The 72089-nt window shown below is 36.8% G+C and overlaps 1 pseudogene; it reads left to right on the top strand.

Annotated features, from left to right (window-relative positions):
- The first annotated feature begins 49521 nt into the window (after window positions 1–49521).
- LOC132305628 (small nucleolar RNA R71) lies at window positions 49522–49620 on the top strand (annotated as a pseudogene).
- The last annotated feature ends 22469 nt before the right edge of the window (window positions 49621–72089 follow it).

Below are 72089 nucleotides of genomic sequence, written 5' to 3'. Positions count from 1 at the left end.
GCCTCAAATTACACATGTTAAACAACATAGCATGGTCATTGCATATACCAATTCCAAAACTTGATTAGGCCAATTGAATAACAAAATGAAATTTAATTAAATCATGATAATCAAATCCCTAAATTCTAAAACAACATAAAATGGTCCCATATTAACATATACTAGTATACAAGTCCTAGTCATCTCAAATATCAAGTCAAAACTTAATTAAGCTAAAGGAACCATTAAATAGATTTTAATTAATCATTTTAATTAAAGTCTCTAGATTTTCATACTTATCCAAATGCTCTCAAATTAAAGTATGTTAACAAACATGCTTAGACTTAATTTAAAAGCATACTACAAGTTCATTTCATGCAAGGTACGGCCATGGAAATTTATCTTTCACAAAAGAAAAATATTAAATAAAAAGCTCAACTCTTATTCAAATAATCCCTATTTAATATCTGTTAACAAACATATTAAAGCTTAATTTATCATCATGCCACAATTCAAATCTAAGCTATACACATCCTTGAAATTTAAATCTTATACAAAGAAATAAATAATACTAACTTTCTAGATTTGATACAAGGCATACATATGAGTTGTATAATCATGGAAAATACTCAATACAACACACAAACAATCCTAAAACATTCCCTACCTCCATTTGAGATGAAATCTCAAATCCCCACCAAAATGAAACGACTCTGAATCCGACGAAACTTCTAGGTTTTGTCGGGGACAACACGATCTACATGAACCCCCAAGAAGCCCCATGAAAATCCAAACTTAACCTCAATCCCGAACTCAAAATTTGGTCAGAAATGGTTTCTAATAAGGGGGAAAGGTGCACGGCGTCAAGGCAAACATTAAACGTTAAGGCCGAAGACTTTTCATCAAAGAAAAGTGGATCAAAGGGGGAGAGAGAAAGTGGCAGCCATGGGAGGGAGCTTGGCCGGCCATGGGAGAGGATGAAGAAGAAGAAATTTGATTTTTTTGTTCTTAAGTCCCATATTTATAGTAAGTCTCAAAAAGTGCCCCAAAAGGGCCCCGCCAGGTCTGGAAAAGTGGATTTTGAGCAAATGCACTCAAACGAAAAAACTCTATTAACAAAAAAGATTCAAAATGAAAAAAAATGAACAATAGAAGAAACGGCGTCAAAAATTGAGTCCCGTACAGAAAGTTATGCCCAAAACAAGTTTGGCGCAAACCGGGGCCAGAAACCCTAAAGCTGGAGAAAAACGACCAGAAGGAAATTCTATGAATTTACAAGTCAACAAAAAGTGAAAATGAATCCTGTACAAGGATCCAGGCTCCAGATGAGATATTTTGCAATAATTTTCATTAATTGCACAATGGCCCCTACAAAAAGTGAAAACTGCACTTATGGCCCAGAATGAAAATATCTTCCAAAAATATTTTCTTAAAAACCCCTGAAATAAAATATCTTCAAAAGATATTTATGAAAAACACCCTAAGAAATGAAATTAATTCCAAAGATTTATGCATCCATGCCCCTATGGGCACCAAGAGCAACTAGAGTACTTTCTTACAAAAGTAAAGATATGTATTTCGAGGAAACCACTTAAAATGAAGACACGTGAAGTCAAAAACTAACTCCGAGCATGAAAAGTGAAGTTTTACCAAACAAGTGACAAACGGGGAAAAGACAGAATAGGGAAAAAGACGAAACAAGGAAAATGACAAAAGGCGCATAGTGTCCGAAAAGTGAAAATGCAGAATTGACTCGGTCCTCAAAGAAAGTTGTCAATCCACGGAAAAGAGTCTCGGAAACCATTTTCGAGCACTCGAGATGACACTAAACGACACGAAACAGAGCTCAGAAGGGAAAAGACAACGGAAAAAATTTTATCTGAAAAATCTGGGTCATTACAATTTGAATGGTTTGTGGCTTAATTTTATAATGATGCGCTCTAAATGGAGGCAATTGGATGCATGTAGGTGCATTATACTCATTAGGCACATTATAGTCTCTAAAAGGAAGAGGTGGATTAGCTACTTGAGGTGCAACATGAACACCTTGGTTTTGAATTCCGTGATTGATGATGGGAGGTTGTGGAGCATACATTGGCCTTAGCATTCCATATGGAAGTTGGCCTTGTTGTTGTGGTGGTTGGTGAATGAATGGCCTAGGCATGCCTAATGGTACTTGTATGTTCTCATTGTGCACATTGGGATGAACGATACCTTGTTGGTCTATGTGACCAATGTCCTTAACATTATTGTCATTATGGTCATCCATTGAAAGATTGGCTCTATTTGAACTTCCTCTTCCCCTAGGATTTCTGACGATAAATTCAAGATGCAAATCAAGAGGGACAAGGGTTGGTCTCAATGAACGACGCCCATGCATGCACAATACAAAACACAACAAACACAAAGAATGACAAACACTATGCCTTCACAACAATGCAATTAGACTTCTTCCACAAACATTTAATTCATACTCCCATGCTTTAACAACAATGATACAAGACAATTAAAAATAAGCCTCCACGCGGGCCGACGATTTAACTAAGGGATTGAGTAAAAAAAGTCTCACAAAGGTCCTTTAGCACTTCAACTCCAAATTTTAAAGCTTGGCTTAGCAATTTTTGAATTTTTAGCTTTTTACTTTCTTTGCTTGCTTGAATTGAATGCTTGATGGCTCCTTTACTTGCTTCCTCTCCAACAATGCACCGAGTCAAGTAATCAACACAATAAGTAACCAAAAAGAAAAATAAAAATAAAGTAAAGACACGATTAAAAGAGTACTAATCCTAATGAATTCCACAAATCTGACGTTGCCAAATCTAATCAACAAATCCCTGGCAACGGCACCAAAAACTATGATGCTCAGCCCAAATGTGTGCACAAAATAATACACAACACTTTGAGTTTGGAAATTAGTGTTAAATGGGCATCATACTTAAATTTATAAACCGCTTAACACCTATACTATGTAGTATGAGTGAGAAGGGGTTGTCCCAAGGGATTATGAGGATTGAGCAATGTCGTTGAATCATAATTAGGGCTAGTAGGTCGAGTGATCAAACAATTGGTTGGTTGGTTGATTAAAGAGGAACTAAATTAAACTAAGTAATAGTAAAAGAATGCAATTAAGAGTAAGTAAGAGAGAGAGATCTTGGGGTTTAGAGATCATTACCAAGCAATGTATTCTATACCATTGATAAGTGATTAATGAGGGTAAATGGTTTGTTGCAATATTGGTGTGTGTGTGTTTGGTTGATTCAACAAGCAAGGATGGCTAGTTAAGCATGTATTGTCTAAAAATCATGTGGGAGGCACAATATATCTAAGCAATGAAACATATATTTTCTAAACAACATGTGAAAGGCACAATAAATCAAAACAAGTCATTAATCCTTTTATTAAGCTCACAATCCAAATACAACACAAGGATAGAGACATATGCTACTTGCATTCAAAAACTTGGATCATCAAACAACAAGCATAGATTGTCCTCTCATTTAACACTACACTACAACTAAATTACGTCTACACTACTAGCATGAAAATAAACTAAGGGAGAGGCACAATCCATCAAGAGATAAGCATGAACCATCAAGAGAATCACAAAAGCACTCATTTAAGCACTATATTTTGACAATCTCCAAATCTATAGCATCAATACACATAGACATGCATAAATAACACAAAATCTAGAGACAAGCACATGAACATCTATTCTAGCATACATAGACATATGGATAGAATGAAATGACCAATTGGAAGCATTAAACCACATAAATCATTGAATAAACAAGATCTATATGTATCAAAGTGTCAAAACATCAATTACAACACTAATCCCTTAATAATACACAAGATTAAGATATATAAAGCATACTTGGGGCCAACTCTAGCCCCAAGAGGATGTCTAGCCACTCATGATGATAATGCTCCAACCCTCAAGGGCTAATTCCATGGTTGAAATTTGCTCCTTGTTGATGAAGAACTCCAATGGTGTCTCTAGCCTCCTCTTCCTCTAAACTTCCTCTCCAAGAGATGATATGAAAATAATGTTGGCTCCTTTGTAAAAACCAATCCATATCCTTATATAGGTAGGTCAAAATGACACCCAAAATGAGCTGGGGTCGTACACACAATATTCCCTAATGATTAGATAAAGGACAACTTTCGATAAGATGGAATTTTAACTTTTTCGCACTGGAGGAAGGTCGATCGATCAAACCTTGAACTTGGATCGATCGAAAGTAAGTGAGATCGATCGAACTTAGGCTGGATCGATCAAACTGGTTGAGCTTTTTGGAAAAAGATAAATCCGAGATATTTATGGGAGATATTTATGGGAAAAGGACAAAAGTGGTTAGTGGGTGGTACAGTTGTGGATAGGATCAATCATTTAAATAAGGACAAAAGTGTTCGATCGATCGAAGGATGGTGTTGGATCGATCGAACTTTTGGAACTTTATGCTTTTGGGTCAATGCTTGGATCTATCTTGAAGTGCTGAGATCGATCATTGTTCGATCGATCGAACCTTGAACTTGGATCGATCGAACTTTGCTGCTTGCCACCTTTGGCTTCATTTGCTTCCTTCTTTCTCCACTTTACTCCTTTCTTTGTTTAATCCCAGAATTGCTTCAATTAAGCTCTTATTTGGCTGAGTTAGCTTATTTTTGGGATAAGTGCTTGAAAAAGGAAATAATACGAAATCAATCTAAAACGGTGAAGTAAGATAGATAAAGGTACGAGAATGCCTAAGCTTAAGGAGTTTAAATACGCACTTTTCAGTGCTCATCAATAACCTTTGGAGAAATTATTATTTAATGGAATTATTATTTATTAGTTTTTCTTCAGCGTTTTGTTTATTTTTTATTATTCATCTTTGTATTATGTGCTTGCTAAATATTAATTGTTTTGATATCCCAGGTTTTGTGAGCGTGCACTTGATTAACCCATGTCTCCGAAATTAGGAGGTATCACAGTTGGTATTAGAGTACTCCAGGTTTAAGTGTCCTTAGGAGTGTCTTTCGTTATGTGACTTCTGCTTTGCGTGTTTTTGCTTAGAGCCTAAGTAATAGGATTCTTTGTATTATATACTTGATCCGTTAGTGCGTTCTAACATAGAATTATTATTGTCTTATTAGAAAATGGTAGGACACCGTTTTGGAAGGTATCAGAGGAGGCAAGAACGTAGGCGTCAGAATCGTCTGCAAAACCAAAGTGTTATGCTAGAGCACCAGGATCAAGATGATGACCAAGGAAGAGGAGAAAGAGATTTCTCTTAATATGGTTCATATCATCACTCATGCTATTACTGCAATAATGGCGGCTGCAATTCAGAATCAGCAATTTCTTCCACAGGCACCCGCTCCTATACTAGTGGGACAAACCAAGTGCTTGGAAGAAAGCAAGGAGTTCCTTTATTAAGCGAGGAGTTTCAAGTTCCACAGGTGTGAAGACTGCACATCAGTGGAAGAAGGATATCGAGCGTCATCTTCGTATGGTGGAGTGCACGGAAACTCAGAAATAGATGCTCGCCACTTTCAAGCTTGTAGGAGATATGCTACAGTGGTAGGAGTCTATCACCACTATGGAGGAAAGGACCACACTGACATATGATCTGTTCCATGATCGTTTTGATGACAAATATTTTCCATTTGTGGTCAAAGCAGCTAAAAAGAAAGAGTTCATTAACCTACAGCAAGGGGATAGGACAGTCATAGAATATGAGCAGGAGTTCATAAACTTGTCTCTATTTGCATCGAGGAGGTAAATACAGAGGAAAAGAAGAGGACTTGCTTTCTAAATAGGTTGACTTGGCCCATTAAAAAGGTTATTTTGGGGAGTCCCGTGTACACCACATACTCACAGATGGTTGATGCAACTTTGCAACATTACCAGGCTAGAAAGGACTATAAGCAATCTAGGGATGAGAATCGAAGTGATAAACACTCTATTAATTGCTCTGTTGACAAAAATGAGGGCAATGGAGTTATAATCAAGGATAAGGGTGAATTTTAGGGACATCAACCTTGGAAAAAGCACAAGAGTATTTTAAAGGTTTAGGTAAAAGGGGTTCCTACTCAGAGACAGCAAATTGGGGCACCTCAGATTGGACAGGGTCAAGTATAGGGGCAGATAGACCTTTTTAGAGGTCATTGCTATAAGTGTGGAGAATATGGGCATTTAGCCAAACATTGTTCTTGGATGTCTCAGAGACAGTATGGGTAACAGGGATAAGGACAACCATTACTGGGTCCATAATTTTCGCATGTGCAGGCTGTAATGACCCGGTCATTTTCATTTCTTTCCCTTTCTTCAAATTTTGCGGATAATTTTTTTTCATTGTCTTTTCCTTTTCGGGTTCGATTTCTCGCCTCTTAGTGTCGTCTCAAGTGCTCGAAATTGGTTTCTGAGACTCTTTCCTTTGGATTGACAACTTCCTTTGAGGACCGAGTCATTTCCACATTTTTTGTTTTTTTGACACTATTCATTTTTTTCGTCTTTTCCCTTTTTTCGTCCTTTAGTCGTTTTTCATTTTCCCTTGCTTAACCTCACCTTTTGTGCTCGGATTTGATTCCGGCTTGGCATACGTCCATGATATTTAAATTCCATGACATCTACATTTTTACTTTGATAGAAATGCATATTAAATGCTTACTTTCTTTGTAAAAGTTATGAAAACAAGACTTTTTGTAATTATCCATAACTTGAAGGGTTTTTGGGTAATTAAGTAAAGTAATTATTTTTTTTGTCTTAGGGACCATTTTGCAAATTAAATTGGAAGATATTTTCAAAAAGGACCTTTTTGCAATTTCCAAAAAATGTGACAAGTGTCACATTCCTATGGTGCCACTTGTTGATTTTGTGGTGGAACCACTTGGAGGCTTAATCTCATGACACATGGAGGGTGAAGATTCACCCACTTGTTGTCCTAAGATTGGTGCACTTATTAGCATGGATGGTTGACAAGTGTAGGGTTAATATTTAATCTTGGAAGCTTACTTGGATTCATGACAAGTGTAGGACTCACCTTTAGTCTTGCATTAGTGTGTGTGTAAGAGGTAGTGCAAGAGCACCTAGTAAGTGGAGAAGCCCACCAATTTAGCTTAGGGTTTACACATTTTAATTCATTCATCACTTTCCTCTCAAGAACCCTAAGGAAGCCACCATTGGAGAAAAGCTTGACTAGTAGCTTTGACTTCATTTTTGGTGCCCTTTCACTCACCTTAGAACTTTGAACTTGGAATACTTTTTATTCTCCTCATCCTCCTCTTCAAAACCCTTGAAGGATCTAGCCTAACTTCTAGTTTTACTTTGGTATCTAGAGATTCAATTCTCTAGTGAGGTATTGATCTATTATTTTGAAGTATTTTTATATCATTATTGAGTGTTTTACATGCATGGAAGAGAAGGACTTGTATTTTGCCCTTAAATTATTTTAACTTGAAATTAATCTTGTCAAATTAAATATAAAATATGAAAATATACTCAATTAGCTTTCATTTAGTTTTGGTTTCATGTACTTTGGATTTAAAATGAATTAGTTATGAATTTTTGAAGTTGCAAGCTAGTTGCTGGAAATTTGAAGCTTTTCCTTTTCGGTCTGGAAATGAATTTTTATATGGAGCTATGGTGCTTCAATTGCCTTGAAATTTTTACTGGAACTTCCCCCATAGGTTCTACACTATTCAGAATTTTTTTACAATTTTAGAGCATTTCTAAATTTTTTTAAAAATCCGAAACTATCTGCTGTCCATGTTTTTATTACAACTGGAAAACATATTTTTGGATGATTTATTTCCCTAACCTTTTGACATTGGATCATGGCTTAAATTTTTATTTTTACACTCTCATATGTTTACTTCCAAAATAAATTAGGTTTACCCAATTTGGATGTCAAATGAATTTATCATGAATTTTCAAAGTTGGAAGCTACAGGCTGAAAATGTGTTTTCTGGGCAGAATTTGTTTCAAAGTTGTGGTTCAAAACTGTTTCAATTGGGAAAATATTTTATTAAACTAAATTGATATTATCAAATTACAGTGTTTAAGCTTTCACTGGGCTTTGTATTCATTAATTTGGTTTAGAATTGAATTTTTTATGAATTTTACAAGTTGAAGGTAGCAAGCTGAAAAATCTGTTTTGCGGACCGAAAATTTGTGGCGATTATTTGTGTGTTGTATTGTGTGTTTGCCATGATTATACAACATATATGTATGCCTTGTATCAAATCTAGAAAGTTAGAAATTTTTATTTCTTTGTATAAGATTTAAAATTTAAGATGATGTATAACTTTGATTTGAATTGTAACATGCTAGAAAATTATGCTTAGATATGTTGGTTAACATATATTAAAATTGTATCATTTGATTAAGAATTACAACTTTTATTTAATATTTATCTTTAGTGAAAGTTTAATTCACATGGTTGTATCAAGCATTAAATCAAGTTGTAATGTGGTATTTAAATAGGCCTTGGCATGTTCTCGAACATAGATTAAATTGAGGGCATTTGGAATTGTTTAAAAATCTAGAAGAAATTAATTAATTAGCTTGATTAATTTTGTTTTAAGTGTTTTAATCACTTAACTTGTCATTTGATGTTATATATATGATGACCATGACATATCTTTCAATATATATTAAATTGAGGTTATTTGGATTAACTTGGAATTTAGAGAAATTAACTATTTATGTTAAATTAAATTCTACTTTATTACTCCATGGATTTAATTGCATTTTGGAAGTTGTTTCTATATTTAAATCATGGATTTGGATTTGATGTATGTTCACTTGATTACTTTTGAGCATTGGATAACATAGTTGTTACTTTTATATTCATGAGAATATGTTTTTCCTTATTGAATATATTGTTGCTATGTGTAAGGAATTGCACACTTTGTGTTTGACATCTTACATGCCATAGTACTTGTGAATTTTGAGCATGTATTGTATAAGTTTCCAAAATTTGGATTGTGCTTGGTAAATAGTTGATATCTTGTATATACATGTTGATATATATACGTTGTTGCACAATTTGTTGATTTTTGAAACTTGGGGATGTTGTTGTTTGGCTACGGCTAGGACTTGGTTCTAATACGGGGATTGTCCCTCTATACAGTCTAGTGCGCACATAGGGAGGTTACCCATGGGCTAGTAACCCTAAAGTAACTATGTTGTCGGTCTGATCCGGCGTGACGTTCGAGTATCCACTTTGTTTGATTTTGTATTTCATTTCAAGTTGATAACTAGATGATTTCGCAACTTGTTGTTCCTTATTTGATTTCTATTTTGAGTTTAAGATGTAGCTTTGTAAAAGCATGCTTCATGCGTTGTATTGGAAGTTCCATTGTTGGTTAAATTGCATCGATATCATAATTTGTGTTTTGATGTTCAAATGTAGTTTAGGAATGACCTTATAGATTCATTTTGAACATAGACGTTAGGTGGCATGACCTACACTTGTTGTTTTCGTATTTTGGATTTCAAGTTGAAGACTTTGAGAATCTATATCTTGTTGCCTTGTATAACATGTTTCCATGTTGTTTGAATTGTATGAACAATGTGATTATGATAGAAATGATCTAGGTAGCTTAGGATGCTCCCCTGGGTCTCATCTTGACATAGACGTTAGGTTGCATGAGCCCCTTTAACATGTTTCACCATAAGGTGATAAAATTGTAAAATGCTAGGTCGATGCATGTTCATCTCCTACGAGTAGCTTTATGTTACTCACCCCTACGATACTGGGGCATATTTCAGGTACAAGACTCAGGATTTGAAGATTTCATTACTCCTTGGATGGCTTACAGTTTCTATGTTTTTATTTTATGCAAGTGTTACCTTAAGATGCCTCTTTGTAGCCCGATTTGTTTAAACTTGTATTCGTTGATTCGTATATGTAAAGTGTACGTAAGTGCACTCTTTTCAATGTATTTAACATGTATGAGATGAGGCCAGAGGCCAATGACATGTATCTTGTTTTCTATGCACTTTTGTTTTCAAAGTTTATTATGAAAATATTAGAAAATGTTAAGTCATTACTTCATAACTTTCGCATCGGGTGTTGGAATTTCATATCTTTTTCGCCCGGACTTAGAATCAGACGATTCTTGAGTCTAATTTTATTTATTTTTCGTTGTCCTTCCAATGGTGTGCAAGGTGGCACCCTTTTCAGTGAGAAACGACCATTTTGCCCTTAGTTCATCTCTTTTCGGGTTAGGCATTCTTGCTTCATTTGCTTGGCTCATTTGAGTTCCGTGGCTTCACAGAGAGTCACTTTAGGGCCTTAGGGATGACGTACATCTCTTGAGGTCATTTGGCTTCTTTCGCTTCCGCATTTTGGGTCCATTATCGGGTCAACTTCCGGTTCATCACTAACGCATCGGGTTAAGAAATCTGGGTCGTTACACAGGCTCAGGCTTATCCAGCTTTGCCAGCACCATAGCCACCACAAGGGCAGCCAATATAATAGGTGCATCAAGGCATGGTGTATAATGTTACACCATATGATGCATGGGCACCGCACACTAATTGAAGATATGTTTTCTATTCATATTATACATAGACATGTTTATTTAGATACAAGTGCATCACGTTTATTTGTATCTGAATTGTTTTGCTTGATGATGATAATTTATATAAACCATTGACAGTTAGTATGTACACCAGTGGGTGTTAGTGCAATCTATGCATGAATAATAGGCACGTTACAAAAGATATTTACACATTGGATTTTTACCTTGGGTAAACGTATCGATAAAGGAGGATTGGGATGTAATGAAAAATTTCATTCCCAGGATTTATGTATAGTTCATTATAGATAAGGGGACCACGAAAAGGACAACAAATTAGGTACTAATGTCTCGTTAATTACGAGAAATTTTTTTAAAAAAAACTTTAGGGTTGCTATTGAGTCGAAGATGAATTTTGACTCTGACTTTAAGGAGATGGTTGAAATTAGTATTTCAACGAAGGGGGGCATGCAATTATCTCAAAGGGATTTGTACTTATGTGGATCAGGTTATAATGTCTTCATTCAAGATTTTAGTTATAACCCTAATAAAAGGGAAATGTAGTTTCGAATTATCTAGCAAATGAATCCTGATAATGTGGGACCGATCACTCTCATGACAAATAGAGTGTATAGTTGTATGGAAGGATTTTTGTATGGTAATTTCCAATAAATTAAAGGGTTGGTTGACAATTAGCATTGACATAGATTGGTATTAATCGATAAATCTTTGCAAGGGTCGAGATAGGAATGACGAAAGGAACGACTTTCCTTTCTGGTGGATCTTGGAAGTTTAATTACCATGACCATTTTGTACAAATCCACGAAATGGAGTTATAGTAGTGTTTTGCTTCATATAAATAAAGGTAATTACTATAGTATCATATTGTGGGGGCCAGAATATAAATGCCTACGATATACGTCCATACATATAAAATGCATCAAGGATGGATAGTAGAGATGTAGGAAGTTATAACTTCTTGTCTTGTTATATTTTTCAGAAAATTTTGGGGTTGACCTAGATTTAATGTTGACTCTCAGAAGCATTTCACTTTATTTAGTAAAATTTGATAAGGAATAAGATACAGGGAATGACTAATGTGTCTTAGTGACAATTGTGAAGGAGGTGGTAAGGAATGGGGTATTAACTCTCAACTTTAACTACTTAGGAGGATGTAAGGGGATCACAAAGCAACAATAATGCCGCTTATTGTTATTAAAATGGATATGGGAAGGTACTTCCGTAAATTACATCAGCGGATTACCGACATTTCATTAGGAATTCTACTTCCGTATTTGTCAAGGTTGATACTATGACCAAATCAGGATATCCACCCCTACAATAAGTGAATGTGATAGGAACGGGCCATCAATGGCAAGGATAATGGAGAGCAATAAATAAGCTTCCATAGTTAGACTATAGCATTGGTCGTTAAAAGATTATTATTATAGCACGGTTTAAGGAATTGGATGATTGATCATGTACATGGTTGGGTAGTACTGAAGTTCATGGTCCTATATACATTTTAAGGACATGTGGTTGTGAGATACTCTTATTAGAGATCTTATGTGCACCGCTAGAATAAGCGGAATAGTTGTATTTAGCATCAACTCGTATATTCGAGTTCGGGGATAAGAAGTGAGTTATTACTCAATATTATCTCCCATTAATAGAGTAAGGTGATTTGGTAAGGAGGGAGGATTGTTACCTCAGTCACTGGTTATCTTATATTATGATTGCTTAGGCAATAGCCAACTTTTGGCACTACTCTATATATTTTGCGTCATGTGTGCAAATGGGATTTTTATTTTTTTGCTGTAAGAAAATGAAACAATGGGGATAGTTACCACCGCAGATAAGTTGGTGAGGTTAGGTTGCACATAAATGCAACAATTATGGATTCGCTTAACGTGTTCATTGTAATGACCCGGTCATTTTCTTTCTTTTCCCTTTTTCCTCAAATTTTGCGGATTAATTTTTTCCGTTGTCTTTTCTTTTTTGTGGATGGTTTCTCGTCGCTTAGTGTCATCTCGAGTGCTCAAAATTGGTTTCTGAGACTCTTTCCTGTGAATTGAGAACTTCCTTTGAGAACCAAGTCATTTTCGCATTTTTCATTTTTGGACATTATGCGCTATTTCGTCTTTTCCCTATTCTGTCATTTTCCCTATTTCGTCTTATCTCCGTTTGTTAGTTTTTGGCACAACCTCACTTCTTGTGCTCGGAGTTGGTTTTTGACTTCACATATCCTTATCATGAGTGGTTTCCACGAAATACGTATCTTTACTTTTGCAAGAAAGTATTCTGGTTGTTCCCGGTGTCCATAGGGGCATAGATGCATAAATCTTAGGAATTAACTTCATTTCTTAGGGTGTTTTTCATAAATATCTTTTGAAGTTATTTTATTTCAGGGGCATCTAAGAAAATATCTTTTGAAAGATATTTTCATTCTGGGACAGTTTCGCAGTTAACCCTTTTTGTAGGGGCTATTGTGCAATTAACGAAAGTTATTGCAAAATATCTCGTCTGGAGCCTGGATCCTCGTACGGGATTCATTTTCACTTTTTGTTGACTTATAAATTCATAGAATTCCGTTTTGGTCATTTTTCTCCAGTTTCAGAGTTTTTGGACCCAGTTGCCACCGAACTTGTTCAGGGCATAACTTTCTGCTCAGGACTTGGTTTTCGACGCTGTTTCTTCCGTTGTTCATATTTTCTCATTTTGAAACTTTTTTGTTCACGGAGTTTTGCCGTTTGAGTGCGTTTGCTCAAAATTCACTTTTCTGGACTCGGCGGGGCCCTTTCGGGACACTTTTTGTGATTTACTATAAATAGGTGCCTTAAAGAAGAAAAATCAGATTTTCTTCTTCTTCCACCTCTCCTTGCACGACCAAAGGCAGCCATGGATGCCCATAGAGCTGCCATCTTCTCTCTCCTCCTTTAACCTACTTTTCCTAAGTGAAAATCCTTCGGCCTTTGCATTTGTTGCTCGCCTCGTCGTGCTCTACCATTACCCCTTATTAGAAACCATTTCTGACCAAATTTTGAGTTTGGGATTTAGGTCAAGTTTGGATTTTCATGGGGCTTCTTGGAGATTCATATAGATCGTGTTGTCCGCGACAAAACCTAGGAGTTTCATCGGATTCGGAGCCGTTTCGTTTTGATGGCTTTTGAGATTTTCATCTCAAATTGAGGTCGGGGGTGTCTTAGGATTATATTTGTTGTGTATTGATGATTCTATATGCTTATACAACTTGTATGCAAGTTTTGTAAAAATCTTGGAATTTAATTTTAATTAATTTCTTTGTAAAGGATTTAATGCACAAGGATATGTATGACTTGAAATTGAATTGTAACATGCTAGAAAATTATGCTTGGATAAGTTGGTTAATATATATTAAATTTGGCTCATTTGATTAAGAATTACAACTTTTATTTAATATTTATCCTTAGTGAAAGTTTAATTCACATGGTTGTATCAAGCATGAAATCAAGTTGTAATATGGTATTTAAATAGGCCTTGGCATGTTCTCTAACATAGATTAAATTGTGGGCATCTGTAATTGTTTAAAACTCTAGAGGAAATTAATTAATTAGCTTGATTAATATTGTTTTAAGTGCTTTAATCACTTAAATTGTCATTTGATGTTATATATGTGATGACCATGACATGTCCTTCAACATATATTAAATAGAGGTTATTTAGGATTAACTTGGAATTTAGAGAATTTAACTATTTATGTCTAATTAAATTCTATGTCATTACTCCATGGATTTAATTGCATTTTGGAAGTTATTTTTATATTTAAATCATGGATTTAGATTTGGTGTATGTTCACTTGATTAGTTTTGAGTATTGGATAACATAGTTGTTACTTTTATATTCATGAGAATATGTTTTTCCTTATTGAATATATTGTTGCTATGTGTAAGGAATTGCACACTTTGTATTTGACATCTTTCATGCCATAGTAGTTGTAAACTTTGAGCATGTATTGTATATGTTTCCAAAATTTGGGTTGTGCTTAGTAAATGGTTGATATCTTGTATATACATGTTGATATATATACGTTGTTGCATAATTTGTTGATTTTGGAAACTTGGTGATGTCGTTGTTGGCTACGGCTAGGACTTGGTTCTAGTACGCGGGATTGTCCCTCTATATAGTCTAGTGCGCACATAGGAAGGTTACCCATGGGCTAGTAACCCTAAAGTAACTATGTTGTCGGTCTGATCCGGCGTGACGTCCGAGTATCCACTTTGTTTGATTTCGTATTTCATTTCAAGTTGATAACTAGATGATATCGTAACTTGTGGTTCCTTATTTGATTTCCTATTTTGAGCTTAAGACGTAACTTTGTGAAAGCATGCTTTGTGCGTTGTATTGGAAGTTCCATTGTCGGTTAAATTGCATTGATATCATAAATTGTATTTTGATGTTCAAATGTAGTTTAGGAATGATCCTATAGATTCATTTTGAACATAAACGTTAGGTGGCATGACCCACTGTTGTTGTTTTCATATTTTAGATTTCAAGCTGAAGACTTTGAGAATCTATATCTAGTTGCTTTGTATAACATGTTTCCATGTTGTTTGAATTGCATGAACAATGTGACTATGCTAGAAATGATCAAGTAGCTTAGGATGATCCCTGAGTCTCACTTAACATAGACGTTAGGTGGCATGAGCCCATTTAACATGTTTCACCCTAAGGTTATAAAACTGTAAAAAGCTAGGTCGATGCATGCTCATCTCCTACGAGTAGCTTTATGTTACTCACCACTGCGTTACTGGGGTATATTTCAGGTACAAGACTCAAGACTTGAAGATTTCATTACCTTGGATCGTTTGGTAGCTTTATATATCAAACTTGTATTCTTTGATTCTACGTATGTAAAGTGTACATAAGTACACTCCTTTTAATGCATTCGACATGTAGGACATGAGGCCAAGGGCCAAGCAAGTTTATATTTGCACTTGTATTCAATTGGTGCCATATTCTGCTTGAAAATGTATTTTTATCAATTATGGAGGCTTTGTATGCTAAAACTTCTTAATGGAATATAAAGAGGCTTTAGGCCATGTTGGTACATCTATTTTATCATATTTCATGCACTTGCATACTCACTTTGGCAAACAATACCATCCTTGATGAAACAAAAACTCTAAGTAGCATTTTTAGGGAGTTTTACCCTATTATGTTCCAAGGGCATTTCAGGTATTTCAAAATGTATTTTTTTTTCATTTTTCCTCACTAGTCACGTAGAAAACTAAATTTTGAGGGGAGTTTCTTCTTTGTGTTTTTCCAGAAAATGCCATCTTGGCCCTCAAAAATCCATATTTGTCCGAAAAATCCTTGCTGCCAGATTTTGCAGATTTTTAATACAAATGTACTTGGTACTATTCATTGACTTTTTTTTGAAAAGTGTGACGACCGATCCGAAACTTCCGGGGGTCTTGTGGGTGTATTTTAAGATTAAATTTTCAATTTAGGCAATTTAAAAACCTCCTGAAGCCCTATTTCCTTTCTTTGGGCAACAGCTCGGAGAAATTTTTACCCCCTTGACCAGATTTTCTTGGGGGCATTCTGCGCATTTTACAATGCATTTTTTTTTTTCCGTTCACGTTCAGGGTAGGAAACTTGATTTTAGGGGGGGTTTCTTCTTTGATTTTTTCCAGAAAAATTCGCTTAGATGCCCGTTTTTACTCTCAGTTGCAGTAGTAGTGGGTTGATGGCACTGTAGCTGTCACGGCCTTCGTGAGGCCGCCGCGACGTCGATTTTGTTTTTGACCTTTCTCCCTCATCCGGACTCCAAATCAAGTGAATTTTTTTTGAAATAGATTAATTTTTCATTGTCTATCTAACGGTGTACTCAGTTACACCCAAATATTTCTAGATAATTATCAGTTTACCCCTTTTAGCTTTATTGCTCATTTTTCTTTGTTTTGTCATTTCTCCTTCATCCGGAATCCGAATAATAAAATTCTTGAGTCCATCATGATTAGTTTTTCATTGTCTTCCCACTTGAATCCACTTTTTGCAAAATAACCATTTTGCCCCTAGGTTTCTTTTTGTCTGTTTTTGAAACGACACTTCTGCATTTGTTTTCCTTTGGGTTCCATGACCTCATTGAGGGTCACATTGGTGTCTTAGAGATGCATTGTATCTCTAGAGACCATTATTTCACCTTTAACTTCCACATTTCGGATCCGTTATCGAGTCATCTTTTGGTCATTACTGACGCACCAGGTTTACAAAACTTGGGCCGTCACAAGTGGTATCAGAGCTCCCAGGTTTGAATACCATGGGACGATAGGTTTTGGGTGCATATCACATTTTTGTTGCTTTATTTTATGTGCTTATATGCTTCATGATAACATGTTTTGGTTTGATAACATGTTTAGGTTTTTCTGTGCTATACGTGGTATGCTATCTGTTTAACTTGTTTTGATCCAATATAAAGAGCATGACATATGATGTATGCTAGATTAGATTGGCATATACATAACTGTATTGCATATTTGGCATGACACGGGATTGGTCATTGAGGCACGAGTTGAGGTTGATGGTGATTGTAGTCACGGTTGTATTGTAGTTTAGATTGTTGTTGACCTAGAGTTGGTTTTGAGGTAGGTGGAGAGACACCTTTTGTTTAGGCTCTAGTGGAGTGAGCCATTGGCACAACCGTAGTACTGGATTTGTTGATTTTAGGCCATGTTTAGGTTTTGAACCTTTTGGGATCCTTGGTTGTTTTAGAAGGTTCCTCTGAGATTGCAATTTTCGTGGGCGGGTACGTTGTGGGCGGGTGCATGGCACTGTCATGCTACCGTACTGGTAAGCTACGAGTGCAGTTTGGATGGAATCAGCATTGGGTTTTGTTCCGACAGGTGTAGTCCTTTTTATCAATAATGATGATGGTTATTTTGGGGATCAGTCGTAGTGATCGATTTGGTTGTCTGATTATATGGCTAGAATAGCCATTTTATTTAAGTTCTCCTTGCGTGATAACGCTTTTGGGATCAAGTCGATTGATTGATGTTTTGGGTAGAGAGGCATTGTATTGTTAGTGTCACTTGTGGTGTCACCTTTAGATTCAGAGATGGATTGTTAGAGTCTTACCATTATGGTAAGGGCTCACGTTTGTTTTGAGAAAGGTTGTTGTGTTGGTTTTTGGAGACACTTATGGCTAGGGCCGATCATTCCTTCAACCTAGACACTCTAGATACTCTAGGACATGATGTCCATAGGGTTCATTGTTGCATCACTTTTGTTTTCTATAGTTTCATTTACTACCATGTTAGTAGTATGATTTATGTTATTGCGATGCATGAGTAGGTGGAGGTCTATCCACATTTGCTTTCTTGTTATGTGGCTTTAGCATGCCTTCTTTATATGCTTAGAGATGCCATGTTGTTACTACATTTTTATGACATGACTTTTGTGCTTACGTGGAGACGTGCCACATGTACCTTTGGTTTTATCTATGTGAGTAGATTTATTTATTTGGTAGTTGCATTCCTTGTCATATGCATAACTTCCATGTTTGATTCTCCTTTCTGTTTCCCTCAGTCGTACGTAGTGTGTCCGATTTTGTTGTGAGATTCCTTGTAGAGGAGTTGTCACATTTGTTTGGTCTTGAGCTGTCCATTTCTTTAAGGTGGGAAGTGGGAGAATGGGATTCCTCTTCTTTCTTGGTTCGTGGTTGGGACTTCACAAGGAGTAAGTCTCTTCTCTTCGTCGCCTTGTGCACAGTTTTGGGGTTAGTTGGTCCGTGAGGATCATCATTGTCATTTTGAGTCTTTAGCGAGGACTTGATGGATTTTGGTCAACTTACTTTCATGTAGGGGGTGAAGTCTTTGACCTTGTTGTCATTCATTTCAGAGGTGGAGTCGTGGTGTTATCCTTCTTAGGACTAGTGGTTTCCTTTCGTTCGTGTCTTTCCCTGGGGAGTTTTGCCATGGTTGTTGAAGGAGTTGTGGTGCTTAGAGTGAGTTGATTGGTGTGAGATCATTTTACGGGGAATTGCGTCCATATCATTGAGGATTTATTTAATTCGTGAGGTGAACTCGCTACTCTTTTGAGAATGTCCTTTGGAGACTTATTTTATTTTTTTGGAGACCTAGATGTGGTTGACCCTTAGGAGAAGTTTTAAAAGATCGCCGTTGGATTTGGCTTGTTTATGGAGTTTTCTCATCCTAGTTATAGCTAGGCATAGTTTTAAGGAATTGTAGTTCCAGTGATTGATTGTGAATCGAAATTAAGGATTTTGATTTAGCTTGGCAATGCCAAGCACGGTTTTGAGAGATTCATTTTGTGACTTTGGTTGTCAGGACTTGATGTATGTACCACTTAGTGAACTTGTATTTTGAGGATTTGGTCATCCGTAGTAGGGATTTTGATCCGATGTTTGATTTTAGTGTGGTTTCATAGTTGATCTGTTTCAGGATGATATCTGGGATTTCGGAGATGATGTTTTGCTTGTTAGACTTTGGACTCTTGATTGAGGTTGTTAATAGGAGTATTTTGAGGCGTTGGAGTTGTTGGTTTTGTTGTATTGAAGACTTAGGACCTTAAGCTTATAACATTGTTGTCAGAGTTTTGGGATTAGCTACCCCAACTCTCACAAGATGCCTGGTTCCCGTAGTGCTTTTGGTAATGATGATTCACGACGTTGATGTCATTTGTATCGAAAGGTTTCATAGGTAAACCTAGTGGGGGACAGGTTATGAATTAGTGCCTTATACTGTCATGCTACCTTACTGACAAGTAAGTGTGGGCGGGTTCTGGTCGTTATTCGTACTGCCACGTTGTCCTTGTTTTGTACTTTGATTTGATCTGTGATGATCTTGGAGTTCTTTTTGGGTTATTTTTGGATCGGTATGATTGGTCATCAGGAGAAATGCTTACGGTTGTTGTCTTTCGTTCCCTTATCTGGCTTTGGGTTCTGTGAGTGACCTTTGACTTGTCGTGTGGCCATGAAGTCATTTTTCTTTTGAGAGATTGTCCAGTCGTAAGCACGTGGGTGCAAATGTCATTGGCTTGAGCGTTGTCTTCAGCCTCGGGGTTGTTTTCATTGCATGTTGTTTGGGGTACTCGGAGATGTACTCCGTAGTTATCCTAGTTTTGCCTTTTGTTTTGTTGGGGCTGGATTTCAGGGACGAAATCCCTTTAAGGTGAGAAGGTTGTAATGACCCAGTCATTTTCTTCCTTTTCCCTTTTTCCTCAAATTTTGCGGATAAATTTTTTCCGTTGTCTTTTCTTTTCCGTGGATGGTTTTTCATTGCTTAGTGTCATCTCGAGTGCTCAGAATTGGTTTATGAGACTCTTTCATGTGAATTGACAACTTTCTTTGAGGGCCAAGTCATTTTCGCATTTTTCGTTTTTGGAAACTATGCGCTATTTCGTCTTTTCAATATTCTGTCATTTTCCCTATTTTGTCTTATCTCCGTTTGTCAGTTTTTGGCACAACCTCACTTCTTGTGCTCAGAGTTGGTTTTTGACTTCACGTACCCTTATCGTGAGTGTTTTCCACGAAATACGTATCTTTACTTTTGCAAGAAAGTACTCTTGTTGCTCCCGGTGCCTATAGGGGCATGGATGCATAAATCTTTGGAATTAATTTCATTTCTTGGAGTGTTTTTCATAAATATCTTTTGAAGATATTTTATTTCAGGGGCATCTAAGAAAATATCTTTTGGAAGATATTTTCATTCTGGGGCAGTTTCGCAGTTAACCTTTTTTGTAGGGGCCATTGTGCAATTAACGAAAGTTATTGCAAAATGTCTCGTCTGGAGCCTGGATCCTTGTACGGGATTCATTTTCACTTTTTGTTGACATGTAAATTCATAGAATTCCGTTCTGGTCGTTTTTCTCCAGTTTCAAAGTTTCTGGACCAAGTTGCCGCCAAACTTGTTCGGGGCATAACTTTCTGCTTGGGACTCGATTTTCTACGTCGTTTCTTCCGTTGTTCATATTTTATCATTTTGAATCTTTTTGGTTCATGGAGTTTTTCCGTTTGAGCGTGTTTGCTCAAAATCCACTTTTTCGGACCCGGCGGGGCCCTTTCCGGGCACTTTTTGTGATTTACTATAAATAGGTGCCTTAAAGAAGAAAAATCAGATTTTCTTCTTCTTCCTCCTCTCCTTGCATGACCAAAGGCAACCATGGATGTCCATGGAGCTGCCATCTTCTCTCTCCTCCTTTAACCTACTTTTCCTAAGTGAAAATCCTTCGGCCTTTGCATTTGTTACTCGCCTCGTCGTGCTCTACCATTACCCCTTATTAGAAACCATTTTTGACCAAATTTTGAGTTTTGGATTTAGGCCAAGTTTGGATTTTCATGGGGCTTCTTGGAGATTCATATAGATCGTGTTGTCCCCGACAAAACCTAGGAGTTTCGTCGGATTCGGAGCCGTTTCGTTTTGATGGCTTTTGAGATTTTCATCTCAAATTAAGGTAAGGGGTGTCTTAGGATTATATTTGTGTTGTATTGATGATTTTATATGCTTATACAACTTGTATGCAAGTTTTGTAAAAATCTTGGAATTTAATTTTAATTAATTTCTTTGTAAAGGATTTAATGCTCAAGGATATATATGACTTGGAATTGAATTGTAACATGCTAGGAAATTATGTTTGGATATGTTGGTTAACATATATTAAATTTGGCTCATTTGATTAAGAATTACAACTTTTATTTAATATTTATCTTTAGTGAAAGTTTAATTCACATGGTTGTATCAAGCATGAAATCAAGTTGTAATGTAGTATTTAAATAGGCCTTGGCATGTTCTCTAACATAGATTAAATTGAGCGCATTTGGAATTGTTTAAAAATCTAGAGGAAATTAATTTATTACCTTGATTAATTTTGTTTTAAGTGTTTTAATCACTTAAATTGTCATTTGATGTTATATATGAGATGACCATGACATGTCCTTCAATATATATTAAATAGAGGTTATTTGGGTTTAACTTGGAATTTAGAGAATTTAACTATTTATGTCTAATTAAATTCTATTTTATTACTCCATGGATTTAATTGCATTTTGGAAGTTGTTTTTATATTTAAATCATGGATTTGGATTTGGTGTATGTTCACTTGATTAGTTTTGAGTATTGGATAACATAGTTGTTACTTTTATATTCATGAGAATAAGTTTTTCCTTATTGAATATATTATTGCTATGTGTAAGGGATTGCACATTTTGTATTTGACATCTTTCATGCCATAGTAGTTGTAGACTTTGAGCATGTATTGTATATGTTTCCAAAATTTGGGTTGTGCTTAGTAAATGGTTGATATCTTATATATACATGTTGATATTTATACGTTGTTGCATAATTTGTTGATTTTGGAAACTTAGGAATGTCGTTGTTGGCTACGGCTAGGACTTGGTTCTAGTACGGGGGATTGTCCCTCTTATAGTCTAGTGCGCACATAGGGAGGTTACCCATGGGCTAATAACCCTAAAGTAACTATGTTGTCTGATCCGGCGTGACGTCCGAGTATCCACTTTGTTTGATTTCATATTTCATTTCAAGCTGATAACTAGATAATATCGTAACTTGTGGTTCCTTATTTGATTTCCTATTTTGAGCTTAAGACCTAACTTTGTGAAAGCATGCTTTGTGCATTGTATTAGAAGTTCCATTGTCGGTTAAATTGCATTGATATCATAAATTGTATTTTCATGTTTAAATGTAGTTTAGGAATGATCCTATAGATTCATTTTGAACATAGACGTTAGGTGGCATGACCCACTCTTGTTGTTTTCGTATTTTGGATTTCAAGTTGATGACTTTGAGAATCTATATCTAGTTGCTTTGTATAACTTGTTTCCATGTTGTTTGAATTGCATGAACAATGTGACTATGCTAGAAATGATCTAGGTAGCTTAGGATGATCCCTGAGTCTCACTTGACATAGACGTTAGGTGGCATGAGTACCTTTAATATGTTTCACCCTAAGGTGATAAAACTGTAAAACGCTAGGTCGATGCATGCTCATCTCCTACGAGTAGCTTTATGTTACTCACCCCTACGTTACTGGGGTATATTTCAGGTACAAGACTCAAGACTTGAAGATTTCATTGCCTTGGATCGTTTGGTAGCTTTATGTATCAAACTTGTATTCTTTGATTCTACGTATGTAAAGTGTACATAAGTATACTCCTTTTAATGCATTTGACATGTAGGATATGAGGCCAAGGGCCAAGCAAGTTTATATTTGCACTTGTATTCAATTGGTGCCATATTTTGCTTGAAAATGTATTTTTATCAACTATGGAGGCTTTGTATGCTAAAACTTGTTAATGGAATGTAAAGAGGCTTTAGGCCATGTTGGTACATCTATTTTATCATATTGCATGCACTTGCATACTCACTTTGGCAAACAACACCATCCTTGATGAAACAAAAACTCTAAGTAGCATTTTTAGGGAGTTTTACCCTATTCTGTTCCAAGGGCATTTTTGGTATTTCACAATGCATTTTTTTCATTTTTCCTCACGATTCATGTATAAATCTCAATTTTGAGGGGGGTTTCTTTTTTGTGTTTTTCCAAAAAATGCCATCTTGGCCCTCAAAAATCCATATTTGTCCGGAAAATCCTTGCTGCCAGGTTTTGCAAATTTTTAGTGCAAATGTACTTGGTAATATTCATAAACTTTTTTTTGAAAAGTGTGACGACCAATCCAAAACTTCCGGGAGTCTTGTGGGTGTATTTTAAGATTGCATTTTCAATTTAGGCAATTTAAAAACCTCCCGAAGCCCTATTTCCTTTCTTTGGGCAGCAGCTCGGAGATATTTTTACCCCCTTGACCAGATTTTCTTGGGGGCATTCTGGGCATTTTACAATGCATTTTTTTTTGTTTCCGTCCACGATCAGGGTAGGAAACTTGATTTTAGGGGGGTTTCTTTTTTGATTTTTTTTCAGAAAAGTCCTTTTAGATGCCCGTTTTTACTCTCAGTTGCAGTAGTAGTGGGTTGACGGCACTGTAGCTGTCACGGCCTTCGTCGGGCCGCCGCGATGTCGATTTTGTTTTTAACCTTTCTCCCTCATCTGGACTCCAAATCAAGTGAATTTTTTTTTTAAATTGATTAATTTTTCATTGTCTATCCAACGGTATGCTCAGTTGCACCCAGATATTTCTAAATAATTACCAGTTCACCCCTTTTAGCTTTATTGCTCGTTTTTCTTTGTTTTGCCGTTTCTCCTTCGTCCGGAATCTGAATAATAAAATTCTTGAGTCCATCATGATTAGTTTTTCATTGTCTTCTTAGTGGTGTGCTTGATAGCACTTGAATCCACTTTTTTGTAAAATGACCATTTTGCCCCTAGGTTCCTTTTTGTCCGTTTTTGAAACGACACTTCCGCAATTTTTTTCCTTTGGATTCGATGACCTCATTGAGGGTCACATTGGTGTCTTAGAGACGCATTGTATCTCTAGAGACCGTTGTTTCACCTTTCGCTTCCACATTTTGGATCCGTTATCGTGCCATCTTTTGGTCATCACTGACGCACCGGGTTTACAAAACTTGGGCCGTCACATTCATAATAAAATGAATTATGTGTTATCTATGTGTGGATGGAGTTATTTCCACACAGAAAAGGAAAAATGAAAATTTGGTATAAGTAATCAAAGTTTTCATTTCAAGGATTCGTAAATTCCAAGAACAGAATTCTTTTTGTTAGGGGGGAAGAATGTAATACCCCTAGATTTTAAGGAATTATTTAATTAAATAAATTGCCTTTAAATTGATTTAATGGATTTACTGGTTTAAATTAATTTATTTGTTTATTTGATTTATTGGAATGATGATCGTGTGTATATAGGTGCTTGATTGTTGATTGATTTATTGATGTGTTAACCTTGGTTATATAGAATGATTTTGTTGTTGTGATCCTTGTTTACGTATGTGATGTGTGTAATTAATTGTTTAATAATTTATTTATTTTATTTAATGGACTAGACTTGGAAATGGATTAAAGAATTTGGTAATGGGCTATAATGGGAAGTCTTATAGCATTTATAAGGCTTAGAAGCCAATGGATTTATGCATGAATATATATATATATATATATATATATATATATATATATATATATATTATGTATAATAGATGGATTGGATTATATAAGTATATAAATGTATATATATTTATATAGGGGGATTATATATATATAGTAATTATATATATCTCTATGTATGACGTAAATACATATAATTATCATTATTGTAGGATTTATTTTATATATATTAATTGGAATATATATATATATATAGTAAGTATATATACATCATATATATATTTAGTTATTTATTTTGGAGGATTATATATGTATATAAATAAATTACATGTGTATATATATATATATATATATATATATATGTTTATGTTTTTATATGTATATTACGTATATACATATGGGTTATCAGATCAGGGTTAGGAGGCTAGGTATGTGTGTGTGTGTGTATATATATATACCTATTTATGTGACCCTAAAAAAGGGTTTTTACGTGAGAATAGAAGAGAGAGTAAGGAGGCAGCCGAGAAACAGAGAGTTGCCAAGAAAAGGAGAGGGAAACCGAGTGAGAGAAAGGGAAGGAGAGAAGAAGGAAGGGAAGGCCGAACCAGAGGGAAGGCCGAACCAAGGAAGGATATGACGGCGACACAGAGAGAAGCCGAAGTTGCAGATCAGAATAAAGAAGCTTGTGGCGTCAGTTTCACTTTGAAACTTCAGGCACGTTCTTTTCTACCTCTCTTCTTAGAACCCATGAGTTTTATACCTTGTGTATCATAATCTAGACTATAATTGCATGCTAATCACCTAGACTTAGGGTTAAAAGCGTGGAAGAAAACTGGTTGCATATATATGTATATATATATTTATATGAATTGGGTTTGCTTGTTTTAATGTGGATGAATAATGTGATATCATGTTTATAATATGCATTTAGATGCTAAATCATGTATTAGATCATCCTAGAATTAATTAGGATTGTTCTTACACGAATCAGAGACAAAACAGACAAGTTACAGAGGCTGAAAGCTGTAGTCGCGAGGAGGAAGACAACCCAGGCTCAAAAGAGTCGACTCAGTTGTAACTGAGCCGACTCGGTTGGCAATTGAGCCGACTCGGTTGGGCAGAGAGCTGACTTAGTTGGTAACTAAGCTAACTCAATTGCCCTACTACATGGTTTCGAGTTTTGGTTGTCCAGTATTGATCCACGGGTGTTTTAATGGAGTTTTAGGGTTTTTATGGACCTAATTAAATACTGGAATGCATATAAATATTAAGAATGCTAAATATATTAACAAAGGAATGAGTAAATTAATTCATAAATTAATTTAAATGAAATTTTGGATGCTTATATGGCTATTTGTTTTGGAAGCATGTTTAAACAATTTATTAAATTGTTCTATGATATTTATTATATGTTGACATGCTGTATTTGGAATGGAAAGCTTAGAGGATTATTTTATATATTTTTGTGTATGCTTGTTGTAATACCCCTAGTTTTCAAAAGGATATAAAAGGGATTTAATTATTTATTTTATTGTATTTTATGTGTTTACGTGGTTATGTGCTTATGTGGCTAAATGATTATATGTTTATTTGTTTTAATTGCTTATATGTGGTTTATTTGTAATTTTTTGTTAGGATTAAATGTGATTTATTTGATTAATTGGGTATTAAATGATGTGTGGTTTAATTGTAATTATTGTTAGGATTAAATGATTTAATTGCTTTATGTTTTCTTTTATTTTATATTTTTAAAAAGATGGATTTGGATAATGGACCACTCACTTGGGTCACATGGACTACTTGGATATGATGAGTAATAGGTACGGATATTTTACCCATGGATGTTGGTATATATATATATGGGTATATATGTATATTGATGGATATTATACTAATTAGTATATTAAATAATTATATTAATAAGTATAGTTAGTTTGTGTGTATATATATATAGTATAAGTTAAATTTATATATATATATATATATATATATATATATATTTACTTACAGACTTCATATATATGTATTATGCTTTATTTTTATTTTTCTTTTAGTTTCCTTCTCTTATTATTAGACTTAGGGTTAATATAGGATTAGGGTTAATATTAGCTTATAAATATATTGCATAAGTCTATGAAAGGGTTTCAAAAACCCTATTCATGTCACAGTAGCGACAGAAAGAAAAAGAGGAAAATAGAGAGGGAGGAAACTAGGGTTTGGCCAAGAATCAAGAATAGAGCCCAGGAGGGAAGTTAGAAGTTTGTTCGTGGGTAAAACCAGGAGCAACAGAGAGGGTTCGATGGCAACCAAGGTCACCAGAAAACCTAAGAAGAAGACGGTTAAGGTTTCAAATCGAAACCTTAAGAAGTAAGTTTTACTTCTATCTCATTCCCTTAAATTCGTGTTCTGTACATGCCTAGGTAGATTCCAGGATTTAATGGTCATTAAATTGATAATGTATGCATGCTAAATCAGATTAAAATATGGAGTATATTAATGAAATTAAATTTCTTGAAGTTGATTGTTCATGCATGAAATCTAGTTTTAATCTGTGATTTAGATGTGTATAGACTTTATATAATTGTCTGGGATTGTTGAGACATAGAACGGAGGCTTAGGACCATTAATAAAGGTGATCGGAGAGCAGAACAGGTCGAGAGCCTGCTCCCAAAGGGGGAGAACCGGCTCCCTTTGCTTTTGGCTCTTTATGAGGGAGAGAACCGGCTCCATGGTGAAGGGAGCCGGCCCTTAAGGCACAGAGCCAGCTCCATGGTGAGGGGAACAGGCTCCCTTTGTGGTAGAGCCTGCTCTCTCATTTTGGGAGCAGTCTCCCTTGCTGGAAGGTTGGGCATAATGGGTTTAACGCTATGTTTAGATGTTTGGGAGTTCCAGTGTTGGTTTGGGACAGTGTGGGTGACTTAATTGATTAAAATAAGTTAGATTAATACCCAGAATACAAAATTAACATCAATATGCTAAGGATTTGAACTACATGAAATTTTTATTAGATTTTTATGTGGTTAATGGATGGTTTAATTGCTTACCATGATTCTAGCAATGTAAATGGATATTGGATTATGTTAATCACATATTAGCGGTATAATATAATCATATATTATTTATGATTTTATTATGCTAAGGATTTAAATCAATATGAAATTTTAAATAAATTGCATGTTGATAATGGAGGACTTAATGACTTTAAATTATTTTAGCAAGTTAAAGGGAAATTATATGATTTTAATCTTTTGTTGGTTGCATAATATGATTCTTTATATCTGATTATTATGTTTATTCCCGAATTTATTGATGTATTATTTTATTTTCTTTCATCAATAACTGGATTATTTGGATGTAATGCACCGGTATGGGACGATGGCATTCTAAGGGCGAATTAACCAAAGAAGTTAAGTCCTACCTATTTTGTATAAAAGAATAGATTAACTAAAAATGTTAAATCCTACTTATATTCGTGTCAGCTCAACTGAACAAGTTGAATGACCTATCTGGATTATTTATGGATGGATAGGATGAATTATATATATATAGTTATGGTGCTATGATATGAGCTTGAGTCTCAGGATCATGGTTAGGTTGCGTATATTGCCTAGGATGGATAACTAGATATAGTAAACATCTGGGTGTCTTGGTAGGTCTAGGTATGAGCCCACTTTATGTGCGAATTGCATGTTGCCTTCTATTCAGGTTGAGATGGACCTATAGTCTAGTGAGCGTCCTATAGTGTGTGTATATATATATACAGACTACTAGTTATTGTTGGATTAACTAAGGTGTATACGTGTATCGGATCTCTACTTGGATTGTAATAGAGTAGAACTTGTTTGTGGGCCTGACCCACCATTACTTTTCAGGTGTTCGTCTGGAGTAGAGGTTATTCGTGCTGAGCAGGGATCAGTCTGTTTCACTCTTTTGGATTATCTACATAGGAGTTTCTTTTATATTTCAGTGTTCTGATTTAGACAGTTATTACTGTCACTTGTTCAGTTGGGATTTTCTAGGGTTCCACATAGCATAGATTCCCGAGTTGTATTACTATTGAAGGATTGGATGTATCAGAATATTTTATTATTTATGAAAATTTATTCTGAGAATTTTATTAATGGATTATCATTTTAGTTTCTTTCAACAATTTATCTATTCTTAGTTATCATATTTGTATTCTGTATTCAATTATTACCGATTTGTTTTTTATATCATCAAGTATTTGGGCATGGGCCTGGCCAACCCGCATCCGGAAATCCAGAGATATCACACTTGTATTGTACTTTGGTGTGGTCCGTCGTCCTACCACTTAGCTTAAGATAATGCTAGTTAGGTGAGGGACAAGTTTTACATTTATAAAAGCCACTACTACCTTTCACTAAAAATATAGTTAGGGTGAGTAGGGATCATCCCAAGGGATTGGTGGGTCGTATTGGTTGTGAATCAAAATTAGGATTAGTGAGTTGAGTGATCAAAAGATTGGTTGGTTGAAGTAAGCTAAGTGTGCAAATTAAACTAAGGTAAATAATAATGCAATAGAGAGAGAATAAAATAAAGAGATATCTTGGGGTTTAGAGATCACCACTAAGCATAACTTTTCTACACCCTTAACAAATGATTAATGAGGGGAAAACATGTGTTGCAATATTGGTGTGTGTGTGTTTGGTTGATTCAATTAGCAAGGATGACCAATTAAATATATATTGTCTAAGCAACATAGTGAAAAGCATAATATATCAAACTAAGCCATTAATCCTTTCATTAAACTCACAATCCAAACATATCACAAGGTTTGAGACATATGCTACTTGCATTCAAAAGCATGGTATATCAAACAACAAGCATGGATTGTCCTCCCATCTATGTAACTAAGGCAACTACACTACAACTAGGCTAATAACATGAAATTAAACTAAGTAAACTAAGGGAGAGGCACAATCCATCAAGAAATGAGTATGAACCATCAAGTAAATCACAAGAGCATTCCATTAAGAACCATGTTTTGATAATCTCTAGATCCATAGCATCAATACACATAGACATGCATCAACAACACAAAATCTAGAGACAAACACATGAACATCTATTCTAGCATACATAGACATATGGATAGAATGAAATGATCAATTGGAATCATTAAACCATACAAATCATGAATAAACAAGATCTATGTATATATAAGTGTCAAAACATATATTACAACACAAATCCCTCAAAAATACATAAATCAAGATGTAGAAAGCATGCTTAGGGCTAACTCTAGCCCCAAGAGGATGTCTAGCCACTCATGGATGAGCTCCTCCAACCTTCAAGCGCAAGCTCTATGGAAGTAATTTGCTCATCTCTTTGGTTGATGAAGAACTCCAATTGTGTCTCTAACCTCCTCTCATCCTTTGCTTCCTCCCTAAGAATTCTCTCAAAATTGATGTATATGGATATGTGACAAGATAGGCATAAAAAGTAACTCTTATCCTTATATAGGTAGGTCAAGTGACACCCAAATGAGCTAGGGTCGTACACCAAATATTCCCCCCAATGATTAGATAAGGGACAACTTTTATGAGCTGGAATTTGGATTTTTCTGCACTTGAGGAAGTTCGTCGATCGAACCTTGTCTTGGATCGATCGAACATGGCTGAGATCTATCGAACTTAAGCTAGATCGATCCACCTTGGCGGTGCCTTTTTAGATAAAGACAAATCTGAGATATTTTGGAGATATTTTTGGGAAAAAGACAAAAGTGGTTAGTGGGGTGGTACAACTGGACAACTGGATAAGATCAAGAATGTTCGATCGATCAGAGAATAAGTTGGATCGATTGAACTTTGGGATCTTTGAATAAGGATAAAAATGGCTTGGATCTATCCTGAAGTGCTGAGATCGATCCATATTGGATCGATCGAACTTTTCTTGAGATCGATCAAAGTTACTGAAATTCCACCCTTTGCTCATTTTGCTTCCTTTTGCTTCCACTTTGCTCATTTCTTTGATTAATCTCAAGATTGCTTCAATTCTACTCTTATTTAGCTGAGTTAACTTATTTTGGGGATAAGTGCCTGAAAACAGAAATAAAACAAAATTAATCTAAAGCAGCTAGAATACTTAAGCTTAAGGGGTTTAAATATGTACTTTTCAGCGCTCATCACACCCCCAAACTTAAATATTGCTAGTCCCTAGCAATAAATTATAAAGTAAAAGAATGAAATGAACAACTATACAAGTATAAACTAGAAAGCAATAAATGGATAACGCCACTTTCGTAGGGAACACGATGGCACTTAGCATATGCAACAAGCCTTTTAAACCCCTAGGTTACCCCTAGTGGACGAGTGAAGTCTCGTGAGGGTTTCCTGAAATGATACCTACAAGCATTAAGTTCATTCTTTCAAAAGAGGCACCAATATTGCAAACAAGCATTGGGAGAAAACTACCTCAAGTATGCAATTTTTCAAACATCTCCAAGCAATCTCCCAAAATCTCAACATCAAGCAAGCAGGTATGGTCCTCCACACAATAAGAAAATGATCATGCAAATCAAAACAACTCTAAAATCATTTTTGAGTGGACCGGCATCAAATATGTTGCTATCTTAGCCAACTAAAGAATTAATCACATCCTTACCCTCAAACTAGCACACAAATCTAGTACCAATCATCAAGACAAAAAATGGACCTTTTATTAATGCTTTATTGATCTAGGTGTGCTTATTATTTTCACTCAATTTTTTTATTTATTGAGGATTAAAGATGGAAGCATGGTGTAATGTGTTGATCTATTAAGCTTTCTAGTGATTCATGAGGTCGAGCGTTAGGTTAATGACTCCCAAACCAGACAGCTGTAGGGCATTAGGCGTTCAAACACCCCTACGGACTTACAAGCTCAAATCAATTAGGCTACAAATCAAGACAAACCTCCATCTAATCATTTCCCACTTCTCACCTTTTGGGAGAAGTCCTCACTTTTTTTCTTTTTGTTTTAAACAAGTTATTAACCAAGAGTTTAGGCCCTCCACCTTTCGGCGCGAGAAGTTCAATGCTTGATGAGGCTAGAATCTCAGCTACTTAGTGAAAAGGGGTTGTTTTCCACCTTTATCAAGAATGAAAGCTTTCAATGCACTACTAGCCCAATTGGGATATAACCAATTCAATAATGAACAACGCATGTACCCCATAAATGAATGCTAGTGTGTGCCTGTGCTAGTGTAGAATCTTAGAGTGAATCTCAAAATAATCACAAAATCATGATAATATGGACCACAAGTGCAAGCAAGATATCAATCTTTTGAAAAATTTACTCCTAAATGGCATCCACAAGGCATACAAGGAGTATTGGACTCTCAAGTCAAGTAATTTTTAAATTCTAAGCAATATAGTCCTCAAAAGATCAAAATCATAGCTAATCATGGACCAATCATATAAAATCCCTCAAATACACAAGTCATGCTAAAAAATTTTGAATTTAAAATAAATACTGCAAAGTACACCATTACCCCCAAATTTAAATGGCACAGTGTCCTCAATGTGCAAAGAGAATAAAGGGAAAGAGTATACCAGTGCAACTAGCAAGAATGACTGGGCTAGAAGTATCCAAAATGGGCGGTGTAGTGTAATCACCCAGTCATTTGCCTTCCTTTCCTTTTTCCTGAAATTTTACGAATGAAATTTTTTCGTTTAATTTTCTTTTCTGAGCTCTGTTTCGTGTCGCTTAGTATCATCTCGAGTGCTCGGAATTGGTTCCTGAGACTCTTTTCCATGGATTGACAACTACCTTTGAAGACCGAGTCATTTTCACATTTTTCGTTTATCGACACTATTCGCTTTTCGTTATTTTCCCTATTTCGTCCTTTTCCCTATTTTATCTTTTCCCCGTTTGACACTTTGTTGGTGTAACCACACTTCTTGTGTTCGGAGTTGTTTTTTGACTTCATGTATCTCCATCTTGAGTGGTTTCCACGAAATACGTATCTTTACTTTTGTAAGAAAGTACTCTGGTTGCTCCCAGTGTCCATAGCGACATGGTTGCAAAGTTCTTTGAAATTATTTTCTTTTCTTGGGGTATTTTTCGTAAATATCTTTTGAAGATATTTTATTTTAAAGGTTTTTAAGAAAATATTTTTGGAAGATATTTTTATTCTGGGCCATAAGTGCAGTTTTCACTTTTTGGAGGGGCCATTGTGCAATTAATGAAAGTTATTGCAAAATGTCTTATTTTGAGCCTGGATCCTCGTACGGGATTCATTTCAAATTTCGTCGAGTTGCGTACTCTTGGAATTTCCTCCTGGTCGATGTTTTCCAGTTTCAGGGTTTCTGGCCCTAGTCTGCGCCAAACTTGTTTTGGGCATAGCTTTCTGCTCGGGACTCAGTTTTCGATGCCATTTCTTTCATTGTTCATATTTTATCATTTTGAATCTTTTTCGTTCACAAAGTTTTGCCATTTGAGCACGTCTGCTCAAATTTTACTTTTTCGGACCCCGACGGGGCCCGTTCGGGGCACTTTTTGAGATTTCTATAAAAAGGGGGTGAAATATTTCATTTTTCATCTTCTTCCCTCTTCATGCACGACCTGGAGCTCCCATGGCAGCCCAAGGGGTGCTGCCATCTTCTCTCTCCTCTTTTGGTTCACTTTTCCTTGATGGAAAGTCTTCGGCCTTAACGTTTGTTGTTCCCCTCGCCGTGCTCTACCTTTCCCCCTTATTAGAATTCAGTTTTGACCATTTCTTGAGTTTGGTTTTGAGGTCAAGTTATGATTTTGATGGGGCTTTGATAGGGGTTATGTTCATGGCGTTGTCCCCGACAAAACCTCTCGGTATCGTCGAATTCGGAGCACTTTTATTTTGGTGGGCCTTTGTGATTTTCATCTCAAATTGAGGTAGGAGATGTTCTAGGTTTAAATTCTTGTTATATAGCATGCTTGTGATGCTTATACTACTTGTTTGCATGATTGAATATAAAATCTAGAGATTTTATTATTTATTTTTCTTGTACGGGATCTAATTTTCCCGGTTGCTCATGACTTGGTTTAACATGTAGCATGATTTTATATTGCCCCTTGATATACTCATTATCGTGTATTAAAATTGGAACATTTGAATAAGTATTAAAGATTTTATTTAATATTTATCTTAGGTGAAAGATTAATTCACATGGCCTTAACTAGCTTTAAATTAATATGTGTTAGCATATTATATTAGGCCTTAGCATGCTCTTCAACATAGTTGAATTTGAAAGTAATTGGAGGTGTTTTGAAAATTAGTAATTATTAATTTATTTGCCCCGAGTGCACTATTCACTATATTTAAATTCCGACTTGATATTCTTGATTTACATGCCATATAGCTTCGCATATATTTGATTTAGAATATTCGGTTAGGTTTTGAAACCTTTTATTTAATTAAATTCCATGTTTAAGATTTAATCCTCATGGTGATATACAACTTGGAATTGAATTGTGGCATGCTAGAAAATTAAGCTTAGGTATAGTTGTTCACATATATTAAATTGGGATTAATTGCATGAGAATTGCAACTTTTAATTTATATTTAACTTTAGTGAAAGGTTAAGTCACATGGTCTTAAATTGAATGAAATAAACTTGTAATGTGATATTATATTAGTCCTTGGCATATTCTCTAAGATATGTTAAATTGAGAGCATTTGGTTAAGTTCAAAAATCTAGGGATTTTAATTAAAAGAATTAATTAAAATCTATTTAATGGTCCCCTTAGCTTAATTCAGTTTTTAACTTGATAATTGTATTGATCATGACTTGTTACTAGCATATATTAATTTGGGACTATTAGAAGTTGTTTTAGAACCTTGGGATTTAAATTAGCATGATTTAATTAAAGTTCTACTTTGTTGTTCCAATAACCTAATTGAGTTTTAGAATGGATATAGGTGATGACCATGCCATGTCCTTTAAAATGTATTAAATTGAGGTTATTTTTAATTGAATCGGAATCTAGAGAATTTAATTGTGTTTATCTATTTAAATTCTATCAATTTGCTCCATGATCTAGTTGTGTTTTAGAAGTGGTTTCTATATTCAAATCATGGACTTGGACTTGCTGTATATTCATCTGGTTATGTTTTGAACATTGGATAACATAATTGCTATGTTTGTATTCATGAGAATATGTTTTTCTTATTGAATAAATTGTTGCCTTGTGTAATGATTTGCACACTTCGTGTTTAACATCTTTCATGCATAGTGTGTAACGAATCGCACACTGAAGATTCGACATTCATCATATCATATTAGTTGTGGATTTAGAGCATGTATTGTGTAGGTTTCCAAATTTGGTTGTGCTTAGTAGATAGTTGATTATCTTGCATATTCCTGTTGATTTATGCGTTGTTGCACAACTTGTTGATTTTGGAAACTTGGGGATGTCGTTGTTTGACTATGGCTAGGACGTGGTTCTAGTACGGGAGATAGTCCCTCTATATATAGTCTAGTGCGCACATAGGGAGGTTACCCATAGGCTAGTAACCCTAAAGTAACTATGTTGTCGGTCTGATCCGGCGTGACATCCGAGTATCCACTTTGTTTGATTTCGCATTTCATTTTCAAGTTGATAACTAGATAATGTTGTAACTTGTTGTTTCTTATTTGTCGTTCCATTTTAAGTTACAGGATGTTAAATTTGCGAAATTGTGCTTTATGCGTTGTATTGGAAGTTCCAATATTGGTTAAATTGCATCGATATTGAAAATCGTGTTTTGACGTTCTAATAAAGCTTAGGATTGATCCTATTGATTCATTTTATAACATAGACGTTAGGTGACATGAACCACTACTGTTATTTTGTGCTTTAGATTCTAAGTTGATGGCTTAGAGAACTTAAACCTTATTGCATTGTATAACATGCTTTTTTGTTGTTGAATTGCATGGATAATGTGATTCTTGTTAACTTGTATTCAAATATGCTTTTGTCATGTTGTATGGATTACTCTAGACCTAGTTCAATTGTATTAAAAATGCAATTCATGTTAATCTATGTTCAAGCATTCTTCTTGTCGTGTTCTTTGGATTATCCCAACCATGATTCGTTTCATACACGTATGTATATCATGATTCTTGTTGCTTAGACTCTAAGGTAGCGTAGGATGCTCCCCAAGTCTTACTTGGACATAGACGTTAGGTGGCATGAGCCCCTTTAACATGTTTCACCTTAAGGTGATAAATTTGTAAAATGATAGGTCGATGCATGCTCATCTCCTACGAGTAGCATTATGTTACTCACCCCTACGATACTGGGGCATATTTCAGGTACGAAGACTTGGTTCATGACGCCTAGCATTCCTTAGATGTCGTGTAGCTTTCAAGTTTCCATTTCATGCAAATGTTAGCATGAAATATCATTTTGTAGACTTATATGTCAAAATATGTATATTTGATTCCATGTATGTAATGTGTACTTAAGTACACTCTTTTCAATGTATTTGCTATGTATGAGATGAGGCCGGAGGCCAATGACCATTATATTGTATTCTATGTACTTTTTAACTTCATGAAATATTGTGAAAATCTTAAAAAATTGCAAGTCATTGCTTCACCATGGTTGCATCTGGTGTGGGAATTCCATTCTCATTCTTTTATAGGGTCTCATAAATCATGTTTGAAGTGTGGCCAAGGGCCAAATGGTCATTTGATCCCGTTTTGTATTTTTGGATTCCGAGTTTTGATTCCAAGTTTCATTTTTTGCCTTTTTGCCCGTTGGGGGGTCGGATTTTGTATCGGGGGTATTTTTAAGTCGTGGACCATTGTAGCACATCCAAATAGGTAAGTTACATTTGCGTGCATGGTCGTTTCCGGGCAAAACCTTATCGTTTGTGTTTTGAGCCTCTTGTGAATTCATTTCGCACTTTTTTTGCATATTCTGATCTGGGGGCATTATAGACTTTTCACGGTGGATTTATTTTCTTCTTTCAATATGGTTGAATAGAAAACATGATTTTAGGGGGGGTTTCTTTTCCGTGCTTTTCCAGAAAATGTCGTCTTGATATCAGAAATCGCTTACGAAGTTCAGTTCTCAGTTTTCAAAATAGCAGCTTTTTGGACCTCCATGACCAGATTTCATGAAGGGGCATTTCGGGTATTCTACATTGCGTTTTTTTTTTAATTCTCTTGTGAGTCGTGTAGAAAACTTAATTTTGAGGGGGGTTTCTTCTTTGTGTTTTTGCAAAAAAATTCATCTAGGCCTCCAAATTCAGCCTCTGTTCCGGATTTTTCTGAAAAACAAGCCCCACAGCAACTTTATGGCTGCTGCTGCCAGCCATGGTGCACTCAGCGCGTGCGCGGCGTGCATGGGTGCCCACATGGGGCTGTCATGGCCCCTCGTCGGGCCGTCGCGACATCAATTCTTCTTTTGGGCTTTCTCCTTCGTCCGGACTCCGATTCTAGTGAATTTTTTTTTTAACTTGACTAATTTTTCGCTGTCTTTCCAACGGTGTGCTCGGTTGCACCCGGTTCTTCCTAGATAATTACCATTTTACCCTTTTTGCCTTAAGTGCTCATTTTTCTTCGTCATGCCGTTTCTCCTTCGTCTGGACTCCGAATCATGCGATTCTTGATTCTATCTTGATTAATTTTTCATTGTCCTTCCAGTAGTGTGCTCAGTGGCACCCGAATCTATAGTTTTTAAAAATGACTATTTTGCCCCTGGGGGCTTATTTGTCATATTTTTGATCTTTTGCTTCTGCATCAGTTCTTGTTGAGTTCTACGACCTCATGGAAGGTCACTTTGACTTCTTAGAGTCTTGTTTTCTGTTTTCGCTTCTGCATTCGGATCCGTTGTCGGATCATCCTTACGGTTCATCACAGGACACCCTGGCCTAAAAACCAGGGTTGTCACAGGTGGTATCAGAGCGTCCAGGTTCGAATACCTTAGACGACGGGTTTTGGGTGCATATCATGCTCATGTTGTTTTGCTTTGATTTGTCATTTGTATCTTGATAACATGTCTTGTATGATAACATGTTCACATGTTCAGGTGTTTTGAGACATCTATCATTGGTTGAGCATGCTTTTGTGTATATTTGCTTCTTGATAACATGTTCCGTGTCACTATCATGTTCTGGTGTGATAACATGTCTGCGTGCTTCTTGATAATATGTTTGATTTGATTACATGCCTAGTTACTTATGTGGCAACTTGTTTACTACTTGTGTGAGTAGATAATTATGCTATGTTGCATGCTACTTGTTTACTTTATGTCAGGTTTTTGCATTGTCTCTTAGGATCTGTCGTATCCCTTGGATGCGTTCTTATTTCACGAGTTTCTTCCTTGGATAGGAGAAATTCATTCTGTGAGGACCCATGTAAGGAACCTTCTTGTCTGTTCTGTTGGTTGATGCAAGTGAGGCTCATGTGAGTGTAGACGACTGCGATTTATTTCCTTTTCCTTGTCTGGTGAAGTGAGACGTGGGCCAGGGAGGCACCGTTTCATTTCCTTTTCCATCGTGGCTTTTAGATCTAAGGCCTTAAGCATAATGGTGCCAGTGTCATTGTTGTCAGAGTTTTGGGATTAGCTACCCCAACTCTCACAGATGCCTGGTTCCCGCGGTGATTTTGGTAATGATCATTTTCGACATTGATGTCATTTGTATCGAAAAGTTCCCTTCCGGAGCATGTTACGAACTAGTGCCTTATACTGTCATGCTACATTACTGATGAGTAAGGGTGGGCGAGTTCTGGTCACTGTTCGTAGTGCCTTGTTACTCTTTTCTTCTATCATGTTTCAATGTTTTGTTGTCTTGAGATTCTCTCGGTAGTTGACATTTAGTTAACGTGCAGGTTCGTATGAGGTGTTGTCTCAGTTCATGGTTTCGCGTTCCTTCAGTTGATCTTTAGACTTCAGGATTTGTCCTTCAGTGCGTTGTGAGCTGTCCTTTAATTTGACCTTTTATTCAGTCATTATTTTGTTCTCTCTGGTATGTTCAAAATTTCGGGGACAAAATTCCTTTAAGGAGGGTAAGTTGTAATGACCTAGTAATTTGCCTTCCTTTCCTTTTTCCTGAAATTTTACGAATGAAATTTTTTCGTTTAATTTTCTTTTCTGAGCTCTGTTTCGTGTCGCTTAGTGTCATCTCGAGTGCTCGGAATTGGTTCCTGAGACTCTTTTCCATGGATTGACAACTTCCTTTGAAGACCGAGTCATTTTCACATTTTTCGTTTTTCGACACTATTCACTTTTCATCATTTTCCCTATTTCGTCCTTTTCCCTATTTTGTCTTTTCCCCGTTTGACACTTTGTTGGCGTAACCACACTTCTTGTGTTCGGAGTTGGTTTTTGACTTCATGTATCTCCATCTTGAGTGGTTTCCACGAAATACGTATCTTTACTTTTGCAAGAAAGTACTCTGGTTGCTCCCGGTGTCCATAGCGACATGGATGCAAAGTTCTTTTAAATTATTTTCTTTTCTTGGGGTGTTTTTTGTAAATATCTTTTGAAGATATTTTATTTTAGGGGTTTTTAAGAAAATATTTTTGGAAGATATTTTTATTCTGGGCCATAAGTGTAGTTTTCACTTTTTAGAGAGGCCATTGTGCAATTAATGAAAGTTATTACAAAATGTCTTGTTTTGAACCTGGATCCTCATATGGGATTCATTTTCACATTTCGTCGAGTTGCGTACTCTTGGAATTTCCTCCTGGTCGATGTTTTCCAGTTTCAGGGTTTCTGGCCCTAGTTTGCGCCAAACTTGTTTTGGGCATAACTTTCTGATCGGGACTCAGTTTTCGATGCCATTTCTTTCATTGTTCATATTTTATCATTTTGAATCTTTTTCATTCACAAAGTTTTGCCATTTTAGCACATCTCCTCAAATTTTACTTTTTCGGACCCCGACGGGGCCCGTTCGGGGCACTTTTTGAGATTTCTATAAAGGGGGGGTGAGATATTTCATTTTTCATCTTCTCCCCTCTTCATGCACGACCTGGAGCTCCCATGGCAGCCCAAGGGGTGCTGCCATCTTCTCTCTCCTCTTTTGGTTCACTTTTCCTTGATGGAAAGTCTTCGGCCTTAACGTTTGTTGTTCCCCTCGCCGTGCTCTACCTTTCTCCCTTATTAGAATTCAGTTTTGACCATTTCTTGAGTTCGGTTTTGAGGTCAAGTTATGATTTTTATGGGGCTTTGATAGGGGTTATGTTCACGGCGTTGTCCCCGACAAAACCTCTCGATATCGTCGAATTCGGAGCACTTTTATTTTGGTGGGCCTTTGTGATTTTCATCTCAAATTGAGGTAGGAGATGTTCTAGGTTTAAATTCTTGTTATATAGCATGCTTGTGATGCTTATACTACTTGTTTGCATGATTAAATATAAAATCTAGAGATTTTATTATTTATTTTTCTTGTACGGGATCTAATTTTCTCGGTTGCTCATGACTTGGTTTAAACATGTAGCATGATTTTATATTGCCCTTAGATATGCTCATTGTCGTGTATTAAAATTGGAACATTTGAATAAGTATTAAAGATTTTATTTAATATTTATCTTAGGTGAAAGATTAATTCACATGGCCTTAACTAGCTTAAAATTAATATGTGTTAGCATATTATATTAGGCCTTAGCATGCTCTTCAACATAGTTGAATTTGAAAGTAATTAGAGGTGTTTTGAAAATTAGTAATTATTAATTTATTTGATTAATTTATTTGCCCCGAGTGCACTATTCACTATATTTAAATTCCGATTTGATATTTTTGATTTACATGCCATATAGCTTCGCATATATTTGATTTAGAATATTCGGTTAGGTTTTGAAACCTTTTATTTAATTAAATTCCATGTTTAAGATTTAATCCTCATGGTGATATACAACTTGGAATTGAATTGTGGTATGCTAAAAAATTAAGCTTAGGTATAGTTGTTCACATATATTAAATTGGGATTAATTGCATGAGAATTGTAACTTTTAATTTATATTTAACTTTAGTGAAAGGTTAAGTCACATGGTCTTAAATTGAATGAAATAAACTTGTAATGTGATATTACATTAGTCCTTGACATATTCTCTAAGATATGTTAAATTGAGAGCATTTGGTTAAGTTTAAAAATCTAGGGATTTTAATTAAAAGAATTAATTAAAATCTATTTAACGGTCCCTTTAGCTTAATTAAGTTTTTAACTTGATAATTGTATTGATCATGACTTGTTACTAGCATATATTAATTAAAGTTCTACTTTGTTGTTCCAATAACCTAATTGAGTTTTAGAATGGATATAGGTGATGACCATGCCATGTCCTTTAACATGTATTAAATTGAGGTTATTTTTATTTAAATCGGAATCTAGAGAATTTAATTGTGTTTATCTATTTAAATTCTATGAATTTGCTCCATGATCTAGTTGTGTTTTAGAAGTGGTTTCTATATTCAAATCATGGACTTGGACTTGCTGTATATTCATTTGGTTATGTTTTGAACATTGGATAACATAGTTGCTATGTTTGTATTCATGAGAATATGTTTTCCTTATTGAATATATTGTTGCCTTGTGTAATGATTTGCACACTTCGTGTTTAACATCTTTCATGCATAGTGTGTAACGAATCGCACACTGAAGATTCGATATTCATCATATCATATTAGTTGTGGATTTAGAACATATATTGTGTAGGTTTCCAAATTTGGTTGTGCTTAGTAGATAGTTGATTATCTTGCATATTCCTGTTGATTTATGCGTTGTTGCACAACTTGTTGATTTTGGAAACTTAGGGATGTCGTTGTTTGACTATGGCTAGGACGTGGTTCTAGTACGGGAGATAGTCCCTCTATATATAGTCTAGTGCGCACATAGGGAGGTTACCCATAGGCTAGTAACCCTAAAATAACTATGTTGTCGGTCTGATCCGGTGTGACGTCCGAGTATCCACTTTGTTTGATTTCGCATTTCATTTTCAAGTTGATAACTAGATAATGTTGTAACTTGTTGTTTCTTATTTGTCGTTCCATTTTAAGTTACAGGATGTTAACTTTGCGAAATTGTGCTTTATGCGTTGTATTGGAAGTTCCAATGTTGGTTAAATTGCATCGATATTGAAAATCGTGTTTTGACGTTCTAATAAAGCTTAGGATTGATCCTATTGATTCATTTTATAACATAGACGTTAGGTGACATGAACCACTACTGTTATTTTGTGCTTTAGATTCTAAGTTGATGGCTTAGAGAACTTAAACCTTATTGCATTGTATAACATGCTTTTTTGTTGTTGAATTGCATGGATAATGTGATTCTTGTTAACTTGTATTCAAATATGTTTTTGTCATGTTGTATGGATTACTCTAGACCTAGTTCAATTGTATTGAAAATGCAATTCATGTTAATCTATGCTCAAGTATTCTTCTTGTCGTGTTCTTTGGATTATCCCAACCATGATTCGTTTCATACACGTATGTATATCATGATTCTTATTGCTTAGACTCTAAGGTAGCTTAGGATGCTCCCCGAGTCTTACTTGGACATAGACGTTAGGTGGCATGAGCCCCTTTAACATGTTTCACCTTAAGGTGATAAATTTGTAAAATGATAGGTCGATGCATGCTCATCTCCTACGAGTAGCATTATGTTACTCACCCCTACGATACTGGGGCATATTTCAGGTACGAAGACTTGGTTCGTGACGCCTAGCATTCCTTGGATGTCATGTAGCTTTCAAGTTTTCATTTCATGCAAATGTTAGCATGAAATGTCATTTTGTAGACTTATATGTCAAAATATGTATATTTGATTCCATGTATGTAATGTGTACTTAAACACACTCTTTTCAATGTATTTGCTATGTATGAGATGAGGCCGGAGGCCAATGACCATTATATTGTATTCTATGTAGTTTTTAACTTTATGAAATATTGTGAAAATCTTAAAAAATCGCAAGCCATTGCTTCACCATGGTTGCATCGGATGTGGGAATTCCATTCTCATTCTTTCATAGGGTCTCATAAATCATGTTTGAAGTGTGGCCAAGGGCCAAATGGTAGTTTCATTTTTGCCTTTTTGCCCGTTGGGGGGTCGGATTTTGTATCGGGGGTATTTTTAAGTCGTGGACCATTGTAGCACATCCAAATAGGTAAGTTATGTTTGCGTGCATGGTCGTTTCCGGGCAAAACCTTATCGTTTGTGTTTTGAGCCTCTTGTGAATTCATTTCGCACTTTTTTTACATATTCTGATCTAGGGGCATTATAGACTTTTCACGGTGGTTTTATTTTCTTCTTTCAATATGGTTGAATAGAAAACATGATTTTAGGAGGGGTTTCTTTTTCGTGTTTTTCCAGAAAATGTCGTCTTGATATCTGAAATCACTTACGAAGTTCAGTTCTCAGTTTTCAAAATAGCAGCTTTTTGGACCTCCATGACCAGATTTCATGGAGGGGCATTTCGGGTATTCTACATTGCGTTTTTTTTTTAATTCACTTGCAAGTCATGTAGAAAACTTAATTTTGAGGGGGGTTTCTTCTTTGTGTTTTTGCAAAAAAATTCATCTAGGCCTCCAAATTCAGCCTCTGTTCTGGATTTTTCTGAAAAACAAGCCCGATAGCAACTTTATGGCTGCTGCTACCAACCATGGTGCACTCAGCGCGCGCGTTGCGTGCATGGGCGCGTGCGTGGGCATGCGCATGGGGTTGTCATGGCCCCTCGTCGGGCCGCTGCGACGTCAATTCTTCTTTTGGGCTTTTCTCCTTCGTCCGGACTCCGATTCTAGTGAAATTTTTTTTTAACTTGACTAATTTTTCGCTGTCTTTTCAAAGATGTGCTCGGTTACACCTGGTTCTTCCTGAATAATTACCAGTTTACCCTTTTTGCCTTAAGTGCTCGTTTTTCTTCGTCATGTCGTTTCTCCTTCGTCCGGACTCCGAATCATGCGATTCTTGAGTCCATCTTGATTAGTTTTTCGTTGTCCTTCCAGTAGTGTGCTCGGTGGCACCCAAATCTACAATTTTTAGAAATAACTATTTTGCCCCTGGGGGCTTATTTGTCATATTTTTTATCTTTTGCTTCCGCATCAGTTCTTGTTGAGTTCTATGACCTCATGGAAGGTCACTTTGACTTCTTAGAGTCTTGTTTTCTGTTTTCGCTTTTGCATTCGGATCCGTTATCAGATCATCTTTACGGTTCATCACAGGACACGCTGGCCTAAAAACCAAAGTCGTCACATGTAGCCCCCCCCCCCCCCCCCCAATTTGGGATTAACTGTAGTCCTGAAAATATGGCACTGGATAAACTCATCAGATAACAAAAGGGATAATAACAGTGCATAGTGGACATATAAGTGTAAATGGGATTATAACTGAAAATAGAAAGAGAGGTATAAAGGTGGTCCTAAAAATTTTGAAAGCACTCTCTCTTACTGAAGTCACTTGGATGCACCTGATGGAGTTAAACAGATAGATATATCAATATAAGAGTATGACATCCAAAACAAAGCATATATAAAAACAAAATAAAGTATATAGTATATCATAGGATCAGAGTCGATAGACCGGCCGAAATATATAACAGTATCAAAAATGTAGCAGGCAAATCACAGATATAAAGTATGAGAAGAAAGAGGATAGGGAATCTCAAGTGGATGAGGCAGGACGGGCAGGGCGTGCTCCGCGAATGTCTCAGGATAAGTCATGAAATGCAGTCATGACATCCGTACGGAGTAAAGCAATGTCAGCTCTGATGGAAACAGTTTCTACACGGATAGATACCACTGCGTCTTCCAGAGTCTGAAGTTGCTCTCCGAAGTTGGGTATCTGATCTGGAGCATCAGGTGCTAGTGGATCGGGAGAATGATGATCCTAAGCCTGCTCCTCAGTGTGAACGGGCGATCCAACTGGAGAGTGGTGCTTTAGATCCTTGGCAGGCTGCTCTAAGTCAATACACATATGCACGGCAACCGGATCTACATTATCCGCTGCTGGCTGTGCTGCTGCTGCTACTGCCTCCTCAGCCTCAAGCTCCTCTACTGCCTCTGCAACATCCTCCTATAGTCTCAGGATAATAGCATTATAGCTCTTGTCCCAATCCTTCTTCGCGAATGTACAGGCCCAGTCTTAGTGTGCTCCCTTGGCTGGAAGGGATAGCGCTAGTCTCAAAGAATCTGTGTAATGAGGTGGCCGAATGGAATAAATCTAGCCCGCTTGGGCCTCTCTTTGCTGATATGCTCAGCATAAAGCTTCATCATAATGCTCCAGATGAGCGCAGGAATAGATAGCCAATGCCTTGTATAAAAAGTGCACAGAGCTGTCAAGAAGTCACCTCTCCTCTGTATCTTATTGCCGACAATAAAGATGTTGTGGAACAACACTGAATCGAAGAACTACAGGTCGTCTGGCAAATAAGTGCGGTGGTGAAAGTCTCGCCAATGGCATAGTGACCTGTGAGTATAACGACCATGTCTGCATATGAAGGCCTGTATAAAGTAGGATATGTCTCCTGGAGATCTAGAGGGCAAACATGTGGACATCGGCATGATCTGGAAAGAGTGTCCACAGTAATACGGATCGGATGTCCATCAATGGTAGTCCTCAACTCCGCCAGGTTACTCGAGGCAGGCCGGAGGTTCTGGAAGAACATCCTGATTAATCTCGGGTACACTGGGTAAGTGACAGGGGCTAGTATGGCTGAAATGCCCCTCTGGTCTATATCATCATAAGCTGCTCTAGTAATCACTGACTGGGAGAAGAAGTCTATGTTGAAGACCAACTCGTGCGCCACTGAAAGATGTATATATCTCGGCAATGGCCAGTCTAGATCCCGGGCTGGCTGAGCTAGTGGTGGGGATAGAGAAGGTGTGTGCTCAGCCTCAGCCTGCTGGGAAGAAGATGCCTCAGTAGAAGAATGTAATCTGCTGTCAGAGAGTGAAGACTGAGGTGGAGTGGGCTCTACTGGCTCCTCCTGAACATGAGAGGGCTCTGCTGCCTCCTCTGTCCTCTGCCTCCTCTGTAGGCCATGTTGCCGCTTGGCAACAGTCTTATATCGAGTCATGGTCTACAAAAGAAAAGACAAATTGCAAGGGAAGTCAGTACCAACATAAAGAATTAAAACACAATTTATGGAATCATGTATGTCAAATAAGATAAACAAAACAGATGAAGAACATGAATCTATGCAAGTGACATTATGTGAAGCATGCTAAGCAGTATAAGTATGAAATGCATCCAATGTGGAAAACACAGGCATTGGGCATGTATGAGATAGCATGGAACACAACAAGAGATGAATGAAATGTGTGTTGCAAATTTGTGAAGTTCGATCGATTACAAAAAATGTGAGATCGATCTCACTTGGATCGATGTTGAAAATGTGTGAGATCGATCTCACTTAGATTAATCTGAGAAAAATGTTTGATCGATCGAACTCTATCTCAGAAAATGAAAAGTCACAGATCTGTGACTTGAATGGCACGGGGGCCTCACAAGCAAGCTCGTGGGCCCTTCTACATAGCAAATCAATCACTTGGGCCACTTGATTCGGCCCATGACTCACAAAATCAAGATCAATTCAAAAATATAAAAATAATATAAATATAAATATATATATATATATATATATATATATATACACACACATATACGTAGAACTTGAAATCATCAACAATGGCTACCATCATCATCAACATCATATATGCAACATGGAAATCATGGATGGCATTAAAATAAAGCTCAAATCAAGAATGGGATCTCGGATATCACCTAAAACCGAAAGATGTGAGATGAGATGAAAATGAAATCCAAGGTTCAAGATCTACGATGAGAGAGAGAGAGAGAGAGAGAGATTTGACGCTGGGGTGCTTGCCAGAGGTCTCGCCGGAGATGGTGAAGAGATGGGAGATGGTTGGGATGCAGCGACGAAGGGGAAAGAGGCTAGGGTGTTAGATCGATCTTTGGGAGATCGATCTAATAACCCTAGATCTATTTTTAAAAACGTCCTCGCTCTAGTTTGATCGATCGAACTGAAATCTCAGATCGATCGAACTAGAATCGATCTCTCCTCTTAATAATTTTTTTTTTTTTTTAATAAACATTTGGAAAATTAAAAATCAAAAACTAAAAATGAAAAATGAAATTTTGAAAATATTTTTGTGTAAAAGAAAAGAAAAATAAAATATTTTTGGGATTTTTTTTTTTGAAATAATAAAATAAAATCTTTTTGAAATAATAAAATCTTTTTGGGATTTTTGAATTAAAAATAAAATTAATAATTTTTTTAAAATATATATATATATATATAAGTCAAAATAAAATATTTTTGAAAATTTTAAATTTAAAGAAAATTAAAAATTAAAAATAAAGTCAAAACAAAGTCAAAAATAAAAGTCAACAGAGTTGAGATCGATTTGAGAAAAATCTGCAAAAAAAGTTTGATCGATCTGACAGAAAGCAAAAATATGCAAGTTGATGTAGGTTCAAAATTTTTCTAAGTTGGAGACTGCAGATCGATCCAAGGTAAAGTTGGATCAATCGAAGGACTTCTGATCGATCTGACAGAGAGCTAAAATATGCGGTTTTGTTCGACCAATTAAATAGAGAGGTGATTGAATGCAGGTTGGATGCAGGTGAGAAGTTCGATCGATCGAACCTCCTTGGAGATCGATCGAACTTATGCAAAATGTTCAATTTCAACATCAAAGTGCATGCAATCCTAATCACAATCCTTAGCAATGTATATGAACCCAAAGCCAATATCTAGACTTCGCAAGAAATGAAATTTAAGATAGAAATGAGGGAGGAATAGGGTTGTGACACCCTACGAAATGCAGTAGTCTTTAACGTCTCTAGTAGACGTTGGGCTCTTTTAGCCCGGATCAAATGTCTTATAATGTATCCCCTCCTTAATGGGGTGATAGACGCTTTGAACTCTACTCAACAAATGGTTCCCTAAGGAACTTATTGGATTAAGCTCAAAAGAAGTTTTTGGTCCTTGGTCAATGCAATCTTTGGGCTTCCATGCCCTTTCAAAACAAGAATTTGAAACTACTTTCTTTGGTTTCAAGTTTGAAGATGAACTTTTTGAAATTTTAGTTTCACACAAAAACTCAATTCCTTCACATTTAAGGTCATGACATTTATCTACAATATTCACTTCTTCATGCTTGTTAAATAAGTTGGGGGTTGGATTAAAGATATTCAACTTCACCTTCATGTGGCCAAATGAGATCTTCATTATCCCCGTCCTACAATTGATGTTAGCATTTGCGGTTGCCAAGAAAGGACGGCCAAGGATAACGGGAATTTGGCTCTTAGGATTTGGAACCGGTTCCGTTTCAATGACAACGAAATCAACGGGGAAGAAGAATTTATCAATCTTGATCAAAACATCCTCAATGATACCCCTAGGCTTTTTGATAGATCGGTCGGCAAGTTACAAAACCACCGATGTCGGTTTCAATTCTCTTAAGCCTAATTTGACATATACCGAGTATGGAAGAAGGTTAACACTTGCTCCTAAGTCAAGGAGAGCCCGATTAATGAGATGGTCACCAATGATGCATGAAGTGGTAGGTGAACCGGGGTCCTTAAACTTTGGGAGAGTGTTATGCTGCAAAATTGAGCTCACTTGCTCAGTTAAGAACACTTTCCTAGGTGCTTGGCTTTTGTTCTTCCTCATTTGGGTGCAAATATCTTTCAAGAACTTGGCATAAGCCAGAATTTGCTTGATTGCATCCAAAAGTGGAAGATTAACTTTCACTTGCCTAAACACTTCCATAATTTCATTAGTCTTAGCCTTTTGCTTGTCATTTGAAATGGATCATTTTAAGGCATCCAGAAATGGAGCTTTTGGTTCAAAAACCTTTTCAAAAAATTTTTTTGAACTCTCTTCAACACAAAAAGTTTTAAAATCATTTTGCTTCAAATTACCTTTCAACAAATCACTTTCAAAATCACTTTTCAATAAATCATTTTTAGAATCACTTTTCAAATCACTTTTTAAAATATTCTCATTTGTATGGTCATGCACATGCAATGAAGGAGGAATAGAATATGAAACAGGATGGGTGTCAACTTGTGGTTGCACCGGTTCACTCTCTTCATTGAACATACCCATTTGGTTGTCCACAATCTTTCTACTTCTCAAGGTAGTCACCGCATTAACATGCTCTATTATGTGACCTTCCAATGAGGAATGAGTCTCCACAACGCATTGTTGCTTAGGTGGGGCATTCATAGGCATCTTTCCCTTTTTTCTTGCATTTAGTGTGTTAGCTATTTGCCTTACTTGGGTTTCAAGCTTTGCAATTGATTGAGAGTGAGAATGAAGCAATTGTGTATTCACCTCAAGAGTGCCCAAAGCGGTTAAAACTTTTTCTTCAAAAACGGGACTCCTAAAATTCCCTTGAGAATATGATTGATTGGGAAAATGAGAATTTAAGAATTGGTTTCCTTGTGATTGGTATTGTTTATATCCTTGGGATCCTTGGCTTTGCATTGGAGGTGGAATGTACTTCCCTTGAAAACTACCTTGGGGAGGGTTTGAGCCTTCCCCTTGGCTTTTCCAAGAGAAGTTCGGGTGATTTCTCCAACTTGAATTGTAGTGATTGCCATAAGGATTGTTCCCTTGATTAACAAACATTGCATTGACTTGTTCATAATGCTCACTTTGCACATGTCCATGGGGACAATTGGAAGTAGAATGTAGAACACTAGAACAAGTCATACACGATTCATTAGATGCATGATGAGAATGGTTAGGGAAGGAAGATACTTGATTCGCCGAGTTTTAGTTGATCAAGAATTGATCAAACCTTTGAGATAAAGATTTCTTCTCGGCGGCAATTTCATTGGAATGGTCGACTTGATGTAAGCCAACACTCTTCCTACCACTAGAATTTTTACCATTCTTTGAAGATAAATTTCTATGCAAAGAGTTTTCACTCATGCTCTCATAAAGACGCCACACATCATCTTCATGCCTATCAATGTAAGAGCCACCTATAGAAGCATCAACCATGCCCTTGTAATTGTCCGATAAACTCTCAAAGAAATATTGAACTAATTGCCATTTGGGTATGTCATGATGTGGACACTTCCTTAGCAATTCATTGAAACGTTCCCATGCCTCATGAAATGTTTCCCCATCCCCATGTGTAAATTCCCTAATTGAAGTTCTCATGACATTGGTCTTAGAAATCGGATAGTACTGTTTCAAGAACTCTTGTTGCATTTCTGCCCAAGAGGTTATTGAAAAAGGCCTAAGGTTGTTGAACCAATACTTTGCCTTATCTTTGAGGGTAAATAGGAAAAGTTTACACCTTAATACCTCTTCCGGCATGTCCGTGTATCACACGGTGGAACATACTTCAAGAAACTCATCCAAATGCTTGTAAGGTTCTTCACTTGGAAGTCCATGATAGTTAGGAAGCATTTGAATAGTTTGTGGTTTGATTTCATAGTGGTGTGCTTTATATGATGGCAATTGAATGCATGTGGGTGCATTGTATTCATTAGGCACATAGTGATCTCTTAAAGCAAGGGGAGGATTAGCAATTGGAGGTGCAACGTGGGCACCTTGATTTCCTTGAATAATGGGAGGTTGTGGAGTATACATTGGCCTTGGCATTCCAAATGGAACTTGGCTTTGTTGTTGTGGTTGGTGAATGAATGGCCTAGGCATGCCTAATGGTACTTGCATGTTTTCATGATGCACATTGGAATGGAGGATATCTTGTTAGTCTATGTGACCAAGGTCCTCCACATGGTCTCCATTATGGTCTTCCATTGATGAAATGGATTGACTAGAACTTCCTCTTCCCCTAGGATTGTGAACTACGGATTTAAGATGGAGGAAATTAAGAGGGACAAGAGTAGGTTTCAATGATCGACGACCATGCATGCACAACAAAACACAACAAGCAACAATGAATGAAAAATCACTTCACCGTCACAACAATTTAATCAAACTTTCTCCATATACAATGATCCCATACTCCCATGCTTTCAACAATATGAAAAGAACAATAAAATGCCTCCATGCAGGCTCACGATTTATCTACGAATTGAAAAACAAGCCTCTACGCGGACCGACGATTTAACTAAAGATTGAGTTAAGAAAGAGCTCACAAAAGGTCCTTAAGCAGTTCAAAAAAATTCAGTTTTTAACCTTTCAAATGTTTTAGATTTTAAGCTTCTTTTTCCTTGCTTTACTTAGCTCATTTGCTTGGATGCTCCTTTACTCACTTTCCTAGCCCAATGCACCTAGTTAAATAAGAACCAACACAATAAGTAACCAAAATTGAAATGAAAAATAAGTAAAACAAGATCAAAGGAGTACTAATTCCTAATTGATTCCACAAACACGACGTTGCCTTCAATCCCTGACAACGGCGCCAAAAACTATGGTGTGGTCCGTCATCCTACCACTTAGCTTGAGATAATGCTAGTTAGGTGAGGGCCAAGTTTTACATTTATAAAAGCCACTACTACCTTTCACTAAAAATATAGTTAGGGTGAGTAGGGATCGTCTTAAGGGATTGGTAGGTCGTATTGGTTGTGGAATCAAAATTAGGGTTAGTAGGTCGAGTGATCAAAAGATTGGTTGGTTGAAGTAAGCTAAGTGTGCAAATTAAACTAAGGTAAACAATAATGCAATAGAGAGAGAATAAAAAAGAAAGAGATCTTGGGGTTTAGAGATCACCACTAAGCATAACTTTTCTACACCCTTAACAAATGATTAATGAGGGGAAAACATGTGTTGCAATATTGGTGTGTGTGTGTGTTTGGTTGATTCAATTAGCAAGGATGACCAATTAAGTATATATTGTCTAAGCAACATAGTGAAAATCATAATATATCAAACTAAGCCATTAATCCTTTTATTAAGCTCATAATCCAAACATATCACAAGGTTAGAGACATATGTTACTTGCATTCAAAAGCATGGAACATCAAACAACAAGCATAGATTGTCCTCCCATGTATGTAACTAAGGCAACTACACTACAACTACACTACAACTAGGCTAATAGCATGAAATTAAACTAAGTAAACTAAGGGAGAGGGCACAATCCATCAAGAAATGAGTATGAACCATCAAGTAAATTACAAGAGAATTACATGAAGCACTATGTTTTGACAATCTCTAGATCCATAGCATCAATTCACATAGACATGCATCAATAACACAAAATCTAGAGACAAACACATAAACATCTATTCTAGCATACATAGATATATGGATAGAATGAAATGATCAATTGGAAACATTAAACAACACAAATCATTGAATAAACAAGATCTATGTATATATAAGTGTCAAAACATGTATTACAACACAAATCCCTTAAAAATACATAAATCAAGATGTAGAAAGGATGCTTAAGGCTAACTCTAGCCCCAAGAGGATGTCTAGCCACTTATGGATGTGCTCCTCCAACCCTCGAGGGCATCCATGGAAGAAATTTGCTCCTCTCCTTGGTTGATGAAGAACTCCAATGGTGTCTCTAGCCTCCTCTCCTCCTTTACTTCCTCCCTAAGAATTCTCTCAAAATTGATGTCTAAAGATATATGACAAGATATGTGTAAAAAGTAGCTCTTATCCTTATATAGGTAGGTCAAGTGACACCCAAATGAGTTGGGGTCGTACACCAAATATTCCCCCCAATGATTGGATAAGGGACAGCTTTTATGAGCTGGAATTTGGATTTTTCTGCACTTGAGGAAGTTCGATCGATCGAACCTTATCTTGGATCGATCGAACATGGCTAAGATCTATCGAACTTAGGCTGGATCGATCTACCTTGGCAGCGCCTTTTTGGATAAAGACAAATCTGAGATATTTTGGAGATATTTTTGGGAAAAAGACAAAAGTGGTTAGTGGGTTGGTACAACTGGACAACTGGATAAGATCAAGAATGTTCGATCTATCAGAGAATAAGTTGGATCGATCGAACTTTGGGATCTTTGAATAAGGACAAAAATGGCTTGGATCTATCTTGAAGTGCTGAGATCGATCCATGTTGGATCGATCGAACTTTCCTTAAGATTGATCGAAGTTGCTAAAATTCCACCCTTTGCTCATTTTGCTTCCTATTGCTTTCACTTTGCTCCTTTCTTTAATTAATCTCAAGATTGCTTCAATTCTGCTCTTATTTGGCTGAGTTAACTTATTTTGGGGATAAGTGCCTGAAAACGGAAATAAAACAAAATCAATCTAAAGCGAGAAAATAAGATAGATAAAGGTCCTAGAATACCTAAGCTTAAGGGGTTTCAATACGCACTTTTCAGCACTCATCATACTTATGTTACTTATTGTATACTTTATTGTGCTTTAATTTATGCTTATGAGATATGGTTGATTTGGAGGCATGGATTATTTACCAAGGTACAAATATATTGTTATTAATTTTGTATGTAGAAAACATACTTCAGGAGGCATGGATTATTTGCCAGAGATATATATGAATTGTCATTTACTAAGTATGAACAAGAACATACTATTGGAGGCATGGATTAATTACCAGGATATAATTGGAATGTCAATTGATGTATAGATAAATATTATACTTGTGGAGGCATGGATGAGTTGTCAAAGCATGAATAAAATGCTCATTGAATTAAATGATTAAATAAACATCTATGGTTATGGTTATGCAACTAGGAGGAAATAAAATGTTCCTAGGATTGAGCATGGTATTATTAATGGTTAATTAACCATTGGGAATAATTTTGGGAAAGAGGAGTTCCATGTGATGGGAATGGTTTATGTTAGGAATGGTTATGTGTATATATACATAAATCTATATATATATATACATAAATCTATATATATTTATTAATCCATAGTTTGGGATTATAGAGGTATTAATTATTATTGGTGATATTATGTATTATTACTTATCACTATATATTAAAGGCTAAAATTGGAATTAGAATGGTTGTGGTTAGAGATGTATTATTCATCGATTTTCAGGGGCTTGTTAGAGGAAACTTGTTCGTGGGTTTTGACCCACCTTATTATTTTTTTTTTTCGGGTTCGTAGAAGTTAAAGTCTCGAGATTGAGGATCCGCAGTTTAGAAGCTTATCTATCATCTACTCTTTTATTTCAGAGTTTGATGTTATTAAGTCATTTAACTTTAGTTTTATTTATGGATTTCTGGATAATAGATGTTAGTTAAGGGGCCTTTAATTTATGGGATTCCCGAGTTGTAACCTTTGGAGAAATTATTATTTAATGGAATTATTATTTATTAGTTTTTCTTCAGCATTTTGTTTATTCTTTATTATTCATCTTTGTATTCTGTGCTTGCTAAATATTAATTGTTTTGATATCCCCTGGTTTTGTGAGTGTGTACTTGATCAACTTATGTCTCCGAAATTAGGGGGTATCACAACAGTCATGTCCCTTGCTGTAACTCAAAGAACTCTCTTTTCTTCGCTGCTCTAACTGAATAAAAGAAATACTTCTTACCGAAGCGAGCCTGAAACGGATCATATGTCAATTTAGTCCTCTCATCTGTAGTGGTAACAGACTCCCACCATTGAAGAGCATCTCCCACAAGTTTGAACGTAGCAATCATCTGCTTTTAGACTTTTGTGCCCTCAACCATGCGAGGATGACGCTTTATGTCCTTCTTCCACTAGTATGCTGCCTTCACATCGGTGGAACCCGAAAACTCTGGTGGACTCCCTTTTGTGAAAAAGCTCATAACCTTATCCCAAGTATTAAGTTGAACCACTGGTATAGGTACAGGTGCCTGCTGGATAGGTGGTTGATTCTGAAGTGCAAGTGCTACTCCTACAGCTATCGTCTGAGCAATTTTATCAGCTATCTGAGGAGGATACTCTAGATCCCTACCCTGATGGTGGTCCTGATCCTGAAACTCCTAATGTTCGTGTCCTTCCTCCCTATTCATAGGCAACTACTACAGCCTGCTAGCGTCGTAGAATATTCCGATGTTTTTGCTCTGCCTTCCGTTGTTGCCTTACTCTCCTGACATGTTCCCTTTCCCGTCTTCTTCCAGAGTTAACCATTCTGTTAACATAGAAAGATAGACGTCAATACGCATTTAATGGACCATAAAATAATACAATGAATCCTAAAACTTAATCTCTAATTTAAAAGAGTACACAACGCAAAAGTCTTATAACGAAAGAACCCTAGAGACACTTGAACTTAGAGTGCTCTGATACCAACTGTGATATCCCCTAATTTTAAAGTAATGGGTTGATCAAGTCCACGTTCAAAATCAGGGAAATATCAAACAATTAATATTTTAAAACAAACAAGAATACAAAAAGATAAATAATAAAAAAATAATATCACTGAAGGGAAAAATAAACTAAATAATAATCCTATTAATAAATCCATTAAAACCCAAATGTAAATAATCCCCAAAATACAACTCGAGAATCCTCAACGTGGACCTCTAATAGTAATCCCACAACTAAATTAAAATATAACTGTCTAAAACTGAAATAAATCTATATACCCTATAAAAGTGTATTCAATTTTATTTTAAAATATTTTTTTTATTTACAAAAATATTATACGAGACGTTTTGTTTTTACACACTATTTTTGTTTTCTTTCTTTCTTTCTTCTTTTTTTCCAAAGAGACGATGTTTCCTTTTTTTAAAATGCATCAACAGTTAAGATGCCTTTCTTTTTACACACTGTTTTTATTTTCTTTCTTTCTTCTTTTTCCCATGTTTCCTTTTTATAAAAGGCATCAACAGTTAAGATATATTTCTGCTTTTATATTTAAAAGAGATGCCTATTATGAAGGGTTGTCTGCCGCTTATATATACTTACGAGTAATATGATTTCAAGAAAAAAAAAAAAAAAAAATCTCTTTCATGTTATCTTCTTCTCTGTAAATTTTTTTTTTCATTTTCAAGCCAACATTGTAAGTGCACTATACTTCTTAAATAAATTATATATTTAGGTTACAATTCTTCTCTCCTCTAAAACTTTTTATGTCTCTCTGTATTTTTTATATTTACTTCTTTATCACATTATTGTTGAAATAAAAATGTAATTCTAACTAAATAGGAGAATTCTACATTGACTAGAATTCTAATCTGAATTGGATAACTTCATGCATATTGAAAAAATATATAGAGGGTTGTTTACAGAGTACAGACTCTAATGTTATACTAATCAACCTGCAGTCTTAAGAGAGAACTAAAGGTGATCGAGGAAATTAGCAAACCTTTCATGCAAGTAGTATTATAATATTTTTTTAGCAGTAATTAGCAATATAGCATGTTTGTAGTTAAATAAGATAAATTGATTAAGTTGTAAAATCATGTTTGTAGATGTATGTATTACATGACATTGTTATTTTAGCTAAAATTACCCATGAGAACTCCAAAATGAATAGAATTGGTTATAAGGATGCAGGTACGTTGATGGCTTAATTTTATTATTAAAATTACATTTGTCATTTTGTATAGATATAAGAATATATATACATGTATATTTATTTACATACATATAAATTCATATATGTGCATATCGTGAAGCATTAAGCTAACAGTAATCACTTACCCAAAAAAAAAAAAGCTAACAGTAATCCACTCATGAACAGATGCTTGTAATATGTAGCAATGGTTAGTTGGGTCTTTGTAAATCACACTACTAGTAACTCTCACATGCTATTATATATCTATATCTATATACCCTATAAAAGTGTATTCAATTTTGATTTTTTTATATACATTTTAAAATAATTTTTTTAATTTATAAAAATATTTTACGCCACGTTTCCTTTTTACACACTATTTTTGTTTTCTTTCTTTCTTCTTTCTACTTTATATTTAAAAGAGACGTCTATTGTGAAAGGTTGTCTGCCGCTTATATATACCTATGAGTAATATGATCTCAAGAAAAAAAAATTCTTTCATGTTATCTTCTTTTCTGCAAAAACTTTTTTCATTTTCAGGCCAACATTGTAAGTGCACTATACTTCTTAAATAAATTATATATTTAGGTTACAATTCTTCTCTCCTCAAAAAACTTTTTATGTCTCTCTGTATTTTTTATATTTATTTATTGTTTCTTCTATATCACATTATTATTGAAATATTTTAGAGCTTCTTTTACATATAACTTTTATTCAATATATTGTAATCATTACATGAAAGAGTTTCTTTATAAAACTGTCTCTATCTTTCTATGTATATACATTTTTGTCATTGCTTGTCAATAAGTTGACAACACTGCCAATAGTAGATAGAGTCAATGCTGCGAATTTTTATTCATAGATAACAATTTATGAAATAATTTTAGTGTTTCTAATTATCTATAATTTTTTTTATTTTGAAGTATCGTACAAGAAGTGTTTTAATTTAAAATGTAACTGTTCAATTTACATTATTTTTAGATTGACAGATATCATAAAAACACAAATAAAATAAGTGTTTCAATTGAAAAAGGTCACTAACTCATTATTTGGGTGTTCATAATTGATCAATTTTATAAATAACCTACCAAATAATAAAAAAACAAATGTAAAATAACTAAAATTATAATTAAAACATTGATAGAATAGTCAAACACTAAATGGACTACGTAGATAGAGAAAAAAAAAAAAAAAAAAACCTTTGAAAATTTAATTTCTTTTGTGATGAGTTGTGTATTTTAGATTTTTTTTTTTTTTTTTTAAACAAGATATATTTGTGTAATGTATGATGTTATACTAAATTTTTGAATTCATGGAATATGGTAAGGGGAGGTGGGGTTCCCATTTTTCGTAGAAGTATTAAACCTTCTTTGCTATTCAATTTGAATTTTTCTTTTTCTTTAGTCTATTATAATATGACTTGGAGTATTGCTGCTATGTTTTTGTGATAATAATAATAATAATAATAATAATTTCCATCCAACTTTTTTTAGCTAAGTCACACTTGGTACTCATTTGTCCCAATTGGCATGTTGCACATGTTCCTTGCATCATTTATGTGGTAAATCTATGTATTAATAAATTCTTCAAACTATACATAATAAGTACTATTAATAAAGGTGGTGATATATGATAATTATACTATGCAATATTAAGATTCTACATAGTTATTGATAAACACTATTTTTACCTACAGTTATCTTTTTAGATATCTATGTTTTCTTTAGTAATCCATTCTTTCTTTATTATAATGTGTTCTGGATGTTTTCTTTATTAGCTATGGTTTAATGGCATCAACATAGACAAACCAAGGAAAACTTCTTGGTTAAATAAAAAAATTTCTTCTCTTCTAAAGCTTTGGGCTTTTTATGATGTATATGATCATATTTTGGATACTGGACTTTTTTCACTATAAATTTCTATGTATATTTTTCACTATACTGATCAAAAAATTTCTATGCAGTTTTTTTGCTTTCTCATCATGTATCAATAATCATATATCGACTTTTTTTATCGCTTCAAAGTTTTATTTTTTTAAGTTATTTATTATTGATTGTTTTATTTTTATTTACGTGCATTGCACGTATCCATTTTCTAGTAATCATAAAGGAGAATCTTACGTCGATGACACCGGAAGAGTGATGAAGTCAAGTCTTTGATCTGCACGAACAACTGTTAATCCTACTACTGACGAGGACCTGAAAAATATAACAATGGTAGGTCAAAACCCACAACAAGTCCTTTCTACGACAACCCAAGCAGAGACCTGAAGAACTATACATATATAGCTAACTCATGCAATAGCTATATAATAAACTGTAATATCCCTAATTTTCAAAAGGATATAGTTGGAATTTAAATTCAATTTTCTTTGAATTATGTGCCTATTTGCTTAATTGGTTAAATGTGTATTTATTTAAATTAATTAATTATTGTAATTGTGTGTTTATTTTAAATTATTGTTTAATTGTTTATTAAATTAAGTATTTGATTAATTGGTTATTTAAATGAATTATTTTCTTTAATTGTATTTATTTGAATTAATTAATTGTTTAATTGTATTTTTTTTTTTTTTTTTTTTTTTGTAGTTACATTAATTGTATTATTTTCTTTCATAGACGTAATTGTTTTAGTTAGTTTAATGCGTTGTTTATAATTTAGGATTTTGTTTTATTTATGCAATCATGGGATTTAGTTTAGCCGACTTATAATAAGTGGGGAATTAGAATTAGGTTTTCATTGAGGCCTATATATTTATAAGTTTTGTGTCTGCAAGGGTTTTAGAACCCTTTTCCCATAACTGGAGGTAGAGAGAAACAGAGAGGGCTTGAGGGAAAAACACAGAGGGAAACTGGGAGAACCAGTTAGGATTTTGGCCGTGTATTGAAGGTTGTACCAAGGAGGAAGGAATGGATAGCTTGTGGGATTGAACCCGAGCAGTTGAAGGTTACCAATAGTCGGCCGTCATCGGAGAATTTAGAGACGACGTTGAAAGGTTTCAAACCGAAACCTAAAGGCAAGTTTCATTCTATCTCATTCCTGTAAACTTGTATTCTGTGCATTCTTTATAGTCTCCAGAAATTAATTTAACTTTTAAAACCGATGTTTGATGCATGCTATAACGGACTGTAATCTGTTTTACGTTTAAATGACTGAAATTGGTTCTTGCATAAACTGTTTTGATTATGATTTAAACTTCTGTAAATTAATTCATAATGGAATGTGAAGAGTTCTGGCACTATTTGGATGTAAATTGGACCCTAAGAAGTTTAAAAACAATTGGGACAGAGAGTTGGAACTTCGCCGGAAGCGAAGAACACAAAGGACGAAGTAGAGAAGGGCTCTCAGGGAGAGAGCCGGCTCCCTTATGGAGAGCCGGCTCTCTAGCTCCCATGAAGGGGGAGGCAGCTCCCGTGCCAAAATACCCCTACGGGGGTATTTTTGTTATTTTTCGCTACTTCATGGGCTAAAAGGCAAATCTGAAATTTGATGGGGGTTCTTAAACGATGTATATAACACCTTAAATACCCAGGATTATTGGTTTAGGCTATGGGAATGGACACCATGACTTTTGGATATTAATAAGCATGTTGTCAAGGATGGTAGAAGGTTTCTAGCAAATTAAAGGGACAGGTATGAAAGTTATTTTTGGGATTTTATATCAATAATATATATAACATATTTAAGTCCTAGGAATGTTGGTTTCCGCTGTAGTTATGGACATCATGAACTTTAGATATTAAATTGTATCCTATCGGGAGTTGTAGAGGCTTTAGTTGCTCGTTCTGATTTAGCAAACTAAATGGACTAGTAGGGAAATATTTTTGGGATTTCATATAATGTGGTCAGCTTATATTCTTTATGTATCATTATGTTATGCTCTGGATGTATATTTGAGGATTAAATGGACGTCATGAAATTTGAATATTAATTTGCATGCCGTTAAGGATTGAGGAGGATTTAATTGCTAGGTTTGTTTTAGCAAATTAAATGGACCAGTATGAAGGTAATTTTTGGAATTCTAGTATAATGTGATTAGTTTATAATACTGAATATCATGCTGTGGATGTTAATTGATGAATGATAAGCGCTGAATACTGTATATTCAAGCGCCCTAAAGTACAGTAACAAAGTCCATTAATTGATTATTTTATGTAGATTAACTCCATTTGCATGTTTTTATGCATTTTCAGGTTAAAGTGCAAAAAGGAAGCAAAGATGATGCCTTGTGGAATTTTGAACAAAAAGGATGCCATTTCTGAATTTCTGGCAGCAGTGATCCTGACTTTTGTCGCCATTTTCGACCTAGCAAACTCAAGAACTGGACTTCCCTCATAACATAAAATATTTAGAACTCTAAATCATCTTTCCAAATCTTCAAACAGTTTTTCATTCGGAGCTCGGAGCAGAGAGTTATGGCCTTATTACCAGAGGTGCGCAGAACTGCCTGGCAGCAATGAATTCTGCCTTGATCTTCATTTTCGACCAACCAGACTTGAGAATTGGGTCTTCATCAAAACATGAAGTTTTTAAAGCACTGAATCAGCTCTCCAAATCTTCAAACAGATCATCATTCGGAGTTCGGAGCACAAAGTTATAGCAGTTTTACCAAAATAGGTCAGCGCTGAGCAAGAGGAGCATGTTGCACATTGCACTAAGTTAGAGTGCTCGAGATCACTTTGCGAGTGCTCGAAAATCAGGCAGATTGCACTCGGAAATGGCTCAATTTCAGCCACTTGCACATTGGTTTCCTCAATGCCATCTTCCTTCTTTATGAAATGGTTGGAGGTGTTCCTTGGAGGAGAGAGAGAGGGTGTTGTTGGAGAATAAAAAGCTACCAAAGGCCACACATTTGCTATCTTTGATTTTAGCAAGATAGAGGAGAGAGAAGAGAGCAAGGAGGAGGGTGTTCTTGAGTGCTACAGTAGGAGCTCGAAAATGGAGATGGAGTCTTCTTCTTCTTCTTCCATTTTTGTATCCATGGATAACTAAACCTCCATCTAGGGAGGTGATGAAACTCCTCCTTGTAAGCATGTCTAGTTTTTGATTTATTTTGGGGAATGAAATGTGTATTTGACTAGTTCCATAATCTAGAGCATGTTACATAATGTAATGGATGTTTTAATGTTCTAAAGATCATGTTACATTAAATACTCTTGTCTTAGATGATTTAATCTCATGGTTGTATGGCTTGTAGTTTCATAGTGACAATGGAGCTAAGACTATGGAATGGTTTTAATGGCATGATTTTGAGTAGCTTGTTAATTCATTGCTTAAGAATTTCTTTTGATGGATTAACCTTGTGACTTGTTATCATGTGCTCTCATCAATTGATTACTTGTTTGACAATCTCTAGCTTAGTGAGCATGTTGAGGATTGCACCATAGTTTAGGTAATTTAAGCATGTGGAGCTTTGATAGGTTGTTCTTACATTTTAATTAATTGAATTTCTTGAAGATGATATAGTAGTCATGAATTGCTATTCATCAAGGTCATTTCTACATTAATTCCCCAAATCAATCATATAATTAGCTTGTGTAGAGGTTTGGAGTGGATTCACTTCCCTAGACTTCCTTATCTAAATCTTCTCTTTTAATCTCCTTCAATTTATTGTTGTATGCATTCTGAATTTGTAGTTAAGTGACAACAAACACAACCTTTATGAACACCCCTTCATCATCCTAAGAATGACTCTAAACACTTAGGTTGCCTTAGACTAGCGCAGTCCCAGTGGTTCGACTTACCCGACCAATAGCCCTATTTTACAATGATTCGTGCTATTGCGAAGGTTGATGTTAGTTGATCAACCGATCAAATTTTGGCCCCGTTGCCGGGGACTGCAAACGGTTTAGCGACCAAAGTTCTAGGGTTAAATTTAGTTTGATAGTGAATATTGTGTCTTGTGAATATTCCTTGTGTGTTTTGACTATCTTTGTGTTTTAAGTGTTGTAAGATTCTAGGGACTCGAAGCTCGCCGTGGGAATGCTAGCAAATTGTAAGTCTAGAGGACCCCAGGTAAGTCTCGTGACTTCTAGTTTCACATTGTAAGATATCGTGCATGTGTTAAGTTTAGAAGTAGTTAATTTATTTGCAAGCCCTTGTTGAGGCTTTATTATTGTTTTAATTCTGTGTATAAGCATCGGTCCTTGTCGTGGCCATTTATTTTCTGTCTTGATAATTGAGGAGAAAGGGAACATCATATGTGGAGTTGATGATAAAGATTTGTTGTGCTGATGTTGTTGTGAATTGTTGATGTTTGGCCGTAAGTCACTCTCTCTACCCACACTTGACTCGCCTATTGATATAAATTCACTTGAAAGAACTCTTAGACGGAACCTTAGGGAACCCACTCTTACAAGGGACCTTAAAACTGAATTCAATATAATGGGGGATAACGTAGGAAATCCGGGTAATGAAAGAGCTGAAATTTCTAATGTAGAACCAATGACTCTTAGAGATCATTTCATTCCTACCACCTATGCTTCTCCTTCTTGTATAGTGATGCCAAACATCGATGCAGCTCAATATGAGATCAAGTCTAGTACCATCCAAATGCTTCCATCATTTCATGGCTTTAATAATGAAGATCCATATAAGCATCTTGATGAGTTCCTTGAAATCTGTTCGACCATCCGGTTGAGAGGTTTTCCGGACAATGCACTTCATCTCCATCTTTTCCCATTCTCCCTAAAGGATAGGGCAAAATATTGGTTTAACTCCCTCGCTCCCAACTCTATTACTTCTTGGGCTCAATTGCAACAACAATTTCTTAAGAAGTATTATCCGGTGAGTAAAACCAACCAAATGAGGCGTTCCATTCTAAGTTTTTCTCAAGTTGATGGAGAACAACTCCACGAGACTTGGGAAAGGCTACAAGATCTTCTTCGAAAATGCCCTCATCATTTGATCCCAAAATGGCAATTAGTGCAAGCTTTCTATGCTGGCTTGACCGAAACCCATAGATTCATGGTTGATTCTTCTTGTGGTGGGATGTTCATGTCCAAGAATGCGGATGAGGCTTGGACCTTACTTGAGAATTTGAGTGAAAATTCACTTCAACACAATTCTCATAGGACTCCGACCGCAACCACTCCAAACAACACCAACCCTTGTCAACCAAAGTCAATAAGGGAGGAATCATCTCAAGTGGATGCCATCGCTCATAAATTCTACCAATTGATGGCACCACATCTTCCTCCTTCATTGTCTCAAAATTCGGCAAGTTCAGTTTGTGCTTCATGTACTAGTCCATTCCATCTCTCGGAAGATTGCCCCACACCGGAGCTATTTCCCAATCCCAACCAAGAGCAAGCTAATGCCATGTTCTCGCGGCCCGGGAACAATCCATATTCCAACACCAACAATCCGGGTTGGCGAGATCATCCGAATTTCTCGTGGCGGCAACAAGCCCCACAAAATTCCCAATTCCAAAACCAAGGGCAGCAAAATCAGCCCTCTTCTCAATATCAAGGTAGACCCTTCCAAGCCTCTTCAAGCTACCGTCCTCCTTACAATCCAAATGTCTCCAATCAACACCCTGTGTGTCCAACTAACGAGATAGTAGCTGCAAACAAGCAAATGATGGAATCATTAAATAAGCAAATAATGGATGCCAACAAGCAACTCTTGACATCCTTGCAGCCTACTCTCCAAATGGTTCACTCTCATACTCAATCCATAGCTAATCTCGAAAATCAAGTGGGCCAAATAGCTAACTCGGTGAATCAATTGCTTCAAAAGGACAAGGGCAAGCTTCCCTCTCAACCTTTTGAAAATCCTAGAGGAATGCATGTGATTGACGAAACCCCTCCTCCGAGTGGGCCGACTCATGAACAAGTTCAAGCAATCACCACCCTTCGGAGTGGTAGAGTGGTTGACAACAAGGTCGATGAAGACAAAAGTGAGGAAGTTTCTCCTTTGAAAAATCCAAATTCAAGCTCTTCTAATCCAAATTCTTGTCCAAATACCGTTCACGGAAATCCTACACATGTCACCCCAAATGTGGAAACTACTTATAAGCCAAAAGCTCCGTTTCCCCAACGTCTTCAAGAGTCGACACATTTTGGGAACAAGAATTGTAAAATTCAAGACATGTGGGAAGTTTTCAAGCAAGTGAAGATTAACTTGCCCCTCTTGGATGCTATCAAGCAAATCCCTCCCTATGCAAAATTTCTCAAAGATTTGTGCACTCAAAAGCGCACTTCTAAAAATCATTTGCCAAAAAAAGTGAGGTTGACTGAAAATGTTAGTGCTATCATTCAGCACAGCACTCCCCCGAAGTATAAGGATCCGGGTGCCCCCACAATCTTGTGCGTCATTGGTGACAGCAAAATCGAGAGGGCCCTCCTTGACTTAGGAGCTAGTGTGAATTTAATTCCATACTCAGTCTACCTACAACTTGGTTTGGGAGATCTTAAGCCGACTTCCGTGGTTTTGCAACTTGCCGATAGATCGGTCAAGCATCCACGAGGTATTCTCGAGGACGTTATCATCAAAGTGGACAAATTCTACTTCCCGGTAGATTTTGTGGTTCTTGATACGGAACCAGTCCATGACCCAAAAAAGCACATTCCCGTGATCCTTGGTAGGCCATTTTTAGCCACGGCTAATGCACCAATTAATTACCGAACCGGGGTGATGGACATTGCTTTTGGAAACATGCAAGTCAAACTCCACATCTTTCATGCAACTCAACATCCCTCCAATGAGGATGATTGTTTTCTTGTGGATGTCATCGATGAAGTGGTCGAAGAAGCTCTCCCCTTCATTCTAAGCAAAGATCCTCTTGAAACTTGCATGTCCCATTTTGACTTCTCAAACTTTGATGTTGATCAAGCCATTCAAGAAGTCAATTCCTTGCTTGATATTAGTGCTATCATGAATGTACCTCCTTGGAAAATTCCAAAAGAACCACTTCCCCAACTTTCCACCACTCCTCCGGTCCCATCATTGTTATCTCCGCCACAACTTGAGCTTAAGCCGCTCCTGGCCCATCTCAAGTATGTGTTCCTTGGTCCAAAGCAAACTCTTCCGGTCATTATTGCCTCGGACCTTCAAAAAGACCAAGAGACCAACCTTTTAGCGGTGCTCCAAGAGCATAAAGAAGCTATTGGTTGGACAGTGGTAGATTTGAAAGGAATTGACCCCTCCATTTGTATGCACCGCATTCATATGGAGGATGACGCAAAGCCTACTAGAGAGGTCCAGCGCCGGTTAAATCCAAACATAAAGGAAGTGGTCATGAAAGAGGTGATCAAATTGCTAGATGCGGGAATCATCTATCCTATCTCTGATAGCAAGTGGGTGAGCCCCACACAAGTTGTCCCCAAGAAATCTGGGCTCACCGTTGTTGAAAATTCAGCGGGCGAGCTCGTGCCACAACGAACCACCACCGGGTGGCGTGTGTGCATTGACTATCGTAAACTCAATTCATCAACTAGGAAGGATCATTTCCCACTCCCATTTATTGATCAAATCCTAGAAAGGTTAGCCGGCCAAAGCTTCTATTGTTTTCTTGATGGTTATTCCGGCTATAACCAAGTGGTAATCGCCCCCCAAGATCAAGAGAAAACAACATTCACATGTCCCTTTGGTACTTTTGCCTATCGACGCATGCCTTTTGGTCTATGCAATGCACCAGCAACGTTCCAAAGGTGCATGATGTCCATATTCTCCGATATGGTTGAAAGGTTCTTGGAAGTTTTCATGGACGATTTTTCCGTATTTGGCTCCTCCTTTGACTTGTGTCTCAAAAATTTATCTCTTGTGCTCCAAAGATGCAAAGAGACGAATCTCATTCTGAGTTGGGAGAAAAGCCACTTTATGGTCCAAGAAGGCATTGTTTTAGGACATGTCATTTCTAAGCGGGGAATCGAGGTAGACAAGGCAAAAGTTGAGTTAATCTCTAATCTTCCTCCTCCGAATTCCGTCCGTCAAATCCGTTCTTTTCTTGGCCATGCCGGATTCTATCATCGCTTCATCAAAGATTTTAGCAAAATCTCACGGCCCTTATGTAATCTCTTAGCCAAGGATGTTCCGTTCAATTTTGATGACGCTTGCATGGAAGCTTTCATCAAACTTCGCATTCTCCTCTCCTCTGCCCCAATCATGAAACCCCCTAATTGGTCTCTTCCCTTTGAGATCATGTGTGATGCATCCGACTATGCATTAGGGGCGGTTTTGGGCCAACGTGTGGATAAACTTCCGCATGTCATTTATTATGCTAGCAAAACTCTCTGCGATGCCCAATTGAACTACACCACCACTGAAAAAGAATTGCTAGCTGTGGTGTACGCCTTGGATAAATTTAGCTCTTATCTTCTTGGCTCCAAGGTCATCGTCTTTTCAGATCATGCCGCTCTTAGGCATTTGTTAGCGAAAAAAGAGACAAAACCCCATTTAATTCGATGGATCCTCTTACTTCAAGAGTTTGACATTGACATCCGGGACAAAAAAGGGACCGACAATGGTGTCGCCGATCATCTCTCTTGCTTACTTATTGAGAAATCTTCAGAATTCGCAGCCATCCGTGATTCCTTTCCGGATGAGCAACTTCTTCAAGTTTCACATTCTACTCTTCCATGGTTTGCGGATATTGTCAATTATCTTGCGGTTGGCAAAATTCCAGCTCATTGGTCCAAACAAAAGAGGGACCGGTTTTTCTCCCAAGTCAAGCATTTCTTTTGGGAAGATCCGGAACTATTCAAGTATTGCCCGGACCAAATCATCCGGCGATGCATTCCTGAAACCGAGGCCACAAGCATTCTAAATTTTTGCCATACTCTTGCTTGTGGAGGCCATTTTAGTGCCAAAAAGACCGCTAACAAAGTTCTTCAAAGCGGATTCTTTTGGCCTACCTTGTTTCGGGATGCATACAATTTTTGCAAATCATGTGAACGATGTCAAAAACTTGGATCCATGTCCCGAAGAGACATAATGCCCCTTACCAACATTTTAATTGTTGAAATTTTTGATGTTTGGGGGATTGACTTCATGGGACCATTTCCATCTTCTTATGGCTATGAGTACATCCTTGTAGCGGTGGATTATGTGTCTAAATGGGTCGAAGCTGAGGCTACCAAAACCGATGATCATAAAGTCGTGATCCATTTCATTCAGTCTCACATCTTTAGTCGTTTTGGTACGCCCAGAGCAATCATTAGTGATGGCGGATCTCATTTCCGAAATCGTTATCTCAAATCCATCCTTGCTAAGTATTCAGTAATTCATAAGGTTGCTACACCTTACCACCCTCAAACGAGTGGTCAAGTAGAGATTTCTAACCTGGAGATTAAGCACATTTTAGAAAAAATGGTTAGACCGGACCGCAAAGATTGGTCATTAAGGCTAAACGATGCGCTTTGGGCTTACCGGACAGCTTATAAGACACCCATTGGCATGTCACCATATCGACTTGTCTTTGGCAAAGCATGTCATCTCCCGGTAGAATTAGAGCACCGTGCTTATTGAACCATAAAAAGGTTCAATTTTGATCTCAAACAAGCCGGCTCTAATCGTGCATTGCAATTAAATGAACTTGAGGAATTGCGTAATGACGCGTATGAGAGCGCAAAAATTTACAAGGCCAAGACTAAAGCTTTTCATGACAAACACATCGTCAAAAAGTCTTTTGCCCCGGGACAAAAGGTCTGGCTTTTCAATTCCCGCTTGAAACTCTTTCCCGGTAAACTCCGGTCAAGATGGGATGGTCCATACATTGTCACTACCGTCTTTCCTCATGGAGCAGTCGAACTTCATGATCCTGCAAGTGGATCACTCTTCAAGGTAAATGGCCAACGGCTTAAGCCTTGCATTGACGGCACCATCCTAACCCGAAAAGTTGAGGAAATCCTCTTGACGGATCCAATTTATGAGGATTAGTGCCTGCTCTAGCGTTGTCTAGCTATCGACAGTAAATTTAGCAAAGCAAAGGAAGCAATTCTTTCAATTTCCAAGCTTCCGTCTCTTTGAAATTGCTCATGCCTTGCAAAATTTTCTGGGAAACGGTGTAGAAATGCCAAAATTTCACTTTCTCTGGAACTATCTTAAGTTGTGTTCCACATTTTTAGACTGGCTTCTTAGACCTTCTTAATTCTTGTTTTCATTCCCGGAAGTTTTTGGCTCTATCAGGCAATTTTCTCGGACTTTCGACATGGCACTCACATGCATAGCCTCTCATCTTCAATGCATTGTTGGATCATGGTTTCTCAAAATCATCCATGCGTTGGAAAGGTGCTATATTTTGAAAAACTTTCCAAATTGTCCATGCATTAGAAATAAGTTGAAAAGTTTTCAAAATTTTCCATCCATGCATTACATTGGAATGAAAGTGCAAAGTTTAAATTTTTCCATGCATTGAATTAAAATGGAGTTGCAAAGTTTTAAAAAAAAAAAATATTTCCATACATTTGAGATGATTGCAAAGTTTGAAAAAAAAAAAATTGCAAAGTTTAAAAACAAAATTTTCAAAATTTCCCATGCATTGGAATGGAATGAATTTGCAAGTTTAAAATTTTCTCGATAAATTTCATTCATGCTTTGTGTGATGTTGCAAAGGTTTGAAAATTTTCTTACATCCACCCATGCTTTGTGTGATGTTCTGAAAGTTGGCAATTTTTCCATGCCTTAGAAATTGAAAAGTTTGAAAAGTAAAAAAAAAAAAAAAAAAAAAAAAAAAAAAAAGAGAGTTCTTTTCCAATTTTCCATCCAATTGAATGAGAGGATGTTGCAACGTTTAAATTTTTCCCATACATTGGCTTGAATCCATCAACATTGCATGCATAGGAATTTCAAGCTCCTCCAAAATTTTATCATGATCCGCAAAGTTCCTTGCTTGCATGCATTTCTATATTTCATGCATGGTTGCATGCATTTCTCTGATGCATGCATTCTTTCCTATCCGAGCCCCCTGCTCAAATTCTTTATGCTTTCATGTATTAATGATCTCATTCCTTGAACTATCCATGCAAGCTCATGCATGGCCATGCAACAACATTCAAGCTCCATGCCGAGAGATTTAGTTTTCAAGCTTCACTTTAATTTGGCTGCAATTTTCGAGCTCTCTCAAACCCATTCCGAGTGCTTGAACCCCCTCTCAACCTCATCCCAAGCTACTGTCCTCATCTCGAGCACTCGAATTCCCATTTCGAGTGCTCGAGCCTCCAACCAAAAATTTCAGCATGCTCGAAACTTCCACAACACAATTCTGAGACTTCTGCTTGTTTTTGGAGCACTCGAAGCCACATTTCGAGTGCTCGAAATCCCAAACCAACATCAACACCATCTCTCTCTCGGCAACACACCCAACACTCACCACCCAACCAACCCCATGCAAGCTCACACCATTAAACCAACCTTCTCACACTCAACCAACCTCTCTCTACACAACCTAAGCCTCCATAACCACCACCTTCGCCACCCATGAACCATACCAACCTACTGCACCAACCCAACCCATACCAAACAAACAAACCATACCTCACAACCATCTCTCTCTCAAAAACTAACCAACCTTCCTCAACTTGCATGCACCTCACAACCAACATACAACACCACCCACCCTCTCATCGACCCACATCTCTCTCAAACCAATAAGCTCTAGGCATTCATCTTCCACCATCAACCCTCACACCATGCAACTAATTTCCTCTCTCTACTCAACCCCACCTCCCCATCCCCACATCATCCTCACCAACCCACCATCCACCACCCTCACTCTCGGCCACTCAACCTAAACTAACCACCTTCACCACCCAACACATCCTTGCATGCATGCAAGCTCCATGCATGCATGCATGCCAACTCACGCAGCGATTATCACCAACCACACACCTCTCAGCATTCCCCAACCCACTTCCTCACCTCATACATGCCATGCATGAGCACCCACAACCTCCTCTCGGCCACCTTCACTTCTCTCTATCTCAATCACCTCCCACTTCTCCACTCCCCACCAAACCATCCACCCCATCAAGCTCACCACCCTCACACACCATACCACCATCGATCAAAATCATACACCACATCAACCCAACCTCACTCTCTCATGCCACCCTCTCGGCATCTCCAGACCAACCCCAGCATGCATAAAAACCATGCTTGCCACCCATGCAACCACCTTTCTCTCTCTACCCAAACCAAACATCCACCTCACCTCTCTGTAATAATTTCGAGCACTCAAAGCCAAGCTTCGAGTGCTTGAAAATGCTCGACCTCTCAAACCCATGCGTCCAACTCACTGACCCCATTTCGAGTGCTCGAAGTCCAGCTTCGAGCACTCGAACCAAGCCCACTTCCTACCTATTTTACAACCCACCTCACCCCACACACTCACGCCCTCCTCCTCTTTTAAATCCAAGTCACCACCACCCACAACCAACCCCCACCTTCACCTCATCCCCAACCTTCAACTTAACCCACAACCACCACCTTCTCTCCCTCTCAACTCCCGGCTACCCCAACCTCCATCCCTCCATTACTCACCAACTCACCATCCAGGCACCTCCTTTCTTCTTCTTCTTCTCAAGGTATGTGCTCTTCATTTTCTCCTCATTTCTTTGTCTTTCTTTCCATTATAAGGAGTGTGGGGATGCATTGTGGAGGTTGTGTTGAATGTTTTTGATGATTGCTCTATGATATACCTTGTTTTCTTGCCAAAATTTTTGGGTTTCATCATCCGTCCCACTCATTTTTACCTTCTCCTTTTTGTGGTGCACGCCAGGTGTTCGCTAAAATTCCTCAACCAAGTCCACCTCTCTAAATGTCTCGTGCCGGTCCTTCTCGCCCTCCTAGACCCTCTGCGGGTGCCCGTGCTGTCAATCGTGAGCGACCACGTGATCCTTGGGATCGCAAACAACTCAACTACGAGCTTTCTTTTCTGCTCACGGATGCCTTTGATATACTACCCACAACTTCGTGGGCTGTAGCCGAATTGACTAACCGGCGTCTGCAGCACATTTACGCGCCCCTTGCCAGGGTTGCCTACCCCCGTGTAGTGCGCCTCTTCTACCAGAATCTCCAATGCCCTGAAGAGCCACCCATTTCTCTCACTACATCCATTGATGGCACCACTTATGCTTTCACTATGACTGACATCATTCAGGTTTCTGGTTGCCCCATTGAGTGCCCCGATGACATTGTCAATCGTGAGAATCTCCCTTTATATGAGGAGCCGGATACATTAACTATGGCGCAGATTGCCGCTGCCATTTGCACTATTGACGATCCTACTAGGCCCCGGTCTTTTATCCGCAAAACCAATCTTCCGGAACGCCTATGGTTCATTGACACTGTCTTCAAGCACAATGTCTGCCCTTTGGTGCATAACACCAAGCGTCGGGGCCTCCTTCTGCAAGCCTTATATGCCATGGACCAAGGCCAATGGTTCTCCATCCCAGAGCTCATTTGGACCACATTTATGAAGTTTTGGCATGATGCTCATAATACACGGGTTCCGCGAGTTGAAAATCGGAAATTGCCTTTGCCGTTTTTCATCACTCGGCTCCTTCAGCACAAGGGTTTCGTTGTTCCTCCCCATGAACCAAAAGGCGACAAGATTAAAATTTTTACCCAGCGCCGGTGGATCAATGTTCTTAGCCATTCTAGTACCCCTCAGCCTCCTGCTCCCCTGTTCATCCACGCTCCTCCTCCTCCTCCTTCTGAGGATGCTTCCACTGCAGCAGCCGCTGCAAGGGTCGAGCCTCCGGTCGACTCTCACCAGGACCAGGCTTTCATCCGGGCTAGCATTGCCGGTATTCATGAGCGACTGGATCGTTTTGAGAATTCTTTGTCCGCGTGCACTCAGACTCTGTGTGAGACTTCTTCACGTGCCGAAGAAGATCGTCGTCTTGCTACTGAAGACCGTCGTGTCGCAGTTGAGGAACGTCGTTTGGCTTCCGCTGAACGGCGTAAGACTCAATCTCTCCTCCATTCCATCCTCGCCCGTTTACCCTCTGGACCATAGCTTGTTGCGAGTGTGGACCTTATCTTTTTGTTTCATATGTAACTATCTCTCTTGTATCTTTTGTTTTCCTTTTGAACTGTAAGAATTTGCTATGTATAGGTTGCTCTAGTAGACATGATCCCTGTACAGCTCTTTTTGTAATCATGTAAACTCCTTTTGCAATGCAAATTCTTTCTGTTCTGTTAACTTTCGGTACATTCTTTTTCTGTATTTATGCTTGTGCTATTAATACTGTTTGTGGTTGTTTCTTTTTGTTCTTCGTAATGCTCTCCAG

The sequence above is a fragment of the Cornus florida genome, unplaced genomic scaffold (assembly GCF_030987335.1).
Source record: "Cornus florida cultivar Cherokee Brave unplaced genomic scaffold, ASM3098733v1 CherokeeBrave_3.0.0_Hap2_Chr04, whole genome shotgun sequence".
Classification (NCBI taxonomy): domain Eukaryota; kingdom Viridiplantae; phylum Streptophyta; class Magnoliopsida; order Cornales; family Cornaceae; genus Cornus; species Cornus florida.
The sequence above is the reverse complement of the archived record's forward strand: the minus strand, read 5'-3'. Positions and strand labels throughout refer to the sequence as shown.